Source organism: Erigeron canadensis, chromosome 3, assembly GCF_010389155.1.
Source record: "Erigeron canadensis isolate Cc75 chromosome 3, C_canadensis_v1, whole genome shotgun sequence".
In the NCBI taxonomy this organism is placed as follows: Eukaryota; Viridiplantae; Streptophyta; class Magnoliopsida; order Asterales; family Asteraceae; genus Erigeron; species Erigeron canadensis.
The window spans coordinates 47,485,412-47,557,500 of record NC_057763.1 but is presented as its reverse complement, the minus strand read 5'-3'; the positions used below and the strand labels follow the sequence as shown (position 1 = coordinate 47,557,500).

Below are 72,089 nucleotides of genomic sequence, written 5' to 3'. Positions count from 1 at the left end.
AGCAACTGTTGGCGAGCTTCTTTTGGTAACTTTCCTTTCTTTCTCTTTTTCATGAACTCTTGCTTCAGACTTCCTAAATAACCACTATACTTGCGCAGTAACTGACCCTTGAGTTCCCGGTCCTCAGCTTGGGGATCAACCAGCAGCTGCTGGTTGTTATTTGCATCCACCTCTTCTTCAGACGAACCGTTTTTGTCCATTCCTCCGTCACCACCAGCTGGTTGATTTTTACATCAAACGCACAATGCAATAAGTGAAGGTGTTTTTTTTTTTTTTTTAATGTATAATAGCTAGTGCTTTCAGTTGCATGCATACGCATTTATATATTTATTTTAATTATTAGAGTATAGTTTTTACAACATGGGCCTGTTGTTATATATATATATAAAGAATATACGAGTATTACTTTAAAGATGGCAAAAATATATATCTTAACATCAATAACTAATATCATCTGAACCAAAAACAAATACTAGCTTGTATGATTTTCTCTATTAATGCTACACATTTGGTTGACATACATATACCCGTAACAAAAGAGAAGAAAAAAAAAAAAAAAAGCCTTACAGGGTGAAAAACAATGTAGCAGATCAACCTAATAATATTGCCAAGAAAAGAGACATATAATTGTACTTGTAAGCATCTACAATTCAGGGGGGTGAAAAAGAGCAAATATGTACAGGTTACTTGACTGTGCAAAACAGCTTCAATACCAAGATAGAGTATTGAATTAAGATTCATTAGAATTAGATGATAGGCGGGCCGGGGCATACATACAAACCATATTATTATATATATATATAGTCCCATATATAGCTAGGGTCATAAAAAATATATATAGATCATGAGCCTCCTCCTAATATATATGTCATGTATCATGTTTCCACACAGGAAAATGATAAAAACTTTTGGAAAAAAGAAACTTTCACTAGAATTGTGAAAAAAAAAAACTGTAGGTAAACTATTTGTCTATTCTTGGAAATTGTGTTTAAACAAAATTTGAAAACAACAATTTAAGATCCAGTATAAAATAGTACAATATTCTTTTTGGTGATAGGTAGTAGTACTACTAAAGTATAAGATTATTAATTAGTGGAGTATTACTCACAAGATAATCAGGTAAAAACATTTGTCTTTAATTGTTAGCCTCAATGACATGCAAAAAAGTATTATAATACAACCACCTCCTAAAAATATATGAATCATAGCCCCCGGGGCTAGGGCTATATATGTTTATCATCTTTCAATAAAAAAAAAAAAAAAATATTGGAACCGGACACTAATAATTAAAAAGAAGCATATATAGGTCGATAATTAATTAGGATGAGATAATTAAAAGTAATTAGTAAGATGTTGGGGGTACCGGCAGCAGGATGATGATGATGAGAAGTGGTAGTAGTAGTAGAAGAAGAAGAAGTGGTAGAGATGGAGATTTGTTTGAACTGGGATTCAACTCGGGAGAGAAACAGCATGGCTTCTTTGAAGGGTTTAGAGAGTTCCTGTTCGTATTTTATAAGCATCTCACAGTAAGCCTCCATGAACTGATCCAGCCCTGGATCTTGTCCCAGTCCCACTACTATATTCATCATTCCCCCATCTCTACATGCTTCTTCCAGCTTTTCCACTACTTGTGGTGGTGCTCCGATCTGTAAATACACCATCATTTTATTTAATCAAAAATACTCGCTAGCTAGCTAGCTACTACAATATACTATATCGATCTAATCTTTTGATTTGTCAAATATCACATGCAGCATATATGTTTTTCCAAGTACTTACTAATTAAAGATAGATGTAAATTTATTTTTGCATCTTTAATGAATACATACTAGTACTAGTATATTGTTTTGGCTGCCCCAAATTATATGTATATTCTCTGTTGATGAAGTGATAATACGTAGGCAGGCGGCAGCTTACTGCCAAATGAAGAAAGGACTAAAATAAAAAGGGATGTCAAACAACACACACAAATCAAGAAAAGAAAACCCACCCGTTTCAAGGGTTATAATTTGCATCTACTGCTAGCTGATCATTCAAATTAACTTTAGCCTAGCAGCTAGCTACACTGCTGTAATCCATTAATTAATTGTGTATAGTAATAGTAGTAAAGTAATTGAATTATATATAGTAAGCAGATCGATCCATAAAAATAAAATAAGTATATATATATATGGTATATAAACAAAAATAGATAGATCTAGAAGGATGGATAGATAAACCTGCCTTTTGACAGTTGAGATAAGCGGATAGGAGACGAGGGTAATGAGGATGAGCCATGATTTTTGCTTTATTAACAGAAGAAGAAGAAGAACAAGACATGAAACCTAAACTTGCTGCAGATGATGACGATCCTCCTCCGTCAATATTATTAATGTCTTGATCAAGCATCATCATGGCGGCAGTAGTAGTGCTATGATGATGATCTACTAAAATTAGGTTATTATTATTGTTATATGAACTAGTATTAGAGACGGTAGCAGGAGGAGGGAATGGAAGACACAACGACCCAGCTGCTGCTGCTGCTGCTGCTGCACTGTTGTTATTTCCAAAGGAGAAATTACATGATGATGCAGTACCTCCTCCACTTCCGCTTCCACTTCCACCAACCCCCTCCATCTTAATAATTTTATATTCCTTCTATTTATTTAGTAATACTAATTTATTTATTCGAGTATTTTCTCTACCTATTATACTACGATCGACTCTATTATATCATGAGTAATTCTAAATGCAACTACTGAAAACTAGTAACTACTACTATTATATCATCATTTTCATTAACTATATCAAAAGAACCAGACTACTGCAGGAGGAGGGTATACATGTATCATATATCTCTCTGTCTGTCTGTCTCTCTCTCTCTATATATATATATATATATTTATTTGTATGTGATATGATGATGAGGGAAAAGGGAGAGAGAGAGCAAGAAAAAGTTTCTCCCGAGAATTAAGCTTACAAAAGGGCTGGCTCTGCTTTTTTAATTGTTTTCTGAAAATCTATCCTATATAACCATAATGCCAACTATATTTCGATTTTCCATAAAGTAAGTACCTACACATATATATACTGTATATAATACTACTACATAGTCTCACACTTACTTAATAACTTAAAGCTACACGGAATGAGGCGTGTGATACTCATGACATGCCCAAAAAAAAAATATAGAAAAAAAAAAGGGGCTTTCCCTTTGGGTTCTCGTAACCCCTCACTCTTTAGGTTATCTCTAATGTTAAAGATATCCTTAATCGTGTTTTAGCTGTTACATCATATCCTTACAAAACCTTATACATTTTTAATAGATCCTTTAAATCCAATAACTTTATCTCCAACCATACAAACATCCTTACATATCATTTACCTCCAAATAAAAACAAAAATATATTTGCTAAAGAATAGTAAGGGCATGCCCTTAGCTAATTACATTTTTCAAAAAATCCTTAGTTTTAGACAAGTTTTAACAATAAAGAATATCCAAAGGCACCTAAAGACGTCTAAAGACACCCCATTGAAGATAGCCTTATAACCAAAACTCAATCATATATAGGGTAACATCCCTTTTCCAAAAGGCAAATATATAGGTTTTCATGTTTTAAAAATCATATCATTATTTTATTTTTCACACTTTGTTTTCCAAAATTAAGATACAAATTATTTATATTTGTTTATATATTTAATATAATAGAGTTGATAAATACAAATGCCTAGATACTAATAATCATATTAGACAATATGATTTTGGAAAACAAATCATGATTAGTCGTTGATTATGATGGGTGAGGCCATAAACATTGGGTGACGACTCATGAGATTGGTGGTGTAATATGGATCTATATTATGTATGATGGTTACGACGATATGTAAGACACGATTGGCATAAACGTTCCTAACAGATTATAATAAGTTGGGCCATGACATGTATGTATATATGTGGATACACTCATTGAGCAATCGCTTATTGTTTAGTTCTTCCCATTTTTATAGGCAGCCTAGAAGATCCAGACAAGAAGAAATTTGAAGTTTAGAAATTGCTTTGGAGGTGGAGATATCTTAAAATATATTCGTCGTCAAAGGTTAGTGATCCCTTATATATATATGCTTTTGGTACTCGTCAAATTTTCATTTTTTTTTAAATGAACATTTCATATAAGACGACTTAAAATGGAAAGGGGTAGCTATTTTCCCAATAACTTTCGTATGTCAACAACAACGTATGATTCGTATGTCATTATTTTTTAAGTGTATACAACAAAATATGTTTTAACTTTTAAGGTGTTCCGTCGTAAAATAATGAGGAACATATTTGGTATGTATAGCGAAAAATTCTTTTTTATGGGCCACCATATCGAATGAAATTCCTAACATTTCAATTTAAATGTCGTGATTTGATATTTTATTTTTAATATTTTTTTTTAAATTTTGATCATAAATGTTTTTATTGATTTATATAACACTTCATTCAAAATCTTTGGTTTAAAAATCTCATAAAAAATCATTTTATAAATAAATCGAAATGTAAACGTATAAAGGGAAACAGTACAGAGCCAAGCATTGGCTCTTTAGCTTGGTTTTGGCTATTTTTTAACATATGAGAGCATGCCACATTTTTCGCCAATTTGAAGCCAAAACTTATGGTGTAGTGCCAAAACTTATCAATTCTTACCATGAAAATAATTACCAAATAAACAAGCACAATACAAATAAAATTAAAAACATTACAACTAGGAATAAAAAAAACATTACAACTAGAAAATGAAAAAGAAACTAATACAACCTGTCATGAGGCCACCCATCAGCGATGTCGCGTTTGCGTTGCAAAACTATGCTACACACAGGATCGACCAAATGATCGTGAGGTTGAAAAAAGAATAAGGATGTCTTCATCCATCGTCTTTTGTTGTTCTGATTCTAGTTGGGATTCTGGCAATTCCTTCGCAAGCTTCTCGCGATCTTCAAGCGCGACCATCCTCATTTGCCGAGCGAGCCTCTTTTCTTTTTTTGTTTGTCAAATTCACCTCCCTATACGCCTTAACGGATTCAAGCAAAACATCTTTACTTTTGCCCGAACCCGCTCCTTTACCACGTGTTTTGCGAGGAAACGATGACATCGAGTTCTCATTCAAATCGAGAACTCGAGTGTAGTAACTCGATTCATCGGTTCGAACCCTTTTCTCACTCCCGCTAGTATCATTGGTGCGAGGAGTGTCAGACGTAGGAGTATTAGGCTCGGTCGAAGTACCACCAAAACCACCCGTCGGTGGAACATACGAGAACTTATCATGTTCCCTCACAACTTCTCAAGCTTTAAGATGTCGAAATCTCTTATTTTTGTGTCGTTTCGACCACTCTTCTAAAGCTTGTCTTAAGATATAGGCCTCATCGGCACTTCTACCCCATTGATGTTTCTATAAACACATGAAAACAACACACACACACACACACACATATATATATATATATCAATTTATAAAAGAACAACATGTATATAAAAAAAATGATAATTGGATGGAAACCCCCCGATCCAATATACCATTTGGTACTCACTAATCCCTCAGCCAGACTAGTGTCTAGGTGATTCTAAACCACTTAATAATTCTCTGATTATCTCAAGTTTGCATTTAGCAAAACTCGAACCCAAGACCTTTCATTTAATAATCCCCTTAATACCTATATATATATATATATATATATATACCTTTTAATCTTTAATTCTTCATAGTTGATTTTTTGGTGCTCGGTATTTTTTAGATGTTTTTTTGTTTGTGAGAATCATTTTGAAAAATATAAATGAAAGAAGTTTATGTAGAAGAAATAATAAAGAGATGATATGAATTTTTTAGAAGTGGGAAAAAATTAAAAATTAAAAGGTATATATATAGGTATTAAGGTTGAGGGGTAATTTTTTAAAAAATTTCAAACGGTCACTTAGCAAAAAAAAAAAAGGGTAACAAACACGCTCCCCACGTTCACTTGTATCGGCCAAAATGTGGCAAATTGACCTTACCGATGGAATATGTCAATGTTTGCCAATACACATGTTATAATGTTGTCAAAGAGCCGATACTAGCCAAACAAAAGAGCCGATCCATTTTTTCAACTGCACCCTTACCCTTAAATTTTATTTTTTAAATTATTTAGCGAAGGAAGGTGTGGGTACGTAATGGAGGCTGAATTAAAGTTTTGTTTATGAAACATAATCATTTTAGTTCTTCCAATCAAATTTTTAATTATGTAAGAAAAAGAGATAGGTCTCACAGCAATTAAAAGTTGGTCTATAGTTTGTAGACAGTCCGAATGTCTCTTATTGTACAGTATTTATTAGGAGTAATTGTTTTTAACCATCAGTTTGGAAGTTTTTTTTTTTTCTTATATATATATATGTTTATTGGAGGTATTCTTTTTTTTAAAAAAAAAGTAACTGCTCAGTGCCGCCTTCCGCGAGTTTTGAGCCCCAATACCTCGATGGTGTATGGAGGAGGTTAAGATGTAGGCAGACCTTACCTCAACCGAAGTAGAGAGGCTGCTTCAAGTTTCTACCTAAATGGTAGAAAAGGCCCTCCAACCTTTGCATGAGATGAGGATCGAACCCATAACCTTTGTCTCCAGAAGCAAGTGTATTTACCACTGATCCAACCATGTTGCTTTGGAGGTATTCTTTCTATAGCTATAAAATCTATAAACAATATACATAATTAAAAGTAAAATTTTTTTCATTTCATTAACCAATTTACATAAAACGTTCAGTCGATCGGTTTCATAATTTCATCGGAATAGAATTAGAATAAACAGTTAAGTAATATGCAAATATAGTAAATTAGAATTTACTTCAAAATTAATAATTAAAAAGAATTGGAAGTTGTCAGGGTTGTTGGTAATTGAAGCATGCAGTGCAGAGTCTTTTGGTGAAGATACATAAAAAAAAAAGATAGAGATTTGGGTTTAGAGTCTAGTCTCATCACTTGGTTTCTTTCTTTAGGGTTAGGGCAATTTGTATGTATATCTTTTTTTTGAAATGTAACTTTTATTCACAAACTGCCATCATCAAAAAATTGTGATGAGTCCCCATACAAATGAAATTTACAGCAACTTGAATGTACACTAATCCTCCCAAGTAATTGAGTGGAACTTGGTTATATTCCTATACCATAAAAAGTCTAAGATTTTGATGTCTTGAAAAATCTTATCGACATTTACCTTCCCGTTAGCGAACTTCTTTTCGTTTCGAGCCAACCATAAGCACCAACAAGAGATGAAAATAATACCTTGTACCCATGAAGCCAATCTTTTCTCCAACCTAGCACTCGAATGAACATCAAACAGGTCATTGACCGAGAACAAAAAAATAGGTTGAAGGTTACACCAAGAAGAAACCTTCTGCCAAATCTCCATACTGACTTCACAAGAACAAAAAGATGATTGACATCCTCCTCCTCCTTCTCGCATAAAGCACAGAGTAAAGAGTTGAATCTGCATTATCTGTCCCTAAGAGCAAGCATAGTAGGAATACGATCCAAGCCAACCCGCCACATGAAAATATTACACTTTTTAGGAACCCATTTTGACCAAGAAAAAGTAGAACTATTGTTGCAAACAATTCCACCTCTTAACCACTCTTTCACACCTTTCACACTGAAGCTCGTATTTTTCCCCCATTCCACAACCAATTATCCTTCCTTAGAGTCCCTGATATACCATCTAGCAACTGATCCAAAGCAAATCCGCCAATATCAGGGACATGATCTAGCAGCTCCCTGTTCCTATCCCCCCGAAACGAGTAAACCCATTTAGATTGGAGTCAAATTTCTCGAATACAAAACATTTTTATAAAAGATAATGGAACCAATTATTATAAAACATTTAACATTTAGATTGTATGTATATCTATGGAACCAATTATTATGACAACTAGTTTTTAGAATGGATAGAAATTTACACTTTAAAGGAGACAAAAAAAAACTTTATCATGTATAAAAACTCAATTGATAAAAGTATCTCCAATGAATAATTTTTTTGTCAATTTTTTTCATTATCTTTTTCGTAAAAAGAAAATTAAGGTTTTTTTTTTCAATATCTCATGAGATTGTGCCTTTAGTTGTTAACCAAATTATGAAACTTTCAAAAGCACCTTGATATTAATGAAAACAAATAAATAATATCACTAAATAAAACTTTCATATCAAGTGATATTAATTATGAATATTAAGTAATATTAATCAGTACTTTCTAGTTAGCTCAAGTGGTTGAGCACTTGCCTTACAAGCAAGAGGTCTTGGATTCAAGACTTGAGAAGTACATAGGAAGTCTTCCTATGAAGGCTTGGTTTGGGTATATCTAGGTTCAAGTCTGAGGGGGCAGGGTTTACCCCTATTGATCGTCGTGCCTTCGGGCGGATTAGTAGGGAGTTTTCCCCCCATCGGGTATTTGAAATAGGCATTTCTACTTCGAGGGAGCTCTCTAGCGCGGACCCGGTTAAGACAACGTATGCTAGACCTCCCGCTGTCGAATCGCGACACGAAGTTCTCAAGCGAAATTCACCTTTTAAAAAAAGTAACACTAATCTATTTCTAATATTCATAATTGAGAGTTATTAGAGCAAATTAAAAGTTATTATGATTGGTCGATAAATTATTATAATAACTTGTTAAAGATTTTATAAGTTAGGATGATTGAAATTCCCGAATAATGTAATTGCTCTCTTCCTATTTCTTTTAGTGAGCTGGTTTGAAATCCTAAAGTGGTTAAAAAAAACTTCAAAAAGGGTATATACTATTTTTGTTTATTCAAAAGAACATTTTTTAAATCATTAAGTAGTAGTTTGTGATATATTATACTAGTATGTTTTATTTAAAGAACCCATATTAGTAACATGTTTTTTTTTTCAATTAATGTATCATTTGATATAACTAAAAGTCTAAACAACGTACAAACATAATATGCATACTTGGTACATGAATAAACACTTTGATACAATTAACAATTTTCTTTATTAAAAGGAGATTATAGGGGTGGGTAGAGTAGCAATGTAAAACTCCGTAATATGTGATGAGAGGGAGAAGAAAGAAACAAATAGAGGAGGAGAATTGGGCAGAGGCAAAAGCTCTTTTGTAAATTGCTTTACGTCATGTCTATAAGCTGTAACAGCAGTGAAGTTTTATTTTATTTTTATATTATCAAGGAGAGAGAGAGAAAAATAAAAAGGCTAAGCATCAAAGTACCAGTAGCATCTTAAACCTGCATTTTTGGTTATTGTTTAGGGGAGGGAGTCGAGGGCTTATCTCCCTAACCCTCAAATTTATCCAATCAAATTACTCCACCTCATTTCAATCCTTCAACCTTTTTTTAATCTTTTTTTAGTGACATCCAAAACTCTCAACCTTTTTTTCATATTTTAATAATTTATCCTTAACATTATAAACTTTACATAACTAACTCTTTCTTAATTTATATCTTTTATTAATAATAAAATACATTACATAATTAAAAAAAAGTTTATATTATGCCAAAAAAAAAATATTGAAAAAAAAAACTTATGCTAAAATTGGTTTAGATATTAATTACTTTATATATAAGAAAATAAATTGGTTTATATTGTTAAATTAATTTATATATATAATAGATAAAAGCAAAAAAACAAAATATTTATTAAAAAAAAAACTTTCACAGACTTGTCATTTAAGCCCCCTGGAACCTGTAAAGTTACACTGGCAGTCCCTAACAGTCATATGACCGTTTGAATATGTTTCAGTTTGCCCCCCTCCCGCCTAAACCTCGTCTTCAACCTTCCGCGAGCGACAAGCTCGCTCCGCCATCTCGCACCTCAACTCGCGCAGGTGGCATCTGCTACTTCCTGAACTCGCTCCAACCCTCTCCATCTCGCCGGCCAACTCGTGATCGGCTCCCTTCCCCCTTATATTCATTCAGTAATCAATTCACATGACTCACTTCACATGACTCACTGCATTTAAATCTATATATTCTATTATTACGGTAGAGTTATACATACATATATAATATACGAGCATGATACATGCGTAATACAACGGTGGTAGTGTGGACGGCAATCTAGTGATGTCGATGACGGTATTATTGATGGTGGTGGCGGTATCAAGTAGTGTAAGTTGATCTAAAGGTGATAGTGGAATATTGAAAAAGATAAGAGCTTAAAATGTTAATTATTAAAATAAAAGTGTAAGGTGTAAATTAATTCATTAAGGACAAATTTGGTCATTTATAAAAACTCTTTCTATTGTGGATGTTTATTAAGGGCAATTTAATATTTTTGTATTTAATATTTTCGTAACACTTTTTATTTCTAGGGTGAATAATTTTTATAACGGAGTATAAATAATTGACTACATACAGCAACTTAAACTGAAAGAAAATAAAACTGTGGATTTTGGATTGGAACTTTTTCGTAAAATGTCTTTATCGACTTTTGCCATGAGGAGGAATAAAAGTGTAAAATGTTCCCTAATATCAATTCACAGAAATGTTTTTAAATGCAACATTGCATTCATCTTATTACCCCAAAAAGAGAAGCTATGCCAGAACTAAGTCTTTTCAAAAATAGAAAATTACTACTGAATAATAACCTTATAAAAGCTACCATCTTGTCATCACTAATACATAGAGTTAGTTAAAGATGTTTATCCAGGTAAAGCTATGACCAACTTGGTTCAATCCATGCATGAGCAGAAAGATGGGTAACATTCGACATATCACTTACATCCTGTTGCAAGTTTTTGCCATTAAATGTGTGAAACGAGGATGTTTCTAGCGAATAGAACACTATCTTGCCGTTTGCAGAACACACCTGTGGAAGGAAGATCTTGTTTTCCATGGCTGGCACTTTGGCTTCAATGCATAGACAATTTGTCTCACACATATAGATCATGTGCTTTCTTATGCTATTTATTTTCTCCCAATCTGATTCATCATTTAGCTTGAATATCTCAATGGGATCTCCAATTCCCCCCATAATGACTAGTAGTACTTGTTGATCACCACTCACCAAGAAATATTGTGCATCATCAGGCATTATTGGGTCTCGGCCACCCAAAAAAATCCAAAGAGAAATATTCGTCCAAAATTTTGAAAACAATTATATCTTTATCGTTCTTCTCAAAGGCATAAAGATCTTGGCCAACAAATGTTGGAAAAGAAATACAAGGTGGACTATATTCGAACAAAATAAGCCTCTGCCAATTTGGTTCGCCAGATACGAAATGGATGAAAATTGGCCACCCACATTCACCCTCAAATCCAGCAACCATACAATCAGGGGAAGTAGGTGGAGCTGAGAAACATAAGCTTTCGAAATGCCCAGTAATGATACACACTTCCCTTATGATGTGTGTAACTGCAAGGCATGCTTAGATGAGGCAGATCAAGTAAAATACGATGAAGACATTCCCAAGAGAAACAAAAAAGGATCACAAACATCTCTAAAAAAGAGGTATGAAGCTGGAGACCCTACCGTTGGTCTTCTTGGTGAACCATCTGGAAAGTTTGACTTTTTTGTATTATATGAAAACTCGCCACCTAAACCTTTATCACCCACAAAACCCGAGATCCAACCAGATTATAATTGGAAAGAATGCTTCGTCATTACCCCATCCCCAATGTCCTCAGAATACCAAACAGAATTCCCCCCGTTGTCCTCCTTTGAAAATCCCCAACAGAAAACCAAACACAGCTGGAAAGTCCAAACACCAAATATTGTTGGTCCTAATGGTGTCACAAATAACATCTCTCCTGCTGAAGCCACATTAAACTGGCAAAGTGAAAATGTTGTTGCTCAGAACAAGGCCCTTCAAACAATAATTACCCAACAACAAACGGCCTCAAAAGAACAGCAAGCAATACTGACAAGAGTACAAGGCTTAGAAGGGATCATTTATGATCTTAAGTCCAAGATTCTTAAAGTCCATGGTGAACTCTTTGAGATGGTAAAAGATATTCCATTCTCTCATAGACCTAAGCATCTTGTCAAAAAAAAAGGAAGAGATGAAGTTCCTTAAAGCACAACTAACTGATCTGGAAGACAACACAAACAACAAAGAATAAAGACTCTTGCTGATGATCTATGGAGGATGTCTACTACCCCATTTGTTAGACCAGCTTTTGATCCGCAACTGTTGTCAACATCACTGTTTGCAACGCCGTCTCCATCAATGAAATTATGGTCAAAAGATCAAACCTAGATCAAACAGAGAGCCAGAAAGGCCTCCCCAACACAGAACCCTCCCAGCTATGTCAACCAGCCATCATCATCAAGCAACATAAAAGAGCAAGTGATTGATGACAGCATGATGATAGCCTGATCCAAGGCTCCAGTTTCCCTGCCTAAAGGAAAAGAGAACCCCATCTCATCTTTCCTTTATAACTTATGCCGGGAAGATCAAAAACCACTGAAAACGATAGCTCCTGTTATTACTCCAGAAATTGATGATGAAACAGACTCCTGCTCTAATAATGGCTCTTATGAAGACCTACCACCAACAACTGCTTTCGAACATCTGTTCATGGCAGAACCAGAAGAAGCCACAGAAAAGAACGCTTTTTACTTTGAGGTTGATGACGCTATGTCTGGAACAGCTCAAAATGAAAACACTGAAAACATGCACAGGCATCCGAGCAACGATTCAAAAATACAGTTCACTTTTGATGACATTCCACCATCAAAATGGAAAGAAAGAAGTATTGAAATGTTGACTTGGTGTACAGCTGAACTCTAGTATTACAACATAGACATAGTCATCAAAAGGTTCTTAACCAGATGCCAAGGCAGGCTCAGAGACTGGTATATGAGTCTTGGTGATTACAGAGCTCATCAGCTGCTTTCTGCACAATCTGCAGAAGTTTTTATGAACTTTATTATATTAGAGTTCATTGGAGACCCGACACAACACACTGTCCGAGCCAGAGAAGAATTTCTAAAAATGAAGTGTTGTTCGTTCCAACTAAAAGACTTGGAGAAACACTACAATAGAATGTCAGAAAGGTCGTACTGCTTAAATGGCATAGATGATGTGAACCTGAAACAAGTTTTACTAAACTCCTTCCCAGAATCTCTTGCAAATGAAGCGTATAGAGCATTGGAAAACAAAAACAAGATAGTCGCCAATATCACCCTGGGTGAACTCTTCCAACTCATAAAGAATGTTTTATCTAAGCTATGTAACCAAAAGAAATTTTTGGTTGAATTTGAGAGAACTGGAAAGAGTCTTGGATCTGCTTGTGATGAAAGGCATTTGAAAATCAAATGCAAAGATGAATCATCATGTAGCTGCTCCCGTCTTTCAAAAAGGTCCCCTATCATAAAGAAGTTTAGTAACTACTACTCAACCGAGAAGAAGAAAGACAAAAAGGATTGGAAATTCCTTAGCAAAAAAGAATACAGAGGAAGAAACACTGATCGATGTTATGTCTGCAATAAAAAGGGGCATTTTGCTAGAGATTGCAAAGAAAAAAAGAAGACCCAAGCATTGATTGAAGCAATCAACAAGATTGAGCCAGTTGATGTTTCAGATCTAGAGTCCTTGTATTCCTTAGATGATAACCCCGGAGAAAAGACAATCTGCTCAATCCGATACAACAAAGACGAGTCAGACACGGACGAGTCAAATACAGATGAGTCAACCAACTCAGAAATAGGTCCTAGACCTATCTACATGGCACAATTGGTGCTCATTGAACAAGAAGATCGCCCGCCCCTATCTTTTCCCCAAGGGGCATCACTGTTCCTTGACAATAAAATCGCTAACAGCCAAAAAAGGGACCCCCCCCAAACAAGTGGAGAGAATCTGTCAGACGACAACTCACAAATGAGGTCCTACGAGTTACTGACAATGGACCCCAAGGCATGATTGCACCTGCAAAGATTCCCAAAGGTGAATGCAGGATAATGCTCAGACAAAATGCCCATACTCTCAACAGTCCCCTGATTAGACAAAAGATGCCGCCCTTCTCGAAGAACCAATGGACATTTACTGTTCAGCACAGGTACATGAATAATCCTGAAAATGATAGTTATAAAAGGAAGTACAAAGGCATGAAGCGCCATCCACAAACTACAATGAGTACATCCAAACCAACCAAGCCACTTCATCAACAACTAAAAGAAGAGGGTGTCCCAGAAGAAATTACAGAAGTGGTCAAGAAAACAACATAAATGACCCATCCCTCTTATCCTGGAAAACATTTCTCACCATCACCATAAAAACATGTGGCAGACCTCTATATGGCCTTCATTTCCACCCAGACCACCCATACTTAAGTACTCTACGTATCAAAAAATTGGATGCCCTGCCAGATGAAGCTTTAAGTTTCCTTTGGTACCTCACTGAAGAGTTCTGCACAGCTTTCGCCTTTAACTCCCAGAAACTTGTAACCTACCTGGTGAGTTGCGAATTGGGTGAATTGAACAAAAATGAACTCAACACCTACCGTCTTCTACAGTGGTTTCTCCCGATGGATGAATGGATTTATGCATTACGAAGAGCCCCTAGGAAACACTGTATCCTTACTCTTTACAAGCCTAAATACCATAAAACCACCCAACGATGCAGCCCAGATGAGTTCATTCAAGGATGGATGGATATGACTCCAGCAGATTCATTTTACAGACAAAATCACTATGAATCATGGATAAGAACCCGCATGGTGTTGGCAGAAGCAAACAAGTCTGATGTTGCAGAGAAGGACCCAGAGATTCTGAATGGGACAAAAGATATTCATAAACATCCGCAAGTGCGTGAATGGGATCAAGCTTATACAGATTATCTCAATAAGCTTCCAATATTCACCAAAGTGCACTATTTCCAAGTCCCAGCTACAACAAGTGATGAAGTTTAAGGGTTAACAATGGCAGTCCGACGTCAAGATACTTAATCCGCAGAAAGAATTTTAGTAATGTGTGTCGTTTATTTAATATTGTCTAAGTAAGGTCTTAAGTGTGTCTTAAGTGTGTTTAATGTGTCTTAAGTGTGTTTAATAATTAAATAAGGTCTTAATCACTCTTAAAGTGATTAAAGAATATCCTAGGAATATTCCATCTAGATAAGTATATCTAGATTTTTATATTATTGTTATGTTGTCATGGAGTCTTTTCCTTTGCCTATAAAATGAAGTCTCCCGCATCATTTGTAAATCATCCAAGAAAAGAAATAAAAACTTCTTTCTATACTTCTCTCTCTAGTTCTATAATTCTCTCTTGGTTCCTAAGAGCTCCTTTGAGCCTTAGCTTTGCATAGCTCCTTCCGAGCTACTAAGTGCTCCACTCGAGCCTTAGTGTAGAAGTTCCGTCAGCTTTAAGATCCTTCAAGATCTTCTAGCTCAAGAGAACCTCTAGTCCTCTTACTGGTCTTATATAGATCAGCCATACCAAGAGTCTTACTGGTATCTTGGTTGGTCTTCATATTTGGGAGCTCGCGGAGATCATTTGTGAATGGGTTAAAAAACACTAGGCGTGAGTCTCTCATTTTAAACACCAACCAACCAAACCTCGAACATTATATTTTCTCATTAAAAACTGTTACCTATGAATTTTTCATAAAGTAGTTGTCACCCAATAATGGATCTTTAAAAGCGATAACCCCTCGATGTTCTTGCAGAGCCATCAGCTAGGGTGAAGGGAGTGAATCATTCTGCAATCTCTCAAATGCTGTTTTGCATCTCCAGTGCATCGGCGGTGCTGCAAGATGACAAAGTTTGCATGTAGCCCGAACATTCATGTAATCCACACCAACAAAAAACTCCATAAGTATCGCCAAAACACCAATCGGAAGGCTAAGAAGGCTTGATTCATGAGATCCAACTTGGTCATTTGTAACTGGTGTTACCACTATCTCATCCTCTTCTTTTTTAGCATAAACTCTGGAGTTGGCTTCTCCGTGATCATCTTGTAACCTACACTTATTATGGTATACAAATTTAAAAAAAAAAAGACTTTCCACATATATGATATATAGATACAAATAGTACAAAAACAATACCTGCATTCCCATATAGACATGTGGCTTGCTGGCAACAACAGAGAAGGTATGGGATATGGGACGATGGTTTGATAGTTGACATGGTATGAATGTATTACATTGTCCATTTTGTCACGAATGTGTATGAAACCCCCAAACTCTGACGCGATTGCAGGGTTGTAAAATATTGAGTTATCATGGAGATCCAGAAAAAAGATGGCGTCTTTAAGGTCTTGCACTTTCTCCCACAACAGCATTGAATTGTTCAAGTCTCGGTTTTCGTCTTTTGGCCATGCACAATTATACTTCTTCCCGGTCATATCCCAATTTCTTATGCCTTCCAAATCTTCCCACTTTATACTAGTCACGTCTGATTTAAACAAATCTTCCCACTTTATACTAGTTTCGTTATGGTAACCTACTACAATGCAGAACAAGTCTGAACATGATCCCTTCAGAAGATGAATTAAGTCAGAACAACAATGGGAAGGATGCTCTGGGCATCGTCCAAATAACTGTAGTTTTATCACAACTTCTCTAGCCTTAACTACAATATCAACCTGTATGATCAAATTTGCTATGTAACTGTTGGTACTTAAGGCGTATATTTTACCATTGCAACTAGTTAGGCTATGTAGTAATTCACCGTTATAGGTTAATTTCTTAAGTTGGTTAGAGTATGACATCTTAGTCCATCTTGGCTTCTTCCTTTTAGGAGATGACGGACAGGAAATAAAGGTACGGGTATTGGTTATCGTTAACAAGACAACTGAATTGGGATCATCAGGAGGGGCCGACAAACAACATTCTACGATATACTGATAATCTCCCTCTTGCAAGTTAAGTAGAGGCAGGGATATGACTTTAGAAGTGGATGGGTTATAAAGAGACCACTTATTGTTGTGACGATGGTTGGAGAGAATCAACCAGCCATGGTAACATCCTCTGATACGTCCCCCGAGCAGGTCAGGGATGCGACATTGATATTTAAACTACGGGTTTTGTAGGGTGGAGAAAATCTGGTTGTCCGTGTCTTCTTCCATGTTCTGAACAATGAACCATGGATACTTTGCAGATAAACGAGGGAATCGGTCACAATATACACTAGAAACCTCCTGCTGATTCTTCTGCTCCATCTAAGATCTTCATTCATTCATCCATTCATAATAATACATATATCAGTGTTTCAGCAGAAATCATAGGGAAAAAAAAAACAGAACCTTAATTTCTATCTAATACTAATATGTCAACTCAAAAAACTGTTAGCACAAATACTTAAAATTGTATCATGGAATATACATACTCGTTCACAAACACTTTATATTCCTCGCATACTCTTATTATTCATTCTATTAACAAAAGAGCTGATTTTTATCATATTAGTATGACTATGATATACGTACTGATACTAATAATATTATATGTACAATATGCTGTTCTTAAAAAAAATATTATATGTACAAAAATTATCTAAAAAGGAAGAAATTAAAATTCAACAGATCGAATAGCAGAGACAAAGATATATAAAGAAGAAGAAGAAGAAAATTCTTACAATTATTAAATATCAATTCAATATGCAATTCACACCTCAATATTTATTGCCGCTCGAAAAACCAAATTGTTCTTCCAATAAGTTATGAGAACCCAAACACGTAATGATCGAATACTGTTTTGTGTAGTTCGATCACGAAACACAACAACAAGATAGTTACGAATAACTTGTTTATTTGAACAGCAAGAGCCTCGACAAAAACATGTTCGACCGACTGAAAACAAGATAGTTACGAATAACTTGTCTACTATTGGTATATGGGATTTTCTAGTGTGTGCCTATAGGCATATTGTAAGAATTAAATAATCCACTTTAATTTCCATATATACTATTTAATTAATAGCTTTAATCTTTTCCTTTTTTCACCTATCCTTATTCTACCCTTTCCTAAAATAATGATGACATTGAATTTCTCTAAAATCAATCATATATTTACGGGAATTTATTTTTGATGTTTCACAAACAGAGTGTAACATATATCACTTCAATATCTCATATAGACTTGCAAAATAGATCAAAGTTAACAATTAAATTTCCAAGGAAAACATTAAACATCTAACAAATTAAAACTTCAAACAGAAAACGGGATTTAAATCTTGATTCTCTAACATGATTTTCTTTTTCTTAATAGCGCGTACCGAATTAGCATCTTCGTTCCCAAGTTTTTCTTTTTCCGGACAAGTGGTAGCATTATGACCAACACTTTTACAAAGAGTACAAGACCTTACTTGTTTCATTAATTCTCTTCCACCCTTCAAGCGTTTTTCTTTGGGACGTCCTTTTGTTTTTGAAGTAGGAGGACATCGAACCACACCTATTGCATTAATCACACTCTCATCGTTGTTTATAGACGTTGAATTCAGATTTGCTATATCACTTGATGGCACAACTTCTAGTCGACTCCATCGTGAAAGCCAATAAGAAAGGGGAATATTGAAACAGTCTTTATGAAGAAAAACACTTAAAATATGACGACATAATATACCAACGAACTCAAAATTCTTGCAACTGCACTTTGCCACACTACCGTTCCACTCCACCTCATGCATATTACCCCATGTCTCTTTATAATGCTTAACAGTAAACTTGTTACATGCCATTTCATGAACCTTATATTGAGTTGCTAGTCCAAACTCGCCTTGAAACTTTTCAAATGCATATGGAGTCAAAAAGTGATGACCTTGTTCTTCCAATGGTGATAGTGACTTTAACCTTGAGCCTTTGTATTTTTGCTTCATACTATCATGTGCTTGTGTTTGTTCCACGTCTTCTATTGCAAGTTCAACCTAGTTCAAATACATATATATATATATATACATGAATTGAGAAATATATTATATAGCATATAATATAATTAAAACTTAATGAATTACTAATTATTTTCAAAATGAATAAATTAAAAATAACAACTTACTTGTCTAACAAATTGATTTAAACATGTGTTTGAAGATATAAATCTCTTTATAAATGCATTTATACTTTCAGACCTCCCGGTTGTTGTCATGCCACCAAAAAAATATTCGCGAAGATAAGCCAACACCCAAAATCTTCTAATCTTGTACAACCCAATGACATGCTTATTTTCATCCAGATTGAAATATTTTATTACTGTTGACCATTGATGCTCAAATTCTTCGATTGTATCCAACTTGTATAAGCTATAAAACTGTGAGCACCAACTTGAGTAATTGGTCCTTAATATAGAAGTGAACCAACCACTAAATTTAGTAGTGATATGTCATATGCAAAACGCATGTTTTGTAGAAGGCATTTCTTTTGCAATGGCCTCTGTGAGTCATGGATCTTGATCCGTTAATAATGTTTTTGGTGGACTTGTCATAAGAAGAGAAAAATTCTGCAATTTTATAATAAATTAGTCAGCTAAAAACCAAACAAATTAGCATTAATCAAAAGAAAGAGTTCTAAATGAAATTAAATGAGAAACACAATACTGGAAGTAACACGGATATGATAACAAACTCAATATGTGTGCAAATTGCTATTATATTGTATTTATCGAAATGATTATCATGCCTCTTTATAAATTTATTTTAATACAGTATTATGATTCCCTTTTTTCGATATAAGTAAATAAATTAATTTAAGGGAATTGATTTACCTTCAATAGCCATCTAAATGTGTTAGTTGTCTCATTCCGTAGAAGCGCACACCCAAATAAAATGGTTCTTCCATGATTATCAACTCCAACAAAAATACCGAAAGGCATGTCATAAGAATTTATCTTATATGTAGTATCAAATACCACCACATCTTTATATTTTTGGTACCAATCAAAACAACGACGGGGAGACCAAAATATATGTTCTAACTTGTTTTCATTATCAAGTGTAAATGCATATTGAAAATTTGGGTTTTTGCTCTTACTTTTCATGCAATACTCCAATAGCTCTTTTGCATCATTTTGAGAGTGCATGACACGGATCTTTGCAAAATAATTATGAACATCCTTAGTGAGAAAATGAAGTTGTCCATGTGACAAATTTTTTTCGGCCTCCATGACACGCATAATTTGTCTAACCGATAAACCACATTGTTTGAGCATCAATATTCGTTTCTCATCTTCCGTTGTGATGCTACGATATGATGGAAGAAAACGTACCTCGTTGATGGATAACAACTCATGATTGTGATCTGAAATAAAAGTAGTAACTTGCCACTCCTTTGGAAATATTTCATTTGCTTTTCTCAATGTTATACGCATATGAGCCTTGCATTCACATCTCGTAGAAATCCGATTTCTTTGTTCTTTTGTTGGATCTACCGCTTTAGCCTCTTGGTGTCCTTCACGGTGACAAAAGAAATCTCGTCGTGCCTTTTCACCATTTTTATTAACAAACCTTCCTTTTCTAATTGAAAATCAATTGTATTTTGCAAAATTTTGATAAAACACAAATGCTTCTTCTTCACTAAGAAAACATTGACCCACAAATGGTTTTTCAAAAACTTGTTTTGTGCCTTCATAATTCACATCATGACTTGCAAAACATTCTTCTGCTGGAATTTCATTTAGATCAAATAAATGAATTTTATTCATTTTTGCAAATAAAATGTACAAAATAAAAGCATACTAATTTTGATCACTTTTTGTTGTAGGAAAAAGAAACATAAACAAGTTATATAGACTTTGTGTCAAAAAAAAAAGAGGGGAATTTACGAGGGAAATTTTTAAGAGGGAAATTTTAATATGTATCAAAAGATCGTAAGTTTCTTAGACAATTAAAGTTTATTTTAGCAAAATATTGGTGGGGTTAATGTTACGATTGTACAACTCAAATGGAAAATCAACTGTAATATAGGCTTCAATTAGGAAAGGGTAAAATTAAGGATAGGTGAAAAAAAAAAAGATTAAAGCAATTAATAGAGTGGACTATTTAATTCTTACAATATGCCTATAGGGCACACACTAGAAAATCCCTTGGTATATTAGCCAAGTATATATATATATATATTGCTTTTTACATGGATGCAAGTATAACTGTTTCCTAAACCTCAATTACATCTACTAAAATCTTTATATAAACTTACCATAAATTTAAATATGAAAGAAACCAAGCTATATAAAAGATTAATTACAGCTGTATATATAAAAAAAAAAATCGTAGTTGTATTTAGCATTTTTTAAAAATATATCTATTAATATAACTAAGAGAGGGTAATGAATTATCTTATGTGGTATCTTTATAATTTTTTATTTTTTTTAATGTTCGAATGACCAAATCTTATTCTCGAATGCAAATCCAAAAAATTTGTCTAAACGGGGGCAAAAAAGATTACTTGACTCATAGGCATCATGATAACCATTTAACAATAGGAAAAAAAACAAAATAGGCTAAAAATAACTTTGAAGGCCATGAATTTATACACATTAACAACAACAATAAGCTTAAAAACGACTAATAAGTTATAAACCATGGATACTTTGCAGCTAAACGGGGAATCGGTCACAATATACGCTAGAAATCTCTTGCTTCTTCTTCTGCTCCATCTAAGATGTTCATTCTGTAACATTCGCGAATTTTGACCTATTTGACAATGTTTGACTTTTGTTGACTATGTGATTAATTGTAACACTCGTGGTGATGGACCCATTGACTTTCGTTAATTATGCATGTAACATTTTCATTTTCTTTTTGGATTCATCCTTCATGTGTATAACTCGTGTTTCTAATAATCTAAATGTGGCGAAAATGAGAAAAAGACAGAATAAGACTAATTCCCATAGTAAAAGTCTAAAAGTGCTAGAATCGAACAATAGACTAATTCCTAGAGTAATAGTTCTAAAAGTGTTGGAATCAAAAAATAGACTAATTCCCAAGGTAATAGTCTAAAAGTGCTGGAATTTAAAATTGGCACCCACACCCCCCTTATCTTAGACTTAACTTCCTCACACCCATCCATTTCTTATTTTTCTTTCTCTCTCTGCTTTATGCAAGAACACACACACTCTTGCATCTCCATCTCTCTCTCTAGAAAATCATCATCAGTTAATGTTATTGAAACTAGATTAGTGAAAGAATCAACATTGTTATCATCATTACTATATCATATCAAAATTTTGGAAGTCAAAGTACAAGAAATCCTTCCATCTAGCTCAAATTCGGGTTTGACTCTTTGAAGGTAATTTTGGTAAGTAAAACTCATCTAAAATCCACCATTTTATGTTTATAATCATGTTTCAAGTCTAACCTAAACAACCCTTAGTCAATTTTTGGTTCAAGAGCTTAATGGATCAATTTTGGGGTTGACAACTTGGATAATTTAGGTCAAAATTGGATTTGAGGCTTAATTGAGGTTATGGAACGATTTTAAAGTATGGGTTAGTTTCATACACATTATTTATGTCAAAATATGCTCAAAACATGTCTTAACACTCTTCAAATCAAGGTCTATGTCGAATTAGGGTTTTGTGAGGCCAAAATGGGTCAATATAGAATAGATAGGAGGGACATTTTGGGGAAGTACTTAAAATCAATATTGAAAATTTCAAGTTCAATTTTGAAAATTTAAGAAAAATATGCTTTATAATATAGTATAGATATATATATATATATATATATATAATCACGGTATGTTACAATGACTGTAACGATTTTTGGTTACAAAGTTGGATACGAAACAAAACGAATCTACTTCTATTTATACTAGATACTTTTGGCGGTTATCCCTGAAGTGTTGTGTTGATTCACAAGCGCCATGTCCTTTTGTATAGTCGCATTTGTCTGTTTGTGTGAGGCCCAAAACAGTTGGCCCTTTTCCTTGAACAAACATCTCTTTTCCTCTTTGCCCTAATGACACTTTAAACCCGTTAAGTCTTAAACTAATTATATTTCCAACGCCACCCAATTGATGGATAGATAGCCGCATATACCTACTCAAGTTCTGAAAGCCTAACCAGTAACCACCCATAAACTAATCCTACTTCCTTGCATTTCAAATGACTCGCATCAAGTCATTAATCCCAATATGTATCATTCAGCCTTAAGATGTACCTACGGCAACCGCCCATATAAAATCAATAACCTTGAGATGTACCTTTCACCTTAAACGGACTGCACAAGGTGCAAATTTGGAGTGACAACAATTAATCCTGTAACCAAGTATTAGCCCTTCCCACATATAAGAAAGAGAACTTCTTGTCCACTATTCAAACGCAAGAAATCAAGTGATAATAGATCATACAAACTTATTTACTAATCTGAATAAATAAACTGCTCACTAGTCACTAACTTGAAGTGTCAATGACAATTCTGGCACATGTTAAAGTCATGAAAGTGCCCAAAAGAAATGCAATAATAGTCTCTTGAAACTCTACAAATATCCTTTTGGGTATATAATTTAAGATCTCCATAAGTTTTTACCAAATTTTTTTCAAAGAAGTAAAAGTGGATCCATTCAATATCACACAGAGATCCGGAAAAAGAAGCCGGCCAAGTGACAAAACTAAATTACAATTTCATTACGTGCAAGATATAAGATTCAACCAGCTAAGTCCCTTTCTAAAGCTCTTATGCACGTCGCTACCCCCTCAAGAAGATCAATCTCTCACAAAAGGTGCTCCTTCACTTTCTCTAAAATGACGTCCCTTGACCTTCTTTTTAGCTGTATATCAATCAGTCACATCTATATCGCCTCCATCACACACAATGAATGAAGTTCCTTCGTGACCCTAAACCCATCCACTTGAAACTAAAAAGGGACTTGGTCGGTTCTTTACAACTACTTTACAAACTTCATTACTACATACACTAGATTGGTGCTCGTGCAATGCAGCGGTGGTAACGATGACAGTGATAGTGTGGTTATTAACGTAAAATAATTTCATTGCAGTCAAAGATGTGATTAATTGTTGCGTAGGATATGAAAGGGGGAGGATGGGGAAAAATTTTGAGTTAGGGTTTTTAATATGTGCTTCTGCAAGAAGGAGCGATAGAGGTTGAATTATTATTATTATTATTATTATTATTATTATATTATTATATTATTATTATATTATTATTATTATTATTATTATTATTATATTATTATTTATTATGGTTGTGTTGTTGTTGTTGTTAATTACACAAAGTATTATTTAAGAATAAATAATTTTAAAAAGTACATTGATATTTTTTGTAAATATTTACTTTTATTTTATAAAAAAATACTTTATTTTTATAAAAAATATTGTAAATATTTAGTTTTTTTATTAAAAACTATTAATCAATCAAATTATAGATCCATGATGATTTTGTTTATTTCTTATTTATTTATTTTTTATTTAAAAAAAATAAGTAAATCGGAAGCAGTACATTAATTTCATGTAAAGCATTGATAAATGAACGTGAAGTCTTGAATAGATACCACCACATGGAGTTGATTAAATCTGTTTTGAGCTGATTCAAACCTTACATGGTAGTTGTACAGGTACTAATACAATACAAGAAATTATGATATTCTTTCCGGTTCACCCCTTTAAAAAAGAAGATTGAAAAATATTTTTTATAAAAATAAAAACTTTGTACTAAAAATGATCTTTTATAAAAGAAAATATTATTTTATTAAAAAATAAATTTTATAAATAATAGTTTTTGAAATATTAGTTGTTTTTAATAAAAAATAAAATATTTACAATAATTTTTTATAAAAATAAAGTATTCTTTTATAAAATAAATATAAATATTAAAAAAAAAATATCAATGTACTTTGTGTAATTAAAACAACAATAACAACAACAACCATAATAATAATAATAATAATAATTACATAAATGATATCTGGACTATCCACCATATTACTAGTTTCATACCTAAAACTTTAAAATTTACGGTAGTCATACCCCAACTTAACGGCCAAACTGACGCCCGTCAGGTCAGGTATCGTCCGAGTGGAGAATTGATAAATTGGGGTATGATGAAAGTAATTTTAAAGTTATAGGAATGAAACTAGTAATATGGTGAATAATCCAGGTACCATTTCAGTAAATAGGTCCAATTTATATACATAGGTCCAATTTCATCTTCGGAACACAGTTACAATTTACTCGCAAACTGTTAGATAACAAGTTTTATTATAAGTAATTGGGGATCGATAATTCTATCTGAAATTTGTTTACTTATTACAAATATTTATGCGATTCCATTAAAATAGATATATACGAGTTCAGTATATGGCATAGAGGTAGGTTTCAAGTATAGGGGTTTACATTTAAAACCGTCACTAGATCCAAACCCGCAAAAATGTTGTTAAACCATTTCACATCCGGCCCGATACTCGTAAAGAAAGATTTTGAGTTTTCATCGATACATAAAAAAATTTTAGCATCTTGATGAGGTTTCACTTGCTAGAGATGAGTACAAATAATGATTATTATTTATACACTATATTAGCTATGTGAACTTATATATGCATCAAAATAAATGTTTTTAATGTTCTTACGGTGTTTTCATATTTAAAATCAAAAATAATTTGTCGTTACAATGAAAACAACACTTTATCATCTTAAAATTCAAACATAACGTTTAAATAGATTGTTGAAAATAAAAGCATTCCTAATGTCCAATACGACCTCTGTATTGAGCTTGTATTCATTCGAACACCATTAAACATGTCTTGTATTGAGGTATTGGATAAATATGACAAGCAATATGGATATATTGGCATAGTCTCTTTTATATTTTGCTAGTTTTAACTTTACAACTAAATTAAAGTTAGAAAGCATTTTAATTTTTGGATTAAAATTAAAGCTCAAAATTTAAAAAACAAAATTTAAAATATATTTTTAAATTTTGAGCTTTGATTTTAATTTAATTGTCAAGATTATCTATCAAACTTTATTAGTGAAGTTGGTATTAACTTAGAGGATCTCAATCCTTAATAGACATTGTGCAAACTTTATATACACCTCACTATGTAGTCGGACTTATATTATATAGATACTTTATATACATTTTACCATTTAGGTAGAAAATGGAAGCAGTCTTTTTACTTATATAGAGGAAAGGTTCGCTTACATTTTAGTCTTTCTCATACAATGTCGAGGTATTGAGGCTCAAAACCCACAAAAAACGACACTGGGCAGTTTTTTTCTTTAATAAGTCGACTATGTTCCTGATTTTACTATACGCGCATTGTTTACCTTTAGTCTTTAGATATAATGGACATCCAATGCAAATAAACCAGATAGATCGATAAATGGATGACAAAATAAGCATCACTTATCTCTCTGGACGGACTAATGTTTTCAAGATAAGATGGTATAAACTTAATTTATGCAAAGGTAAATTCTTTTGAAATGCAATTTATTCCAAAATATGTTTCCTTTGGCCGACAACAAATTTTTATATGGAAGTTGTCTAAATCAGAGCACACTATGGATGGATTTAGTTTAATACAGGTTTGCTATATGTGAGATGGATGCTTATCTTTTTGTGGCAATTGTCTCACTCCAAGTATGCAAGGCCAAAGGTACGAACCCCATGGCAGACATAATATATCTTTACACGTCTAGTTAAAATTTTCATGTTATGGGATATCCGTGGTGGCCATAACAACCACACAATTTTTATAAAACTCTATTTTGTATGTGCTATTTTTATATATTTTTCTAGTTTAAAGGTAACTGGCAACCCCAGACTGGTATAATTTAAAATTTGTAGTATAATTCTACACTTATATCATGAAAACTGTTTGGCGACCCCAGACTGCAAACCTGGTTCTGCCACTGGGATATCATATATCTATCTATCTACCTATCTATCTATCTATATCTTAGACTAAATAAATGTCCATGATAGCAGCGACAATGTGGTGATGGCGATGACACGTGATAATAATGGTGATTGATGGTGGTAGCAACACGTAATGTATGTTATTGATGTACAATGACGTTAATGTTGTAAGTTAGTTAATTAAAGGTACTTTTTATATAGACCAATTTGAGTTGTTATAGATGATGAACAAGTTAGGTGGTTTAACTTTTTAAAAAATTTTTAAATGAGGGCGGGGTGAATGTTTTAATATGAATTATAATTTAAATCTGTAAGCTAAAAGTTTGGTTAATAAAGAGAAGGTCGGTCAAAGACTACCGGTTTAGGTATATAATTTATAGATATAGATTGAGGGACACCTACGCAATAGGCCAATACGATGCGATAGTGGCAACGACGGTGTGATGATACTGGTGGCCGGGACAGTGACGGGTGGTGGCATGACAACTGGTGGTGATGGTGGCAATGACGTTGGTAATTTTTGATACACAATCCAGGATGGAAAAAATACAATAGAGGTGATATAAAAAGGGAAAGGTGGTTGTGCCCTTTGATAAAGAGTATATATACATGATTATAGATAGATATACTCGTAAAAAGCTAATCTTAAACCTATCATATCTATCTTTAGAATCCAAATCCCCAAACCTATGTTGGCGTCGAAAACTATGTCAATAACGAGATGTCGTCTAAGTCTTATAATGGACGGCAGAAATCAAGCTTGCATTATTCACTCTGGAATACACAAGGTTTTTTAGAAAAGAAATAAGAAACGTCCTTTGTTAGACGGGGGTTTGGAAGCTGACACTAATCGATCTGTCAGACACAAATCTTTAAAGCTTTCATCACCTTCAGGGTTTACATATGTATCTTCCTTAGAATGTGATAAATGATCATTATGGTTCAAACCTGAGCACGTTCAATAATCACTCCAACAGTAATTTAAAGAAGACACGGTGACCATCAAATTACTAGGGTGTATGAGAAAAAAAGTACTCGGTGATCATTTTGAAAATGTTTGCAGAGCAGGTAGGTAGGTAATCCACGTACAGAGTTTAATTTATAAATCTAAAATTTATACAACCCTTATGCTTATCTTAAACAAGAGTTCTAATGATATAACTGAAATGCCTGGTTTGCAAATCAAAACGCACATTACTCAAGTTTTAGTAATCATTTTTCAGATTTTCTGGATGACAACAGAGTTGGCAAGGCCCGCCTGCTCAATGGTTTGGTTTGGATCGGTGAGTGGCTTGGGTGGGAACCCAACTGTCTGTAGCTGATAAGACCTTGGGCCATCAGGCCTAGATGCATTAATAAAGGTTCGAATATCAGCCACAGTGTGATGGTAGTTGAAGTGAGCAATCATCCTGGTGCCATCAGCTAATCGTAGCTGAATCGAGGTTGTAGGTAAGGTGGTGTCCAAAACAAGACCTTCAGAAGAGGTGGCAACAGCATTTGAAGTATTTGCATCAAGTGTTGCTTCCTCGGAATTCCTGCCTAAGGTTCTTCCGACACCTTGAAATGCAACTTGGGCTGCCACCTGTGGCTCCTACAAGCAAACAAAGATTTGAAAGTTCTCATTGCTGATTTCAGGCAAGCAGACTAAAAAGTCATGTGAAACAAAGTATTATGCGAAATTAAATGAAGGAATACCCTAAACACAAAAACTTCAACATAGACAAAGATTTTGCTAACAATAACCCTTAGGGGTTAGGGCTATCCTTAACAACATATTATGGCTATTTTAATTACAAAGATATTTAAAAACTTATATTAACCCAATTCACTCTTCAACCATACTTTACGCTCATATTCCTACTTTATCTCACTCATATTTAGTAAATTCTAAATACAATGTCTTTTTAGTAGTAACGTCAGAGTTAACAACCATAGAAAAAAAACACTGGAGGAAGAAGGATACTCACAGGACGGTTCTCGTCCCTCCTTATCAGATTGACATGAACCGAGGACCTTCTATCCGCAGGCTCAAGCTCTCTCGGACACTCAGATTTCCTGATGCTCTGCACAAGGATTGCCCAAATGTTATAATAGGCAAGAACCAAAAAATTGTCAGAGATATAATAAGCAGGCTATAAGTGGAACATTCATGTGATATATAACAGATCAAAAAAGGAACTTTTTGGTCTAGGCTGATCCATTAACCCTTCTGTTCACTTTGTAAACCAAACAATTATATCAATAGGGTTAATAATGGTTTAATTCTTTGAGAGTTTGAGTTTCAACACCATAAACTTAAAGAATTAACCATTATTAACCTTTCTATTCAATTAATATAAGTTCTTTGAATATAGCGTTGGCATTGTAAAAATGCTGATTCACCTGTGATGCCAGACCACCCAACCCCCCCCCCCCCCCCCCCTTACCCCAACCCCCAATTTTTTTTTCTTTTCTAGATGGTGGCCCAACCATCAGATTCAAGCTTCACATAAGAATTTTTCTATAAAATCAGATTCCTTGTCTGTTCTGCTAGGGATTGAAATCTTTCTCCATTTTTAGAGCCAAGCTAGACTAGCAGGTTATAATTTTGAATGTAGTTGAAGCGACTTTCAATCAGCTGAACCAATTCATCTTAGGTTTTATTTTGTTAATTTTGAGGAAAATGGAGATAAAATCATAAAAATATAGCCCGATTTGACCCATTTTAAGGAAAATAGAACCACCTCTAATGCAAGCAGGGCCCCTTATAACATAAGCAATAAAACACTCAGCAGAAAAACTCAAATTTTTTGTTTACCTCGAGAAAAGGTGCATTTTCAGGATCATCCAACCTCCTCAAAGGTCCATCGTTTACAGTGAAACCGTTTCTCCAAAAAACAATGTTGTGGACAACATTCTGAGGTTGTTCCGGAGCAGCCGGAGATGGCACTGGCTCCCCACTAAGTAACCTTCCGGTGCCAGTAAAACTTCTTGAGCTTGAAGGACGAAGATTTTCCATGGGTCCTTCGACACCACCTAGTTGCCTGGCCTGGTTGAATATTTCATCCACATCGTTACGTTTATTAGGATCTTGAACAAGCATACCACTGCAAATAGCATTGCTATTAGTGTTAGCGATATTCATACCTCATTCACATATATCTTGACCTGCATAAAGCAGCCAAAGCAAAATTTCATATGATGCTCTGTCTTAAGCCTAATTACTTTAGATGCTCTGTCTAATTCAACATCAGGTTAGATAAGCCATCTTACGAAATTATCATACTGGTAGTTTTATTAGGGCAAGCATTCCAATTTCTTTTGGTGATTGGAGGAGTTTAAGACGAAGGGAGCCGATCATCATTTTGTGAATCGCGTGGGGACAAACACTCACATCTAATGGGTTAATTGTTTATAATATATATATGGGAAAAGTGAATAAAAGGTTGTCAGACACCTAAGTTTAGGTGTGGAACCCCCCACATACTATTTTTTTAATATTTGTTGAATTTTAATTAAATCACATGGGGGATGCATTTTATGGATTAAAAAAACAATATGTGAGTGTTCCACACCTAAGCTTAGGTACCTAACAGCCTTATATTTTTTTATTAATGACTAAATGCTTGGGCCCCCATGAATTTTATGGATTAAAAAAACAATGTGTGAGTGTTCCACACCTAAGCTTGAGTAAAGGATTCATACGACCGAGTTCATCACCATGGGGTGCACCGATCCTTTTTGTTAAAAAGAAAGATGGAACGATGAGAATGTGCATCGATTACCGTGAGTTGAATAAACTCACAGTAAAGAACCGATAAACTTTACCTCGTATCGACGATTTGTTTGATCAACTACAAGGAGCTACGTATTTTCCAAGATCGATCTTCGATCTGGATACCACCAGATGAGGGTAAATGATGATGACATCCCGAAAACAGCCTTTAGAACTCGTTATGGACATTACGAGTTTCTCGTTATGCCGTTTGGTCTTACCAACGCACCGGCTGTATTCATGGACTTAATGAATAGGGTTTGTCGTCCTTATCTTGATAAGTTTGTGATTGTCTTTATTAATGATATTCTCATATATTCAAAAAGAAAAGGCATTCATGAAAACCATTTGAGAACTATTCTTGAAATGCCGAAGAATGAAAAATTATATGCTAAGTTCTCAAAATGTGAATTTTGGCTCCGTGAAGTTCAATTCTTAGGGCATGTTGTGAATGAGAAGGGTATACACGTTGATCCAGCGAAAGTTGAAGCAGTCAAGAAATGGGAAGCACCAAAAACGCCCTCAGAGGTGCGAAGCTTCCTAGGACTGGCTGGATATTATCGACGATTCATTGAAAATTTCTCCAAGATTGCATTGCCTCTAACTCAACTAACTTAAAAGTCTAGAGAGTTCATTTGGGGCGAGAAGCAGGAGCAAGCGTTTCAAACTTTGAAGCATAGATTATATAATGCTCCAATTTTGACGTTACTAGATGGAAACGGGAATTTCGTCGTGTATTGTGATGCGTCTCACCAAGGACTTGGTTGTGTGTTGATGCAGAATGGAAAGGTCATTGCATATGCTTCAAGGCAATTAAAAATTCACGAAAAGAATTATACGACACATGATCTTGAACTTGGAGCTGTTGTTTTTGCTCTTAAAATTTTGCTCTTGGACTTGGTTGTGTGTTGATGCAGAATGGAAAGGTCATTGCATATGCTTCAAGGCAATTAAAAATTCACGAAAAGAATTATACGACACATGATCTTGAACTTGGAACTGTTGTTTTTGCTCTTGGACTTGGTTGTGTGTTGATGCAGAATGGAAAGGTCATTGCATATGCTTCAAGGCAATTAAAAATTCACGAAAAGAATTATACGACACATGATCTTGAACTTGGAGCTGTTGTTTTTGCTCTTAAAATTTGGAGACACTACCTTTATGGCACAAAGTGTACCGTCTACACTGATCATAAAAGTCTCCAATATATTCTCAATCAAAAGATGCTCAATATGAGACAAAGACGATGGGTGGAATTGCTAAGTGATTATGACTGTGAAATTAAATACCACCCTGGCAAGGCTAATGTTGTTGCAGATGCTTTAAGTCGGAAAGAAAGGGTTAAGTTGACTGTACTTCAGACTACTAGCGGATGGCTCGGTTCAACTTTAAGAGATCGTGTCCTAGATGATCAAAATGACGCTATGAAACCAGAGAACATAAAGAAAGAAGCCCTTTTTAATGCCGATATGCACTTTGAGGTTGACAAGGATGGAATTCGACAACTCAATGGCCGAGTATGGATTCCAAGAGTCAACAACTTGAGAGAGTTGTTATTGAAGGAAGTTCACCGATCAAGATATTCAATTCATCCTGGATCGGATAGGATGTATAGGAACTTAAGTAACAAATTTTGGTGGCCAGGGATGAAGCGTGATGTGGCTGAGTATGTTAGTAAATGCTTAACTTGTTCTAAGGTCAAAGCCGAGCACCAAAAGCCACCAGGATTACTTAAGCAACTTGAAATACCAGAATGGAAGTGGGACCATATTACTATAGATTTCGTCACAAAGTTGCCCCGTACCTTTGAAAGACATGATTCAATATGGGTCATTGTATTGACGAAATCTGCCCATTTCATTCCGGTCAGAGAAAATTTCAATATGGAGACGTATGAGGTTGTACGTGAAAGAGATTGTGTCAAAACATGGTGTTCCTCTGTCAATTGTATTAGACAGAGCTACCAAATTTACTTCCCGATTCTGGGAGTATTTGCATGAGGCTTTAGGCACCCAATTAAGTCTCAGTACAGCTTATCACCCGCAATCTAACGGACAGAGTGAAAGAACAATACAAACTTTGGAAGATATGTTGCGGGCATGTGTTATTGATTTTGGAGGAAACTGGGATGTACATTTACCATTGGTAGAGTTTTCGTACAATAACAGCTACCATTCGAAGCTTTATATGGACGTGAATGTCGAACACCCTTATGTTGGTCAGAATCTGGGGAAGGGAAATTAATGAAGCTTGACTTTGTGCAAGAGACAACAGATAAAATCGCTGTCATAAAGGAGCAACTAAAGGGGGCGAGTGATCGTCAGAAAAGTTATGCCGATAATCGTCGTAGACCTTTAGAGTTTAATGTTGGTGATAAAGTACTTTTGAAGGTGTCACCATGGAAAGGCACCGTTAGATTTGGCAAGAGAGGAAAACTAGCTCCTCGATACATCGGGCCTTATGAAATCGTACAACGCATTGGTCCGGTCGCGTACCGACTTAGGTTGCCAACCGAACTAGGAAATATACACGATGTTTTCCATGTTTCAAATCTTAAGAAGTGTTGGTCCGATGACACGACGGTCATTCCTCCGGATGAAATTCATATAGACAAGACGTTACAGACTATTGAAGAACCTATCAAAATCCTAGATGAGGGAACTAAACAGCTTCGTAGAAGTAAAATTCGTCTTGTCAAAGTACGTTGGAATTCAAAACATGGACCTGCGATCACTTGGGAGCGCAAGGATTTCATGAAGACTAAATATCCATACCTTTTCTCCAATAAATGAATTAGAATTCGGGACGAATTCTTTTCAACTGGGGAAGAATGTGACACCCGTCAAAATTTTAGTCTCAAGGTCCGTTCTAGAATCCATCATTTTGTATCTAAACTTGAACGACTTATCATATGTATGAAGAAATGCCTATCTAAAGTTCATATAATATAATAGTTCAAAAAAAAGACGTTGAATGGCATAATTGTATTCAAGCCTTGACAAAGATCATTTTAATAATTAACTACAAGTTTAATCAAACAAATATAACTAAGATACAACTAAGTATGATTGTAAAAATTATATAAACTATTATCACTTATAAATTAAATTTACTAGTGTCAAGACTATATACAAACTAAATATATACAACACTCACTAAAATATTTGCCCAATAAAACAAAGTATAAAATAAAATAGAAAATTAAACAAAACAATTGCAAGCCAAACCGTCCATTTTATTTTCTTTTTATAAAATAGTACTACTTCTCATTAGTACTACACTATTCTTGTACTTCTAGTAGATATATATATAATTCACCAACTACTCCCTATTTCTATGCTTCATCAGGAAGGAACCATATTCTTCTTTATATATATGTGTATCATTCGGCTAGTAGCACAAAAAGGGAAGAAAAAAAAAAACACCCTCAAACTTTCAATAATAAATTAGTAACAATCATATAACAACTAAATAATATCGCAATCTTGCAAGAAAATCGATCCTCATCAGATATACACGCCTACTACTCAATTTTGGGGCTGGGAACAGCTCAATCAACTCACAACAGCCACAAATCAGCTTCATTTGGAGTATCTAAGGTTGTTAAACATACCCTCTTTCTTTTATTTTACAGATGATCGTTTTTCTAAACACATGCATCTTTATTTTTGGATGACCCATCAACTTTAAATATCAAGAGTGATAGTAAATCTTGATTTTTGTTTAGGTGTAACCATCTTGTTCAACTTCGTTTCTACCGTTCAAACAGCTCTCCTTCAGCCTTCATTCTATTTGTTGCTGATCTTCAAAGGTTGTTGGTTAAACCTCTTTATAAACTAATGTTATATATACAAATATATATATATATATATATGTATATCACTAGTTTACAGGAAGGATAAAGAATGGGTTGAAAATAAGTCTCTTTTATGGGTACATATGTATCTATGTAATATTAAGAACAAGGATTATTCAATGAATAAATCGGCTTTATGCCAAAAATTGAAATCTTGAATGAGTATACTAGCAAATATGAATCCTTAAGATATAATGTTTTGATGGAGCCAACTTATTAATCTCCTGATACTATCATATACAATTTGCCTACATGTACTTGCACTTGTATATGTATGTCAACATGTGAAAGAAAAATAAAAGAGTACTTTGATAATAAGTGGGTATAACCAAGGACCACATAAACATGGATGAAAAGATATATTTTAACAAAGTTTTGAGACTATAACAAACCCACATGTTGGCTGGGATTTTTGGACAGCAAATTAAGGACATATGTTCATTAAATTGCCAAGTAAACACTCAACAGTATGATGTTAGGAAGTTTGATAACAAGAAACCAAAATTCTAAGTTTTTATTGTGAGATTGTTAAAATCACGTAAGGTCAAAATAAATTTCGTAATAGAGCTAGTTATTGGTGGTCAAATCTGGTCAAACCAGTCAACTGTGGTCAACCCAGTCAAATCTGGTCAAACTGATGGAAAATTTAGAAAAACAAATATGTACATTTTAATCAAGCTTATATAACCTACTAAATTAACACTGGACATTATAAGTAAAGTACATGCTAATAATTCATAAATAAAATACTTAAAGACATCATGGCATTCCTTAAGACATTAACAGTTAAGTATAGGGTTTCACTCTAGAACGTGTTCCTAATCGATATGATTGTATCGTTAGGTTTAGCCGTTCGTAGGAGTTAACTACCATCCTGTGCATACTTCATTTGATCTCAGGTCATCTTCAAAAGGTGAGTTCATAGCCCCCTTTATTCAAACCTTTTATAAAATACGGGGTGATTAGCATGACTTGTACTTTTATATCGTTCTTTCGTTCTTATTGACGTATATTGTTATAGCTTTTCGATGGCCATATTGATCCACCTATATATGTACATTTATCTATATTATACCTAGTACTTATTATTTATTAGATCTATGGCCTGCTTTAGTCGTGCTTTAGACTATCACACTATTATTAACTCCATCGTGAGCCTAGGATATTATGGACAGCGCTGTTTAGGAGTGACCGGTCCTCACTCATAATATACGTATTTATGAGCGCATATTATCTTAGTTCATTCCCGTCTTGATAGGACGGGCTATACATTGGTTAAGTTCATCGTTCATGGTTAGGGCTTAATAGTGACTCATAAGCACGCAACTTTATTTACATCTCCTAAATATTTATACTTACTATATAGTGTACGTTTTGTTAATATATTGGGTTCATAATTGATCCTCTTCTTTTAATCATTTTGATTTTTAAACAGTACATAAATAAACACCTGTGAGCTCACTCAACTATTTTTTTGTAGTTGACCCGTTTACCTCATGCTTTTCAGGTGCAAGGAACTAAGTTCTCGTTCGTTTACTATGTCAGTATATGTTGAAGTCTCTTCTAGTAAACGTACTTCTATCTAGCTATAACTCAGTGTAACCTTGATGTGCTCAATTTTTGGTACTTATGTATTTAGCGAGTACATCTCTTTGTACATTGAAATCTTGTACTTTATTAATGTAAGTTATGGTGTGTTGTGATCTATTTTCCGTGCGATCTACTATTATATTGTGCATCCTGCAGTTCCGCTTTAGCAGGGTGTGACAATATAATGCCTATCGAATGGGTTGGCTAAAGCAGCTACGAAATTATAAGGGGATGGGAATGAACAAATCACATCAGAATGAAATGAAACTTTCTTAACTTCAAACCCGATTCTGGATTTATGGAAGCTGATGATTTAACATTTAGGCCACAACTTCGAGGTAAACTTGAGGTTGGAAAATGAGCAATTTATGAGACTTGTACGGGAGCTATTGGCTTGCCTTAAGGACTCAATAATCCAAAGGAGGGGGGACAGATTAAACTCTCTAAGTCTCTTACCATGTTTTAAAGGGGAGTAATGCTATACTCATGTTATGTATGGTTAGTTAGCTAATATTGGTACGAGTATTAATGAAAGAGCTTTGTATACAAAGTAAATAAATTAGTCTGATTCCAAAACACTATAATACAAATCTTACCCAAATGGTAACCATATTAGGGATATGCAGCATGTACATTAATAGCATTAGCATGGGGAGGGTATTATCTCAAGCGAGTACATAACACGCAGCATGCTTGATTTGATTTCATCGACACTGATATGTAGTAACCTTCATATTTTCATAATTGAACAGCTCTAAATATTATACTAGTACATCATAACGTTCACGCTCGATTGTCACCGCCTCTTGCTCTAGAAACCAGTCTAACTTCTAACTTTATTTGTTAGGTTGTAGAGAATATATATATATATATATATATAGGATAGAGATCAAATGAGAAGGTGCCTTAAATAGAAAAGGGAGAAAAGATTCGTTATTGAATTTTATTTTATTTTTTAGCTTTATTTTTTCTCTTTTTTTTTTTTCACTTTTTTCATCCTATCTTTAATTAACTAATTCCATAAAAAAATTATAAAAAATATATTTTGTTTCAAAGGGCGTAGCCCGTAAGCTATAGGTGAAGCCTCACAGTCTATGGCGGAGCTATGATGGCTAAGGGCGAAGCCCGTTAGGTTGATCACCCCATCACCGATCACCCCTATGACCTATCACTTCCACCGGCTACCCCTTATTAATATCCTTAAGGGAAAAGCTCGTACCAGACCCTTATATGTATAGCTCACTAATTCCAGTTAGAATTTTTTATTTTTTTTTAAATAATTTTTAAATGGATTGAGTCAATTAAGAAAAGAATAAAAAACTGAAAGAAAGAAAAAAAAATGAAAAACTGAACCTTCTCTCCCTTCCTCCATAAGAACCTTCTCTTTGGATCTCTACTAAATATATAGGGGAAAAATAATTTGAGACCAACTAAAAAAAGGACCATTGATTTTCGTAACTTACACACCACCATCATCATCTACTACGATATACAAGACTTTTTTGTAAAAACACTAAGACTTTCCAGCGACGGGCCCACAAAAAAATCATGTATAAGTTAATTTACACATGTGTAAGTAACTTACACATTTGTAAGTTAACTTACACATGATTTTCTGGTGGGCCCGTCGCCGGAAAGTCTTAGTGTTTTTACAAAAAAGTCTTGTATATCGTAGTAGATGATGGTGTACAAAAATCAATGGTCCTAGTTGGTCCTAAAATAAGAGGTGGTCTCAAAATATCTCACCCCTATATATATATATATATATATATAAATAGGGGACAGATATTGTGAGAACTAATAAAAGGTCGAGAACTACGAGAACTGTTATAGACCATTAGATTATTTAAATCAATGGATAATAACACTTAATGGCATTTGTGTGTAACCGATTTAATGAAAAAACACACGGAAGGGTAGAGTCGGAATTATAAAAAACATTGAAATCAACTAAAAAAAGAAAAAGATCGCATTTGTGTTTCACCCTCAGAGAAAAAATGCCAGAAAACTCTCATCTTCTAAATCCTTTATATGAAGATTCGATACAATCGCAAAATTAACAGAAATCGGCGAATGAAGCTCAAAATCAGTGGTGCATGTGTGTTCAATGAAGCTCAAAATCAGCAAATTGATAGTATAAATATTAGGTTTTACATATCACATGACGAAAAATAACAAAGGTAATTTTTAACCCTAATTTTTTTGGTGTTCTTTACTTTTTATTGTGGAATAATTATATTCGCGGTGTATCTGTGCTCGATTAATACTATGCTCTTATTGTGTGCTTGTTTCTTTTATTGGTAGGAACATTCAGAAGGAGTGACAAGGTAAGGACGGAGAAATCGTTTAGCAAATACACTAATAAGAAAAAGACGGCTCTTGATTTATCCGGTGATTCCGATGAAGGTACATCCAGTAATACTATCTACGGATTTGTTAAAAGATTTTGTTTTTCTTTTTTTGTTAATTAGGTTACATGTTTCTGAAAATGGTAACATATGATCCTGCGTACTTTTTTGGTAAGCCTTTTTTGTGTTTTTTTTTTTGCCTAATAAATTGGTCACATGTTCCTCTAAAGTATTACACATATGTTCCGTAGTACTTGTTCCTGTAAAGAGATAACATATGTTCCTGAGTATTTGCTGTTCGGAGTGACACAAACCCATTTTTGTTTCCCGAGTATTTGTTTGTAAGTAAAGTTGGTCACATGTGTTTGGTACGGCTATGGCGTCAAAAAGGTTAACGTGGTTTAAAGATTAACCTGGTTAATCATGTGTGAGTAAATTTTGCTTGCAACGTCAGTTTCTTTGTGTTGTGTGTGGAAGACTAAATATGTGGTACAGCTAGGGCGTCAAATGGTTAACCCGGTTAAAATGTGGTACAAATGTGTTATGCCTAGCGCACGAAGTAAGGCCCTTATCAAGTGACCTCTAGTGCTGAGCAACGTATGTTTTAGGGTTGGTCACGTATAAGTTCTAAATTTATCATGTGTGTTTCTCGAAAGTGTAAACATATGTGCTATAATAATGTAAATAGATTATAGATGTATGAAATAGTGGATCATATTTGTGTACATTTGGTTTTATGTTTTAGGGTTGGACACATGTGTTTTGTGTGGTTGAGTAAACATATGTGTAGTCTCATATGGTTAATGTAGACTCATAGGGATGGGAACCCCAAAGAATGAAAATTTAAACGGCTGACCTTTTTTGGCTTGCTAGTAATCAATTCATTCATTTGTTAAAATGTCTTTGGTTTGTGAAAATACCTTTAGAATTGAGAAATTTATTGTAATGATATAAAACTGTGTTATATTGGGTTAGAGTAGCTTGCTTAAGCTGTGATTAAGAGCAATTGAGGTTCTTATTTATATGTATTATACTGGTTATATTGGGTTAGACACATATGATAGCTTATTACTTATCTGCGACTTGACACATGATTAAAAAATTCGTGTTATGTTTTATCTTGTATGTGTATTGTGTAGTGTAATAAGCATATATGTTGTGAATAATGCGTTTATAATGTTCGTGTACACATGTGTGGGTCTGTGTACACATTTGTATGTGAATCGGGTCACATGTGTTAATGTTGTTCACATGTGTTGTGGCTGTGTACATATGTGTGTTTTTTTTAGACTTAACAGAGTGTGTGTTTTTTTTAAACTAAACAGATGTGTTCATGTGGTAAAAATGTCTATTGATGACCTCTCTACTTCCTTTCAAGTAAAAGATTTTGCAGAAACCTGCTACCTGCGGTAGAACTTGTCAAGAATCCGACCTTTCTGTTTTAACTATAGAGGCAACCACAACATACTATTGATTTTTCCATATAATGCTAGGATTTGATCACCTGTGTTTTTGAATCCGACCTTTCTGTTTTTACTATAGAGGCAACCACAACATACTATTGATTTTTCCATATAATGCTAGGATTTGATCACCTGTGTTTTTGAAGCTGTACGTTGACACTACAAAAAGCAGTATATTGATGTCGATAGACGGAGACAAGCAACTCTAGCGTGGAACACCGAGACGTTGAAGCACAGACAAAGGGCTGAAGTTAAATCTGGTGGCTTTGGTTTAATTAGAATGTGGATACATTACGAGGCCGAACCTGATGGTGATGATGGAGTTCATTCACAAGTTATGAGTCACAGGTCCAACATATGAGTTTGACGGGAATGGGTCAACTTGGTTTAAACTATTTATTAATATATATGGTTTATACACATGTTGAATAAAAGGAGTGGCAGATGCTTGACCGACTCAACTGGAAGTGTATGTTAAATTGGAACAAGTCATGCTAATTTGTGATCTATTGGGTTTTAGTCTCCCACATTCCAGATTCTAAGGCTATAAATAGTCATTTATTTATTATATTATGTACCTCTTTCATTTAATTTTAATAAAGTAAGCTTTCAATCCAACTCTTTAGTTTCGTTTATACTCTATAAATTAGTTTATATTTGTGTGCTGAGTGTATATTTATGGCCTGTAAAACCAACAACATAAAGTAATAATGTAGAAGATGACCGTTCTAAAAAAATAATGTAGAAGATGGAAATCAATCAGTTAGAGTATATTCCTATAAACTAGATGGAAGCCAAAAATCCACGTTTCCTGTTGATGTATCGTGTAGTTCATGGAAATGGTGAAATAAAAGGAGTATTATTATTGAAATGGTACAATAAACAGAGTATATAATTATTATAACCGTTATTCCATTTAAGAGGGAGTGATTCATGGGGGATAATTAGTTTTAATTGATAAGTATATTGTATTTAGTAAATTACAATACTAACCCTCCTAATTTTAATTAAATTCTAGTTCTCGCGGTTCTCGGCAAATTATTGGTTCTCATTTTATCTTTTAGCTATGTATATATATGTGTGTGTGTGTGTGTGAAAAAGTTCATGTGAGAACCATTTAAAACGGAAGAACCATGAGAACCGTTAAATTATAACTTGATATTCATATGATTAAGTTGTTCTTATATCACCCATTTTCATATTTGAATAGTTCTCACATGAAACTTACCCTATATATATATGTATGTATATATGGCAAGTGAGATGATAATAAGTGGGGAAGATGAATAGCAAGAAAATAAAATGAGAATTGCTGGTAAACAGGAATATTAAAATACTTGAATATCCATAGGCTAATAATAACTCGAAAGAAGTGTATGTATAATGGATGAAATACTAATCATCATCATCATCTATTTAAGCATATTTGATTGATAGATTTTACCCTAAATAAAATTTCAAATCTGTCCTGGATAATTAAAAAAGCTATATAGAGAATTTAGAAAAAGGAAAGAGAGATAGGAAGCAAGAAAAACCTCTTTTCGCCGCCGGTATAGTACTCCTGAGGAGGGCCATCGGAATCGCTGTCGTAATCATTAGCGGAGGGGCGATTCAAATCGGAGAGGGTCCGAATACCACCAGCGGGTCGACTTGTCGATGCTTTTGCCGGTTTCTTATCTCGAGAACTCATCGGAGAGAAGAGGAGCCTACTTTCACTTCCCTTTTACTGCCCTAAGCTATATATGGGATCTGATCTCTATCCTACTAAATTTTTCACAAACCTTTTTCTTGCGAGCCCACTTTCACTTCCCTTTTACTGCCCTAAGCTATATATGGTTTCATTTCTTATTGTATACTTTTATTTTGGTTTTTTCTCACTACTTGTTCGAGTTAAGTTACTTATTAGTTGCTGTTGTTTAATATGCCCGCCTTTGTATTTATATTTGTATTGTCAAACATGTTTTTAAGATATCAATAGGGCGCATGATTGATACTCGTTCGTCCCGAATAGTAGCCAGATCTAGCAGACAGATATTTCTTCTTTTCAGATTCTCGGCAAACAGGTATCTTTTTCTAAACATTTCGCTTTTTCCGTCGTACACTCCTTTGTGGCCGGAGGTCCCTATGGAAGCAGTCTTTCTACCTTTGTGTACATGTAAGACTGTCTACAACTTACCTCTCATACCTCGCGTAGAGATTGGGTCATGTTGTTATTGTTGTTTTCTTGCGAGGGTTAATATATTTAAACAAAGTTTTGTACGTTGAATAAAGATTATCACCTTCTAAAATACACATAATAATAGGACCCGCTCTATATGATAGTAAAAAATAAATATTTAACTGTTTATTTTGTTTAGTAAATTAGATTATTTTCCCGCGTAATACGTGGGATAAACATATTAAGCGTTTACAATAACAAAATTAGTAGTTATAGAAAAATATGTTGAAATTTATTGATATTATTACTCGAAAAAATGTTTTGTATCGATCTTTTTACGACACTTAGTATGATATGTATGTTAAGTATAGATAATCATGTTGAAAATATAAAGTTAAGTATATCTTTGTATGATGATGATGATAATGTAAAGTTAAGTATAGATAATCATGTTGAAAATATATTATTTTTTGAAAATTGTTTGTTGTTATAGATTTTTAATAAGATAATTTTGCTATATTTATGACAATGTAAAATTACAAATAGTTTTTTTTTTAATAGAAAGTTACTTATATTCATAACAGCCTTTGACTACCACCAAATCAGTGGAGAGGCTAACTATACAACAACAAAATTACGATATATTGAAATTATACCAATTTTTACACTACAATAAGCCTATTGCCTTAATTTTTTGAAAAATCTTCTCGATATTAAGCTTTTCATTAGCAAGCCTGGTGCCCTGTTTGATTGAAAAATCTTCTCCATATTAATCTTTTCATTAGCGAACCTCTTCTCGTTTATTATTTTAATAATGGTGAAAAATATGTAGTTGAGTATTTTAAGATTTTAAATTTTTTACAAGTAGAGAAACTTTTATAATTTGACAAAACTTTGATGTAATTTTCAGTCAACATTGATAAAAATGATACATAATAAAAATTTTGATGGCCTTTAAGAAAGTTTTATTAAACAGATAACCCAAAAGAACAAAAAATTAGATAAATAGGTGACCTCCTATAACAGTATTCATTGTACTTACATACAATTTAACAGATCTCAAAAATAAAGTAATTATTCAATTAATCTTAAATAAAGACGTCGACATACGATTTTTATTACCTGATCCCTAAATGGCTTTTTCACAAAGTTAAATGACAACTCAAATTTATTGTTTTAATTATTTATCATATTTTTTACAAGGTATGTAATTAATGAAAATGATAAATGCCATTTAGTAAAAATCTAAAAAAGGAAAATGATGTCAACAAAACAATCAAAGGTTCTAATTCAATCTTTTTTTCATCCACCTGTTGTGATTTTTTTATAAAAGAATTTTGGTTGCTCTTTTATATTTATTGGGAGATAAAAAAAATATGTCTGGAGAATACATTACGTTCATAATTATTAAACATATTAAATAAATAAATAAAACATGGCCTAAGACCCATACCTACTTTCTCACATCTTTTAATTCTTATATTTTAATTACGTTTCGTATGCCAAAAACCGATCAAAAACCAAACCGAACCAAACCAAATATATTTTAATTTATTTTATATTTATATCATATTACATTTATATTTATCACTTATAGTTCGTAAATATGTTAATATATTTAAACTTTTTTCTTTTTAGCGTACAAATCTATATAAATCGTATGTTTTATATGAAAATGTATAATAAAATCAATTCGTTTCATAAAACTTAGATCAATTTTAACACCTAAAAAATATAACTAGCTAACAAAAAGCATCTCTATATTTTAGTTTCTATATCATTTTTATTTTCTTAACAATTGAAAGTTAAATTTAGAATATAATACATCAAAAAAGTAAATAAAAAAAGTTATTAAAAAAACGAAACCGATCCAAAACCGAACCGTAAAACTGACAAACCGAACCAAACAAAAATTGAATCCAATGGTTTTGGTTTTCTAAAAACCGAATGGATCGGTTCGGGTATCGGTTTTAGGCAAAAACCGACCCAAACCGACTCATACTCACCCTAAAGTGCTCTGACAACATTACTTCTTAGTTCTTACTGGCATATTATGGTTTTTTTTTTGTTTTTCTAAAAACATCCCATGATTATAATCTCACCTTTTACTCACTTCTTTCTTTATTAGTTTATTTCTTATTATAAACACCAAATTTCGATAAACATTTTTTTTGTAATAAAATACATTGCATTAATATTACATAAAAATCAAAAACACAAAACAATAATTAAAAAACACACTACGATATATAGAAATAAAAGACATTATGTAGAATTTTTAAAAAAGACAGTACGACTTTAACGTTGACGGTATATATGAAGAATATTAAAACCAGTCATACCAATGCAGTCCAGTCTGGTTTATTTCGTTAGAAAAATTGCAAATATTTATGTATTTGTTCAATTGAGTAGTTATTTATACCTTGACATGGAGAAACATATATTCGCGCATTCGAAATCTTCTTAGAAGTAATCGGCCGACAAAGTTGGTGCACTAGAAAAGTAATCATTCCACATACATGTCGTAGCACTAACATAATCTCGTATTAAAACCCTTTTAGTGCGCGGCAGGCTTGGACTTGAAGCCCCTTGGTTGTTTTCTTCATCATTAATAACATCGACAAGGGATCTTATGACTTCCGAGTTGAAGAGCGTATTAAATATATTGATTTGGTTCTTTTATTAATGAATAAAAATAAGTAGTTGTGGAACAGATTAGCCTACAAATATAACTACTTGGTTGAATAGCAAGTTACAACTCTATATATCAACTCTACTAACCTCAGCTGAGTACAACACGGATCCAAACTGATAGCTTTAATCATTATGAGAGTTAATGTAATGGATGCACACATTCTTTAGTTTCTAAGGCTGGCCTATATAAGCATCAACCACGCCTTAGATGTCGTCCATTGTCTTGCACGCCTCTTGGTCTAGTGGCTTCTGGTGATAGTGACATTGTACCTTTTGTTCCCCATATGCTCTACAAGGATGATCGTGCAGTCACATAATAATGGACACCTCACATAATGTTTACAATCACCAACTTGCACTCTAGAATGTCCTTTTTAATACTTATCCAAATGGGTAATGAACGAACACAAACAAAAGAACACTAATGAATATTTATAAATTAAGTATTTTTATTTAAACTTTTTCTTAAATATTTAGGTATTAATAATATATATATATACTATAAAGCAAATATTTATATTCGTAAAAATGAACATATCAAACAAATGTTCACGAACATAAATAAACTAATGTTCACGAACGACGGTTCATGAACATGAACGAACGTTCACAAACAGATTATCGAATGTTCACGAACGTAAATGAACGAACAAGAGCTTTGTTCATGTTCGTTCATTTAGCTAAACAAACGAACAAAAACGAACTTCCCGCCGAATGGTTCATGAACTGCTCTTTACAACCCTACCTAAGACTACACTTTAATTTGAATTATGAAAAAAAACCCACCCCTCCAGGACCAGAGTGTTGCATTTCGTTTCGTGTATGCAATATTTTTTATCTTCTTCCATTTTATTATTATTATTTTTATATATGTTATGTTGCAAGTGTTCTACACGTTTCTTTCCGAATGTTATGCCAGAATAATTTGCTGCTAGTCCAGAAACACACTTACACACCCACTCACCAACTCACTGCCTCTTAGTAAACTCAAGTACAAAAAAATATAATTTATAAATAAAAATAATAATAAATAACTCCTTACGCATACTAATAATAGCTTCATATCAAGGCATAGATAATCCAACTTCATAATGTTCCATATTTACATATAACGTTATTATTCATAAAATGACCTTTAGAGAAAGTCATACTGAGGCTTCTTCGGGCGAGAGTTGTCATCAAGTTTCTGGGTTGCAGAGGCAACTAGAGCTTTATGTCGTTCTGAAGCACTCTCGATGTACTCTTCAAGTGGTGGAAGAGAAGGGCCATCCTCATTTTTACGTGCTTGGCCTCTTATAACCTATCATTCACACACATTGGCAAGAGAATTGTAAGCCAGACAAATAACACCAAACAAGTTGCAACAATCACACGTTGCACATGCGTTCCACAGCATTCAGAACATAAAGTTCACCATGCTTTTAAACAAATGGTAGGCCAAAGAGCTAACCAAAGGCATTGTATATATAGAAACCAACAATTTATAACAAGAAGCAAATAGAATCTACAGAAACAATATCGGAGATAGTTGAATTATCGGTTACCTTTGATGCCCAACGTCTTTCTGCTTGTTGACACACGTCTCTAATATCCCGTCCAGACATTCTGAATTTAAAATCATATTAGTTAGAAGCAACAAACATGAGAACAAAAGTCTAGCATATACAAAAGAATACACAAAATTTTTGAATCTAGCCAACATTAATTTTCAAATGACCAGATAATTTGGACAGTGTGTGTCACAACTTTTACCTCATCGGTCTTAACGTAATTTTTTCCCCCCAAGACTCGGTCTTGATATATATTGCATTAGGGAATAGTTACATATAGCCTTACAACCTTTGATGCATTATTATCATACCCAATCCTACAAATCAACTATGCATTCATCACGCACGGTGGTTCAAATTCAAGGAGACGAATACAGGTTCTCAGCTTTACAATTCCAGCATAACCACGAGTAAGAATGTATATTTATTTCTTCAAGCTTGCACTCTTTTTCCCTCTTTTTCTTCACAAATAGCATATTCTCATCCCTTCGTTCATATGACAAATCTTGTACTTCCAAAGTTATTATCTAAACTATTCAAAAGTAGCAACAACAGCTGTTACCCAATTCCACTAGGGGCGTGATATGGAAGAGGTGAGATGTAGACAGTCATACCTCTACCCAAGGTAGAGAGACATATTTTAGATATGTGGTGAACTTTATAGTATTAATATAGACAAAATATTATATCAAAAAAGAGACATTTTACAATTTGAAGTTGAGAAGTAGTTCATTGGCTTGAAAACGTAATCGGCAGACTCATTATGGCCCCGAGGAGCATCTTTCATAAAAAAGAAAAAAGCAGAAGAAGAAATAAGATAGAAGGAAAAGTGATTTACTCTTCAGTTGCTACAGCCAGTTCAGTTAACTCCGCCTTGGCTAAATGTTTTGCATATTGACCCGCTATCTCCTGGCGAGTTTGTTGATCAGGTAGACCGAAAGTAATCATTGAGTCAAATCGGCTAAAAAATAAATGAGAACAAGTTAGAGAACTCCAAAATTAAGGCTGAAAAAACTGCTTCTCTATAAAATCAAAAACTATGCAAAAAAACAAGTAACTAGGAACCTTAACAAAGCTGGATCAAGGTCCTGTTTCCTATTGGTTGCAGCTATGACTACTACTTTTTTGTCCTGCTCAAACCCATCAATCTAAAAAAAAAAAGAGTAATGTCAATACTGCCTATGCTCTTACACTTGGAGGTTAAAACTCGACTTATAAAAGAAAGCAATTTTACCTGTCGTAATATGACAGACAAGATTCTACGAGTAGCTTCATGAGTTTCACTATCACGAGAAGTAGCGAATGAATCAACCTATATATGATCAAATAATGTTAAACAAGAAGGGAACAAATTTCTGATACAGTACTCGCAAGAGAACAATATGAATGATCTTAAAAACCAAGGTTAGTTTGCAAAAGTACCTCATCGAGGAATATGATTGCACCATTGGGAATTTCATTGGCAAGTGTAAACACTTTCCCCAACAACCTTTCACTTTCGCCAAAATATTTTGACATGATCACCTCCAATGGTACATATAACAACGGGGCACCCTGCATAAACAGCAAGATCCTTTAACAAAACACTTTACTAAGTTTTGTTGACTTTCATCCAAAACTGGACTTGAGCAAATGAGAATATCAAAGACAAGATGTACTACGCCAGAAAACAACTAGATGCATGCTCGAAAGAATAAGCATCGGCAAACATTGCAAGAGTTGCAATGGCACACGCTCACTTCAAAGAAATATGACACAAGATCCAATTGAGGTTAAAAACTTGAAATGTACAAGTTTAAGAGAAAAAGAAGCCAGCAAATCTAAGAAACTTGTCATCAATGACTAAAAAAAACAGAAAGCAATAATTGATAGGAACGAGAGTACGAGACAAACAAATTACCGCTTGATTAGCTATAACACGAGCACACGATGTCTTCCCAGTACCTGATATTAACGGAAGACAAGGAGTGAAGCACATTAGTTTAAGGTACTCAACTAAGGCAACGTAAGTAAATATACAGATGTGAGAGCAAGCTGGGGTGTAATTTATTACTTAAAATCCAAACTAATCTACATTTCAGGAATACTGGGGACATAACTGAACCTTACACAGAAAAGGCACAATCTTTTCTAGATAATAGAAATGTAAGCATATATAAAGATATATTTTTAAGAGTTTCAGCTTGTATGTATATCGTAGAATGGTGCACTAACTTGAAAACTAAACTAAAGCCATACAATATCTTATCTCAGAGCATTCATATGCGAAAGCTACCCCAAACCATTATTAGTAGCTACTAATAAAATGAAGCGAGTTGGGAGCTATTCAAGAAAGTAAAACCGCTGTAAATCTTCAAATATGATTCCAGCAAATAAATTAAATATAGAGAAAAATTGAGTTAAAATCGAGTAACCTGTTACTACATTTCAATATATTTGGCAGCTGGTAAAGAACTTGATGATAATAAAAACTTCTCATCTTCCTAGTAAAATTTCCTCATTTAGCAATTAGCATAGTTACAAACACCCAGATCATATTCATGAGAGTGCAAAAGTCACAAGATATACCTGGTGGGCCTTCAAATAGTACAGCACGGGGTCTATTTGTCTCAAATTTGCACCGTGTTCCACGAGCAATCTCGTCATAAACCTCGGGACTCTGCAGCGCCAGCAGTATTGTATCTTCTATATCTCTACGTGTAAACAGCAAAATGAAATCTCGGGTCAACAAATTTATTCCTAACAGACCCATTACCTGCTGTCTTTGGACTCATAAAATAACAGATGTATCATGTAAAACAGAACGATGAAGTTGCAATACTGTTCAAGCTTAACAAAACCACTTAAGGGTATAATACTAAATTGGAGGATTGGAAATGGGTATATATTCAAGGCTGATAATATGTTGTTTGCTCTTTCTTTATCTGCATCTTGCAACAATAAAATATAAAGACTAAAAAGAAATTCACTGTTCCCAGCCAATAGAAATATACGATTCAAAATAAGTGTCAGTGAGAGAATGGAAGGCTTCCCATTAGCTCAAGAATGACACTTGGATGAGCTTTCAATCATAACAGCTGCCCTTACTATGACAAGTCGCGGGGCTCGAAAAATGATCCAGGAGTAAATTTTCTTTTTCCTATGTTATCAGAATTACTTGGACTTGGCCCAAAAATGTAGTCCTTGTGGATGCTACTGAGGTTTTCTAAAACTTAATTTTGGTTTAAGATATCCCTTACCAGTGTTAGAAGTTGATGAAAAAAAAAAAATAGGAAACGAATTCGCATGTTATACCATATTCTAACTTTAAACTTCACGTTAATCTGCAAATTGATGTAGTTCCAGTTAGTATTTCCATTATTGATAAGAAGGTTAACATGAAGAACATGAAAGCAATATTGATCTTATGCGTAGCTGTAAAGGTCAACAGATTATTCAAGGAGTTATTCACCAATAAATCACATTGGAGTTATATCCTTAATTAACTATTTTGGCTATGACATTAACCAATACCTGATGTTATTTTGCATCAGGATGGAATCATAAGATGATTAAGCCAGAATCCTTGTCTATTGGATTTCTAACCGCAGCTGAAGAAAGTTTAAATTAAACGTTTTTCTATGTCTTTTTTTTTTTTTTTTTTTTTTGAACGGCATTCTAATCTACTTCTACTCCTAAATTACATGTATGCCTGGAAATCAGGACTCTCGAAAAACAACTATCAATCCACCCTCACAAATATGAGAAGTGGGATTCGAACCCAGGTGAATCCTCCCAAGGTCAAAGACCTTACCAATGGGCCACCAACCCCGTTGGCAGACGGCATTCTAATCTACTTCTACTCCTAAATTACATGTATGCCTGAAAATCAGGACTCTTGAAAAATAACTATCAATCCACCCTCACAAACGTTTTTCTATGTCTGCAGCTGACATATAAAAGTTATGTTCAGAATAGTCTACTAAACGCTAGGCTAACAGATATTATGTTTGTCGGAAAACTCAAGAGTGTTAGTTAATACTGATCTCATGAGTAGTGCCTAAACAGTCCATTTATGCTGGTCGAAACATATCCAATTTATGCGACAGAAAAAACGTAAGAGTAAAAGAAAGAATTAACAAAGGCAAGTTTCTTGTTTTTACACTACAATCTTCTAGTAAGTTCCATACCTTTTCTGCTGATTATATCCAGCAATGTTTTCCCATGATATCTCAGACTTTGAGTACTCAATTTTGGGCTCATTGAGACCATAGATCTTTACGCCCATACCTTCTAGACTGGTCACTGACTTATCCATCGATGGTGTACGTGCAGTATCTTCTCTCTTACCAGAGATCCTACTCTGTCCCACTCCTGCCATTTTTAACACGGATACTAAAGCATCCAGCTCCTCATCGGTAAAGCTCCCTTGCTTCATGAACTCCATTTCCTGCATGAGTTTTATCACAGACTTTAGTCTTGTTCAGAGACTTACGAGACAAGAATATATCTAATTCCTGCGGGGATCAATAGCAGTATTTTATACAGGAGTTGCAAAGTCAATAAATGTTAACAGAATTTATGTAATGTTCCCAGCAAAATATTGAATTTATTTGGTGTAATGGAAGATTAAAAAAAAAAACAGAAGCATCAAATTACCTGTAACTTTCTAAGAGGCACATATGATTATAGCTACTGGGAGGCCAAGCAGTTATAACACAAGTAAAATTTAAAAAAAATTATTATTTCCAATATTGAAAGAAAATAATCATATGCTCTTCAGTCCAACTTTAGGATTAAGTGGCTATTTTTTTTTTTTTTTATCCCACTACAAACTGTTTCAAAAATTTGTGATGAAGCAACACGGGATAACAAAATTTCAAGCACACTTAAATTGTGTACATCAAATATATATATAGTAAAGACTAACCAGTAACCACAAAATAGCATACATAGTAAAAAGAGAAAAGGTGTAAAGTTAAAGAGATTGGAGGTAACTGGTTTATCGGAACTAATGAGTGAACGGAAGAGCAGGATGCAAAGATCTCCATCATTTGGATTTGCATCAGACTTGGCCTTATCCTGGAGGGCTAAGGGTGGACGGTTGAGTGTTAACTGCCATGCAACACCACTGGGATGGAAGAAGACAAACAATCATGAGTAGCAAGCACCACTTGCAACAGATTCACAAAATGATAATTATAGTTTAGATGACATGTTCCTAGGAAGGAGTAACATGAAGCTCCGAAATAAATAAATAAAAAAAAAAGGCAGACACACCTATCCCAAGCACGCAGGGTCATATCTGAACCTGTTGCCCGGTCGTCAAGTTTGACCCCAAGATTTGCAACAATGTTTGAGATCAAAAGTGCAATTTCACAGGTAGGGGGAATCTGGAACTTGATTGTAACCTAAATGAATGAAACACAAGATGTTCATCATAATATAGAGGGAGTAAAGTAAGAGTTGCCAATATCAGAATTAGAATCATAATAATAATAATAATAGTAGTAGTAGTGGAAAGAACCTTTTGGCCCTTGACAGCAACAGTAAAGGGAGGATAAGAACCATAATGCAATCCTTGGGTTTTAAGGAGGTGTTCCAGTCGAAGTCTTTCCTTTTTGGCAATTGCCTCCATATCAACTACTACAACCGGTGGGGGGTAGTGGTGGTTTAGGCTCAGCCTCAGCCCCACCCCCACCCCCACCCTGCTGAATCAATCAAAATGAATGGAATTTTTTTTTTTTTATAATAAAAATCCTAATTAAATTAATAAAAACAGAATAACCTCAATTAGGTACCTCAGCAGGAGGAGGATCTTCTGCATAGGCTACTAGGCCAAACCCGAAAAACCCCCCGGCTACCATTACCATACCAGGTACAAAATTCATGTTTTCGGAACTCAACAATTTCTTCTGTCCTCCTCCTGCTGCTGCTGCTGTTTCCATCCATCAACATATAATAATTTTTAATAATTGGAATTACTATATCATCATATAATTTAATAATAAAAACAAAGCGAAAGATACTTGTTGTTGTTGATGTAAGGTAAGAGAAAGAAGAAGAAGAGGGTAGAATTGGAGAGTGGGTTTTAGGAAATGCTGCTGCAATTGTACGGCATCTCTTTATTATTGCAGCTGCTGCTGAAGAAGAAGAAGAAGCCGCCATTTACTTTCTCGATCTCCCTCCTTCCTTCCTTGTTTCTAGCAGAAACCATCCCATGATCAGTGGTTTAATTTGGGCTTTCTTGGATTGGACTTATTACTCATGATGGGCTCATCATTGTTCCCCTCCCACTCCTACCTATGACCCGAAACCAAAATCTTTTAATACATCAAACTTTTTTTTACCCATATTCAAATTTTATATGTATTTAGCCCTGTCCCTGATACAGATATACTCCTTTAAGTGGTTATATTTTTGGATTCCAAGTTTTTGAAATTGTTTGCATTCATAGCTTTAATCCCCCCTATATATTATTTTGGACATAAATGTGATCTTATCACCTAGGTACGTTGTAAGATTTATCTATCATAGCCCAAGGGATTCAAATATTATTTTACATCATCATAAACTAACCATATAAAAGTTATGTTTAACAAGTTGGAATACATTCATTCCCTTCTTTTATATATACGAGTCATATGTTTGCACGATCCAGTGGTGATGGTGGTAGTGGCGGCAGGTGGTGGGGCAACAATGGTGGTTATTATAAAAGTAATTGATGTTAATGAAGGTATAGCGTTGTTTTTTTAAGAATTTATATTGTAAATTATTTTAACAATGGTATTATAGATATATTAGGGTATTATAGATTTATTAAGTAAAAATCTTTAAATAATGAATAAAGAATATGAGTATTTTAAGTAGTTCAATTGCTTAGATGAGATTTTTTGGGATGAATTCCGTTTTTATTAGGAATTATAAATTTATAGATAATGATATATGTACTATGAAGATGATGGATTTACACATATGAGCTTTCAAATTTTCTTCTAACGTTAGATTATTTTTCTATCATCATCAAGAATTAAAGCCCATTCGAACAACTAATCTTTAAGAGAATGCTAAAATTAAAACAAATTACCTAACTAGTTAATACTAATCTTTTTAAGGGAATGCTAAAATTACAATAAGTTTAACCATCCATACAATTAAACAGTTTTATACTAGATTTTAGACCCGTGTCCAACACTGGACACGAGTTTTACGATATTATCAATATAAGATTTTCATACTTTTAAGTCATAAAAACTTATAATTTTGAAGAAATACGGTTCTAAGTGTTATATTTGCAGTACAATAATCATATGTTTGTCACTGTAATGATTAGCCTAGACATATTGATGGAATTGTTTGTCGTAGTCATTCCACAAGCCACATGCTATATATAATAATTTCTTCATTATAAAATATTTTGAAACCAGTTATATTCATAATGTGATATTATTATGAAAGATAATTAAGAATTAAAATATAAACATATTTGTGATCCAGTACTTGACATTCAATTATATGTATTTAATCATGATGCGCGTCCATAATACGCATAGGTTTATTTTCAATCACTTGTTCTATGATAATATAATAACAATTAAGATTGTTTTTATATTATTTGATAACAATTAAAACTCTTGATTTGAGTGACAACTGTAACATTAAACATTAATATGTAAAACTAATATATAAAAAGGAGAAAATTATGTACTTTTTTTTATTGAGAGATAAAATGAATCTTGAATGTAGTTTATATTGATTTGGATTTAGGATTCAAATAACCATTTGTTGTCGATCGTGTTTGGGATATGTATCTAGAGTTCACATTGTATTTATATCAAATATTAAACTAAATATTAATATTTATAATTATAAAAATCTAATATAGTATTTGTTAATAAGTCGTTAGGTTTTGAAATAATTTTTTGTAGAAAATATTTCATATGTTAAAGTTTTATAATTTAATTAAATGATTATAAATTTTAAAAAATTCTCTTAAGTTGATGGCTAAAAATAAATATAAATTAAGTATTCATGGCTAAAAAGTGTAAATTATTAATGAAAAATAAAAAAGTGTAAATTAATGAGACTTTTTCTACAAATTAATATAAATACTAATATAATAATATATTTGAATAATGATTATTAGGATTTTTAATTTGTAGTTTATCTAAATGATGACATTATCAAAAGTCAATTTGATGAAATTGAGCGATGTGATTGGTTAATAAGTCATTAGTTCAACTGTCTTATAGTATATACTAGATTTTAGACCCGTGTCCAACACTTGATACGAGACTTACGACATTATTAATATTAGGTATTAATACATTATACATATAACTCATAAAAACTTATAAGTTCAAAGTTGAAGACATAAGTGGATATGAAGTGTTCAATTCAAATGCCAAGATTCCAAGAATGTTAAGTTAATAGAAAGAAAAACTAATGTAATAAAAGAACATTGGAAGGATATACCCTCCTTTATCATTTGAAAGATTTCTTTATGGAAGAAATTTGTTGTAGTGTTTTTTGTCTTTTCATCTTTATCACATATTAACACCTTAAAATCCTTATCGACTTAACTCGAGATACTGCAATGTAGAATTGTTCGTGTGTAAAAACCGGACTTTGTAGATAGAAACCGATTTTTAATAACATTGTAAAATTAATTATTTTAGTTTTTTGGTTTTTTAACATGAAATAAAATTATGTAAAAAACTAAATGATAACATCAATGAGAGTCAATTAGATGAAATCGAGCGATATGATTGGTTAATAAGTCATTAGTTCAACTATTTTTTAGTATATATTAAAATTAAAATAGTATAATTACTATTAAAATCTTAATATATTTACATTAAATTTAATTTGTTTTTAATTAATTATATATATATATATATAGGACTATTTGATTGGAAAGTCACTCAACTTGTTACAAATACCTTTTTTAAGGTTCAAACAAAAAAGTTTTCTCTTATGGGGAACAAAACCGGCTAAAATATCTTTGTGGGGTCTAGAAACAAGTTACCAGTCACTTTGCTTCTTTTTTTTCAATTTGCATTCAAAAAAACAAAAAAGTTTATTCCATGTCATCTCATCATCAACATCACAACATCAACAAAGAGCTAAAGAGAGAATACAAAGAAAAAAATCGAAAAATGAAAATACATATCATAAGGTCAATAATTTGATGGCCAGAAAAAGGGTCACCGAAGATGGGTTATAGCCGACATTTCTGACAAACAATCTTCCACCAATAACATCTTCATCACTTTCGCCTTCACCTTCACCTTCACCACTACTAATTCCACCATACTCATCACCACAATCTTCCACCCGGCCATAACCACCTCCACCATTTTCGGTGATATTTAACTAACCTCAATATGATAGTAATATAAGCATAATGATTCCTGCTTTAAGTAACCAAATTAGACTTTGGAATGATTCCTACCAGTGATTTCGTCTTCGATATCATTACCAAACTTCTTTGAAATTCCAAAATTTAATAGCTTTTCCCCATACCTTATCCGTTTATGCTCCTAAGATTTCAATGGTGCTATTATTTCGAGAAAAGGTTATTTATATAGTGTTTTGATGTGTACTCCGTTTTCCGACGAGGTGGGCGGCGGATCGGCGGTGGGGTGGTCGGAATCAAAAAAGAAAGTGAAAAAGGAGAAGAGTCTTTATTACTTAATCATTTTTCAATTAAAGACTAATTGATATTTGTTTGTTGGAAATTTGAATTAGGAATTCATATCACAATCAAGTTTTTTTGGTATTTCGACCACACCTACTATTTGCAGCGATAGTCGCTGCAAATAGTGCGGCCCCCTGTCTGTAATGGCAAATTTGGCAAAAAATAGCGGGCCTCTGTCGGTAATCGCTATAAATAGTTGGATATGGACAAAAACACCACTATTTGCAGCGATAATCGCTGCAAATAGTCTGGTTTAATTACCAAAAAAGTGGTCGGGATACCAGTCGCCTTTGAATTTGGTGTAAATGTGTTCAGATGTATCAACTCGAGATTTCGATCCAGATATTTTCTTTGTTTTCTTATACCACCGTGAATATATATTCATATTTATATTAAATGGGTCTTAAATTTATACACATGGCTGCCATGTAAGCAATTACCCAATACACATCAGCATCTAGCCGGTACAGACCCAATAAAGACATTTTAGCCGGTTTTGTTCCTCACAATAGAGAACTTTTTTGTTTGAACCCCGAAAAAGGTATTTGTGACAAGTTGAGTGACTTTCCAATCAAATAACCCATATATATATGATAGAACATATTATTGGATATATATTAGTTATTCTTATATTTGATTATTATATTAAAATTATAGGGTAAAAAATGTAAATTGGATATATATTAGTTATTATTTTATTGGATAAATATTAACTATTATTCTATCGGATATATATTAGCTACTATTATATTTATTTATTATATTAAAATTATCGAGTAAAAAGTGCAAATTTGTGATGGAAAACAAAATAGTGTAAATTAAAGTCAAAATTGAAAACAAAAGTCAACATTAAGAAATCGAGAGTTATGATTGGTCGATAAGTTATTAGAGCAACCATACTTTAGTATAATCTCTTATATAAATAAAATAAGATTCTTATGACATCATTATTTTTTAAATAATGCTTACTTGTTACTATTACACTTATTTAAATCAAGTTTATCTTTTTTATCTTTTTGATTTATGACATCATTATATTTAAAGTTTAAATTATTTTCTAACTGATTTATAATTTATGTCTTTTTCTAACGTAAGCCCAATGTAAATTAAAATGTAATTATTTAATTTATTTTTTTCAGATTTTTTTTTTTTAATTTACTTATGATACTAAACTTTCCTTCTTTAAGTTTATTTTATTTTTATTTTTTTTATTTATGATGTCATTTTTTATAGAAAAAAAAAATTAAGTTCTTATGTTCTTTAGAAAACTCTAACAATTTATACATGGTCCTTTAAATTTTCATCATTTAAATAATTTAATGATGATAGATTTTTAAATTATCTATATATTATGCAAGTTAATAAGCTAATTATATCTATACTCATTTATAAATATTATCACACCCTTCATTTTTAGAGATAGTTACATACGGAATTACTAAAATACCCTTAATAAACACCCATGATGGAAAAGGTTTTTATGAAAAACCAAATTTGTCCTTAATGAATTAATTTATGCTCTAAAACTTTATTTTAATAATCAACACTTTAAGTCTTTATCTTCTAAAAAATTTCCACTATCATAATTACATAAACCTTCACCACTTGACACCGCCACCACCACCAATAGTACCATCACCGACACCACTAGACCGTCTTCCCCACCACCGCCATCGCATTGCTCAGGTACCATGCTCTTATATTCGAAATTTAAGGTATACTATTTCGAGATTATGAGTATGGTTGAACTATCTCATAGTTCTTAGAAATCGACGTAATTTAATATTACAAAATTTTTATTAATAAGCCCGGGTTGAACCCGGGTTATTAGCTAGTAAAAGATTAAGATAAGATTATACACTTATACAATACATCTGTTATTATAAATGTCCAAAATTTATTGTATACTTATCAATTTCTAAATCTTTATAATAATATGATGATATCCGAGCAAATAATTTATGAGTTTGTATGTCAAGATATTATACTCCACATATTTAATTAATTTACTTACAAAGTCGTTGTATGATCCAAAAAGACAGAAAATAAAGTAGAAAGAGACAGATTTATACAGCTTGAAAAAAGCTACTCGTCCTTTCAATTACTAATAATGTAAAAGTAAGAACTAAGAAGATGATAAGTCTTCCAAACTAAATATCATAATAATTTTTTAAAGATGATATGTGTTATGTATATATTTTCTTTTTTAATATTGTCTCTTAATATTTCTATATGTCATCATTTTATAGTTAAAAAAATTATTATATTTATTAAAAAGATTAATCATTTCCTATAAATGTAATTGAAAATATATACCCCTAGTTTACATACATATATATTAATGTACATTAAAAGTACTGCAATGTAAATCTTATAAGAGAACATTTCCACACAAAGAAAATAATAATAATAAAAAGAAAATTTAAAATTAAAGAGAAAAAAAGAAAAAGTCAAAATACTTTTTTGGTAAACAAACTCCTAAAATTAAACAACCCAGTAGCTCCACCTTCACCGGCGGTTACATTCAGCGGCGTTACATCATCGTTCCCTCCAGAGACACGTCCAGCAATGATATTAACATCACGCCGACAACTCATACGTTGCCGGTAATCAATACACGTAGGCACATCTATATTCAACACTTTACCATTTGCCCGGGCGCCGGCGGTGGCTGGACGTGAACATTTCTCGGCGGTGTTCCGTACAAGGGTATCATGTAAACTCCGGCTCTGACCCAACCGTTTAGCTTGCCAAACCGGACTGCTCCGACCCAAATGAAGCCCACCGGGGCGACCCGGACTATTAGGCCATTTCCGGTACTTATCGCCGGTTGAGTTGCTTCTTGAACACGGGGCGCTACTAACCTTCCGGTTTCCGACCACCATCCTTGGCTTACTTGTCGTGCCCGCCGATCTGCTTCTTGAGAAAGGCCATAGATTTATATTGAGCTCGGCCGTACCGACAGCGGCGGCGGATTTTCTATCTTTGTTTTTCTTTTTGTTTTCAGCATCATGATGATGTTTTTTCTTGAAAATGTCTTTCCATCTTTTAGATGTGGTTGGCTTGAGGTCGGATCCGGGTGCTTCTTCTTCTTCTTCTTCTTCTGTAATCGTATGCTCAAGTGGTGGGTGGTCTTCGGTGGTGAGACGGTGAAGGGGGAGAAGGATGCCGCCGGAGAATAATTCGTCGGCGGAATGAAGGGTGGTTTGTTGGGAAAAACAAGTAGAGAACTCAAATTCAGGTGAAGCAGCACTGCTACTGCTGTTGCTTCTTATTATCATGTCATTATTATTATTATTATTATTATTATTATTATTATTATTATTATTGTTATTATTATTTTCCATTTCTATCTGCATTTGTGTTGAAGAGAGACAGAGAGAGAATATGAAAATAGAGTATGGATAGAGATGTGAAATAAAAAGGAGTGGTTGATTTCGGTGCTCCACATCAATGGGGTTGTTCTCATTATTAAAATTAAAATATTACTCGTATCAAACTATCACTATTATATTAAGGGTACTCACTATTAAAGTTATGCCCGATTGCCCGCATAATGCAGCTGCGGTAGTAATGATAGCGGAGGTGGTGGTGACAGTAATGAAAGCGACGATAGTGGTAAATGTAAAACTAATTGATGTTAATTGTGGTATTGTAATTATTTTAAGTGTTGTGAGATCTATACTTTAAATTATTTCATTAAAAGTATTATATGTATATTAGATGGAGATATTTAAAACAGTGAATAAAGAAGAAACATATTTTTTGTTTTTCAAAGGCCAAAATTTTAAGGGGAATAAATGGCTGGTTGTTTTATTAGAACGTATAGATAGTGTAAAAATATCCCGGCACTATCTTTTTAAGCAATTTCCATCTTTATCTTTAACTTTTTGTCAAAATTATCCGTGTGGTTTGTATTTCGCTATTTTGTCCCTCACGTGAAAATCGCATGAGGGACACTTTTGTTATTTCGCCTCTAATTTTTTTCCTTCACTTTTTCAATCTCTATGTTTATATATATATATATATAAAACAGTAGGAATCCTAACTTTCTAAAACCATCTACATTAATTCAAAATATCTTTAGACTTTGCCACGTAAGATTTTTTTTACGTGTCACCTTCATATTTTTTTCAACAATATATATTTATTAGATATATAATAAATAAAAATATAATAAAATAATACAGATATATCAAAAAAAAAAAAATTAGGCAAAGATATTATCGTATCTTACAAATCTAGACAATATATATTCAAATATATTTATTGATATAACCTAAACCTAAATTTATAAATTCTTAGGCCTTTTTCTATTCGAAACCAAGGCAAAGAAACTAAATAAATTGGTTTGTTATTCCAACCGCAAAAGCAAAGTCAAGAGGATTGTCGTGATGATAAGTTTCTTTCATTTATGAATTCAAAATAATATTTTTTTAATGATATGAATTTTTTTTATATTTTATATAATTAATCTTAAATGTTATGATTTTTTTTATATAAATCATAATTATAATATGTGTTTTTAGAGGTACTCTTGGGTTTTTTTAAAAGATTCTTATAACATGATTTGCTTTCTATAGAGTAGATAGTTTTGTTCTATTATTCATTTTTACGTGTATTTTGAACTATCTATTATTATAATTCCTCACACATTACAACATATGATTTTATCCTATGTTTAATTTCTATATTTATTTTGACAATATGTTTGAAAAAATTCTAAAATTTGATAAGATATTCAAACCTATTTACTAATTATAATTGCATATCTTTGAGTTTTATATAATTTATAAAAATTTAGTAAATTAATTAAAGAATGAATGGACTTTTCATAATAATTATATTACATAAACATCAAAGAACTCATGAAATGAAGAATAAATATATCATTTTTCTTTTTAACATATTTAGTTGAGCATTAGTTTTTCCATATCATAAATATAAACAACTAATAAATTTTATTTCTAATTTTGTCTTCATAAATATAAAAAAACACTTTAACTGAATTTTATTGATTGTTAATATTAATATTGAAAAGTTTGACAAATCAATTAAACAGCCGTGCATCGTGCGAGTAAAAAACCTTTTATATATATAAATTATTATCAAAATTTAACTATATGCAAGCTAAAAAGCTTATCAACAAAAAAAAAAAATAGCCAAAAAATAATCCTGAAAGATGTTAATAAGGTAATTAAAAAAAAAATAGATGTTTCATCCAAAAAGTCGAGTTTACATGGATGTTTAGCTAACAGAAACTCTCTACTTGTCCTACACATGTGTAGGATGAACGTGATGGGGAAAAAAAATTAAATTTAAAAAGTCTTCAAAAGTATATCGAATTGCATCTCTAATGTAAGAGGACGAAATTTTAAGACTCCCCATGTTTTTTTTTTTCGTCTAACAATGTACGATTTATGAGATAAAAGTTTTTTAGTGAATTATATATTTTTTTATTTAAAAAGAGGAGAGAGAAAGAGAGAGAGTTGGACAAGTTTTTCATAACGACAATCGTACCTTTCCTGATCTTGATAAATGAAGTGCTAAGATTGGTTATCGCATTCTTTATTTTTTTTAGTGGTTCTCAAAATAACTCACCCCTAATATTAAATATATAAAAATAAAAAATTAAGAAAAGTCAAAATTGAAAACTTAATAAATCAGGAGACGTGATTGATTAATAAGCTATTAGATCAATTGTACTTTAGTATAATAAATGAAACTTTTTTTATATCATTGTGTTTCTAGCAGTAACGTACTGCTCCTCAAGCATAGTATTCATGTACACTTCTAAATCTATTTATATTTTTCACGTATGTTATAATATCATTCCCTAAAATCACAATAACTTTACCTATAAAGTTGAGAGCATTTCAACCATTAGATTGAAATCAAGGGTTAAGATTCAAAAATCAAGTTTGAATCTTGGCCCTTGATTTCAATCCAATGGTTGAAATGCTCTTAACTTTATAGGTAAAGTTATTATAACTTGAGGGAATCTTAATCCATGTTATAATATCATTCTTATGAGACTTTTATTGTAGGTTGATCGAGTGGGTTTGTGGTCATTTTGGTCAACTAATTTCAATTCAAGCAAAGTGCGAAATTGTACGTTTATATATTGACGTTTTCCTATTAATATAATTGTTTAGGTGTGATCTTTGGTTAGGATGTCTAATCAATCTCAAAAATATATATTTGAAAATCTTAAAAGAGTTCAATATCAAAAACTGACGCAACGAAAAAAATGGATAAATAATTGGACCTGTTGATTTTTTCTCAGTTTGAGGATGAGGACGATGATATTTTTGTGTTGATAGGAAAAGAAGTGGTTGAGGATGGCAATGTTCCTGATGCCATGGTTCCTTTACTTGAGAAATTTTCTGATGTTTTTCCAGACGAATTGCCACCTTTGCGTGACATCCAACATCATAGTGATTTAAAGTCTGGTTCACAATTGCCTAACAGGCCACATTACAGGATGAGTCCAAGTGAGCATGAGGAATTGCAAGGCCACATGATAGGATGAGTCCAAGTGAGCATGAGGAATTGCGTAGACAGGTTGAAGAGTTGGTTTCTAAGGGCCATGTTCATGAAAGTATGACTCCTTGTGTTGTTCCTGCTTTATTGACTCCAAAGAAAGATGACACTTGGCGTATGTGTGTTGATAGTCGAGCCATCAACAAGATCAATTAATTATCCTTACTTTTTCTCGCTGCGTCAATTAGTATTAGAGCCAGGTTCCTGGTCGATATGCCTCTCAGGAGAACAAGGAATGTTAATGATGTCCATGAGCAGAACTTGGAAGAGCGAATTACAGAAAGATTGGAGGGTCAATTAGAGGAGAGGTCAGATCGATTTGCTGATGATTTGATTAATCAGATGAATGCCTTGTTGAATCAAAGAGGGCGTCATAATCGTAATTATCATGAAGATGAGGATGAAAATCCGTTTGCAGGTGGTGGTGACGGTTTATCTTCTAATGACGATCCAGATCCAAATCAACGGCGTAATAACAATCGTTGGGAGTCTGGAATAAGAACCAATATTCCTGAGTTTGATGGTAACACTTTGAACCCAGAAAATTTAATTGATTGGCTTGTTGTTGTTGAAGAAGTTTTCGAATTCAAGGGGGTTCCAGAAGACAAGAAAGTCTCACTAATTGCTACTAGGCTTCGTGGTAGGGCATCTGCTTGGTGGCAACAATTGAAACTTATACGGGTGAGAGTCGGAAAGTCAAAAGTCAGAACCTCGGAGAAGATGAAGAAGTGTATGAGGGCCAACTTTATTCCTCATAATTATCCACGTTTAATGTACCAGCGGTTGCAGAATCTGAAACAAGGATCCAAATCCGTTGAAGATTTCTATCAATTAATTGCTAGAAATGATATTCAAGAGTCAGAAGAGCAACTTGTGTCTCGTTACATTAGCGGATTGGGGGTCCAGATTATGGACTTTTTGAACATGTTTGATCCTATAAAACTCTCTTAAGCACATCAACTTGCCCTAACATATGAGAAACAGAACCGACGGGCTGGTGGTTCATCTTTTGCCATGGCGGGGGGAAGTTCAGGTTCGGGCCCCACGACATCTCGTTTTATCCCTAACTGTCACACCCCACCCAGGGTAGGTCCAGGGAGAGGGTGACTTCTTGGAAGCACAATGCAAATTATAACAAACGACTTATAAATGAGACGTTTTTATTATAAAGACTTCTTTATTCATTACATAAATATTACAACGAGTTCATAATTTAATCACATAGATTTTCTAAACAAAGCAACTATAATACTATAAAACCTCCTTTTCTTCGTGAAATATGCAAATGTGACTTGTAGAGTATGCTCCATTTTAAACCTTAGTTTCCTGAGAAATACACGCTAAAATACGTCAACATAATGTTGGTGAGTTCGTAGGTTTTACCATAAACGTTCACATGGATCACAAGATTTCAATAGTAGTATAAATATCATAACAGATAAAAAAAAAACCAATAGTTTTGTATGCTATGCCTTGAGTTTGTGTTTTACTCCAACACTGTAGTTTCAAATATTATATGCCTGTTTAACCCAGCTAGCATGACTAGCCCGGACAGGGGTGTCAACCCCGATAGTACTATCCATAATATTCGCGCGTTTGTTTCACGGCTCAAGTTAACAAGGGGCTTTCATGAGTAATTGTATATATAGCTATACATAAACTATTAACAGTACTTGTGTCCATAAAATTGAGCAGTGTATTCTCACCCCAAATTATAAAATATTTAAAAAGAGGGGCTACGAGACTCACCTTAGCAGCAGGGAATATAATAACGACCAAAATTTAGCCTTGTAAAGTGTTTATAGCACACCCTAGATTAATTAAAAATAACTTGTGATTTAACTAATATACGATAGATTTTTGCCATGTTGATTCTATAATAATAGTGTCAGAATATAGGCATGTGATGACTTTTATTTCCAACATTCCAGTAGAAGAAAAATTTGCTTTTTAGTTTGAGTAGTAATTACAATCTATTTATAAAATCCATCTTTTCTATTTGCACAAAAAGTCAAGGTTCTATGAACCATAGTTTAGTTCAAAAGTGAGTAGAAATAATAGTTTTTACCAACATAACATGTATATTCATTTTATGTGCTGTATCAATTCTTATGTATCATATTAGTATATTAATAACTACAAGGGAATCATTATATGTGCAGTCTATACGCCATATTTTCAGAACATCCTTACTATTCTTGTGAGTACATCGAATAGTTCATATAGATATACTAAGCATGTTTAATTATATATCGCGTTTTAAACATGGCAACGAAACAAGTCATAAGATTATAAACGAAATGGGTCGTTAAATATACCTCTAACAGATGATTATAGGCTTTGGTTATGAACTCGAAACTAGACTCGAAGAAGATTTTGAAGCAGCTTGATGAACTCGAACAAACCCGATACAAAGATGAAACAAACTCAAACAAACTAACAACCCTTATGTTGCCATTTTTTCCTTAAAAACCTGTTATATTGCTGAAAATTTTGGTGATGGTGTGGGTTGGAATGAAGGAAACGAGGGCTATTATAGGCAACAAGAATAGGGATGAAGTTGAGTTAGCCGTGGGGTGCAAGGAGAAGAAAGATGAGCTGTCAAGTTCTTGTTGAACCTTGCATATGAAGCAAGTGTGGTGTTTAAGCGTGGAGGATGAAGAATGGCACTCTAGAAGATGATAAAGACAAGCTATAAGATTGACTAATGAAGGCTATAAGCTAGCATTGTGAAGAAGCTGCTTATTTTCTTCTATTTTTTTTGTTTTGTACGACATGAGTAAGGAAACAAAGAAAGGATTTTTATGTCTTTTTACTTGCATCAACTTGTCAACTTTTGTCATGCTTAAATGTTATAACAATTTATCAATTTTGTTAATATTGTAGTCATGTTAAACATAGAGATTAATTTTGTCCATGCTGATCATCAAGTTTATTTTTGATAAATATTAAGTAGGACAACTCAAAATGTCATATTATTAGCTAAAAGTTATATATATAATATGACATTTTGAAGCATGTACTATTACAATATGACGCATATATTACATATACCTTAGCTAACTAGACTAGGTTAAGGGTAGTAACATTGTATCTTATTTGAGGGTTGTTATACTAACCAAGCAAAACAGGTTGGTGGAACCTCTGGTACAGTTTCAAAAGGGGCAAGTTCTAGTGGCTTGAAATGTTTTAATTGTGGTGAATCTGGTCACCGTCAATCAGAATGCAAAAAGCCTGGCAAGAGACACATGTATGTTGATCCGGATGACAGGGAAGATGATGAGGAAGCTGATGGAGATTATGAAGAGGCCCCAGTATTTGATGAAGAGCCCGAATATGACGAAAAAGAGGTGGCTGGAGATGTGGGAGTGAATTTGGTGGTTAGGAGATCGTGCTTTACACCAAAGGCTAATGAAGATGACTGACTTAGACATAACATCTTCCATTCAACATGTACCGTGTTGGGGAAGGTTTGCTCTTTTGTTGTCGATCCAAGAAGTTGTGATAACTTGGTTTCCGACGAGGCTGTTAAGAAGTTGGCCTTGAAAACAGAAAATCACCCTAAACCCTACAAGCTTCAGTGGCTTAAGAAAGGAGGCGAGGTAACAAGATCTAAATGTTCTCTTATTCCTTATTCTGTTGGTAAAACATATAAGGATGATGTCTGTTGTGATGTAGTTCCCATGGATGCATGTCATTTGTTGTTAGGTAGACCTTGGGAATATAATCGTAATGTAGAACATAATGGGCGGAAAAATACTTATAGTTTCTTGTTTGATAACGTGAAGATTACTTTGTTGCCTAGTAAGCCTAAGGTTGTAGCTACCAAACCGACTAGTACCCTGTTGACTCTTTCTCAGTTTGAGGATGAGTTGGAGGAGGACGATGATATTTTTGTGTTGATAGGAAAAGAAGTGGTTGAGGATGGCAATGTTCCAGATGCCATGGTTCCATTACTTGAGAAATTTTCTGATGTTTTTCCAGACGAATTGCCAGATGGATTGCCACCTTTGCGTGACATCCAACATCATATTGATTTAGAGTCTGGTTCACAATTGCCTAACAGGCCACATTACAGGATGAGTCCAAGTGAGCATGAGGAATTGCGTACATAGGTTGAAGAGTTGGTTTCTAAGGGCCATGTTCGTGAAAGTATGAGTCCTTTTGATGTTACTGCTTTATTGACTCCAAAGAAAGATGGCACTTGGCGTATGTGTGTTGATAGTCGAGCCATCAACAAGATCAATTATTTATCCTTATTTTTTCTCGCTGCGTTAAAAACTATATCTTACTGATACAATAAAGATAATGTTATTGTGGATAACTACGCTTGATGATAAAATAAAAAGAAAGAACCCCAAATTAAACATACTGGATCGTTCATATAGCAAAAAGAAGTAGAGCTATGTTTATTAACATATATTCACATGTATTTTACTGGTTTTTCTAATGACGTATTTTAATACAGTACAACAAACAAACAAACACACGTATATCAATCTCTATCTTTATATATCACTTTTATTAATAGCTTTGTTTGTGGATATCAACCAATTACGTGGATTTCTATTACCATTTTAAACCCTTTATATTATTTTACAGTACAATAAACAAATAAACACACGTTCTCTTTTCTTTCTTCCTCCCCCCACCCCCTTTTTTTTTTCTTTTAACCTTTTATATTATTTTACATTTTAAACCCTAAATTTTTTTTAACTTTACAAATAACAAAATAATGTATTAAAACCTAAAGTTTTCATACTTTTACAAATAACTAAATAGTTTATAACTTCACAAAATAGTTGTTATGTAATGTTTATCAATAATTTAATACATTTTTTTTTCACTAATCTATATTTGTTTTTTTTTTCCCTAAAAAGAAACAAATATGTTATATATATTTTAATATTTTACAAACATTATATTTAGAAGGAAAAGTAAATAAAAATAACTATCCTCATCCATTTAATTAGGCACCTCAATTTCAACCTGAGAGTTAAGATCTCAAATTCCGTTAGTAACTTCAAAACTACTTACAATTAACTGATCAATTAACTAGACGTTATATAATCAATCTTTATTTTTATGATGTGGCAAGCTTACATTTTTTTTAAAAAAATCTTTATTATAATTATGATGTCATAAATAATTTACAGTATTTTTAATTAAAAATAGCTCACTAAATATGCTTATTTAAAGTTTACAATTTTTTATTACAAACAAAGAAAATTTTTTTATATAATATAATATCCTTTTTATGTTTTGTTAATGCAATAGGTATTTTAATTTATAAATTATTGTATTATTCAATTTACTATTTCCATATCGATTTATAATATATTTATAACAAAAATTAAATACAGACTTTTTAGTTTTATAATTTTTATTAAAAGGCCCGGGTTGAACCCGGGTAAATCCGCTAGTTATACATATAACCAAATTGATATTAGCTGCAGGAAACTGTTGAAAAAGTATGCTATAACTGTATACATTTGAAGGAGTGTTTTTTTACGATAACGATCGATCAACCTAATTAATATGCCTAAAAGTTAACCTAAAATCTTAAAAATTTGACACGTGGATTTAACTAAGTCTCTTTTTAATCTTATGCCTTAATTTTTTCATATGTTATCATCTTATGATTAGATTGAGTTTTAGGCATATAAGGTAAGTTGAATTATTATTATTATTATTATTATTATTATTATTATTATTATTATTATTATTATAGAATGAGATATATATTTATTTAACTATTTATATGTTCATGATATTTAACTATTTATATGTTCATGATTATTATTATCATTATCATTATTATTATTATTATTATTATTAAGTTAAGATAATAGAATAAAAACTTAATACTAATAAGGATGAATTGGCCATAAGTATGGGCCAAGAAAGCAACATTATAAGAATGAGTAAACCGGAAACAAAGAAGTTGAGTATTTCTCCATTAAACAAGTAATCAAGCATTTGTCAAAGAAATGAAGCAATATATAGTTATATACAATATTCTGTAGGTGTTTATATTGGATTGAAATTCTCTAAAATTAAGAGTAAGTTTACTATTCATAATAAACTTAAAATGATCTTGATTTTTAGATTAAAATTCAGGGTCTTGATTCAAAAATGAATTTTACAAACACTACTTTTAATTTTAAATTAAAAAATCAAGATTCTCAACTTTAGCCATCACCATTTAAGTGGGGTGGTAGAGACTTTGGCCTCTTGGGAGAAGACCAAGATTCAAACCTTGACAATGATGTTTATTTGGTGTATTTAAATAGTTGGTAGCAGCTTAGAATTTGCTGTTAGAAAAAATAATTCTCAAAGTAAAACTGTTTCTAACTTTATATATAAGATCCTCCTAAAGTTTATTTTATCTTTAATAGGAATTATAAGGTGTGTTCCAAAGAAAGCAAACACCTAATCAAAGGAAAAAGGCAAGACAATTAATTGAAAAGAAAGGAATATCTACATAGCAAGATAACTGTGATTCTATTGGATCAAACCTCAAAATGCCATGAAATGCCTAGCTGGCTGTATATATACATGCATCTTGTGATCATTGTATCTCAATTCGATCGATATATTTAATTTTTCAAACACACGTACGTACACCAATTTGGCATTCGTAATATATATTTGAAGTGAAGTTATACTCATAAGATGGAATCAACAAGGGGACCAGCAGCTCGAGTTTATCAAGATTTTGAACCTTCAATGGAATGGGTGCCTGAAGACGATTCTGACACCCTTCTCGTTTATCTTCCTAGTGAGTTCATTAATTAATTTCTTGAATAGTATAATTATTATTATTAATTCATTCATTGAGTTCGATCAATATGTTTAATGAAAGAAAATTAATGGCCGAAAGCATAGGAGACATAACCTCGATCAGATGAGAGAAAATATACGATCAAGTCGGTGGAATTTGGAAACAAAAAAGAATTAATATGGCCGGAATTAATTAATTGGATATATATAGCTTAATTAGCTCGATCAATTAATTAATCTGAATGAATCAATTATATATATAGTGAGATATATGACGATGATGATGAAATGCAGGCTTTGCAAAGGAACAATTGAGGGTTCAGATGAGAGCAAGAAACTTGATCATTAGTGGTGAACGAAAGCTCCAACAGCAAAACAACAACACGTGGAGTCGATTTCGTGTAGAGTTTCCGGTTTCCGTCAACTGTGATCTCAACAAAATAAGTGCAAAGTTTGAAGGAAATATATTGTTTGTTAGGCAGCCCAAGTTGAAGATGAACATGATCATCCCTACTGCTACTACTAGTACTACATCAGCTGCTGCTGCTGCTGCTGATCAAAAGCCCCCGCCGCCGCCATTGTTGGTGGATGATCATGAATCACTACATCATCATCATCATAAAACAACAGCAGACATAGAAGATGATCAATTAGCAGCAAAGATGGGACTGGAAAAAACCAGCCACCAAATAGCTCAACCCAAAGATACATCATCATCCAATAAGACTACTAGTACTGATGATCATGATCATCATCCCCTACTAGAAGAAGAAAAACAAGAAGCTGTTAATAATAATAATAATAATAATGCACCTGATGATGCTGATCATAAAACAGTTTTAGATGATGAGGTGGTTGGCGGCGGCCAGGTGTTTGCCACCAAAGCATCCTTCTCCTGCAGGAATGCTGTGAACACGATTGTGATTCTTCTGCTCGGGCTGCTCATTGGCATCTATGTCTCCAATTCCTGGCCGACGACCAAATTAACTTCTTCACCAACCGTAGACGTACTAGTACCGTAATTAATTAAATTGCATATATATTTGTAACTCCAACTCAAATCAATCCTTCTGTTAATTTACAATATTAGCTTAATGAACTTGGGATTTTCTCCAAAGCAATTTATTGTAAATAAAAAACTTTCAAGCTTATATGACTAGATTCATATAAATGTGCACTTTGTAACCACCGTACTTATATGATGGGTTATTATGAATAAATGGGTTCGGTGTTCAATGTGATGCATGGTTATGTGGTTATTGGTGGTATCACTTTTTGCATCTGTATGATGTAAATCGTATTATTGTAACTTGTACTGATATCATGAGTCCTAATTTATTTGTTTTGACTAGATGGGGAACTGCGTATTGCAGCAGGATGGTGGTAGAGGGCAGAGGCGGTTGATAAACGCCAAATTTGCATGACTTTAATGAGTGAAATGGACACGCTTTGTGCTTGTTATTAGAAGAATAGGGGGCGTTTATGTTTGTTGAGTGATTTTAGTTTATAGGTGACAAATTGGAGTTAAATGGATCACAAATGAGTCAAAAGAAGTAAATCTGGAAAACTTCAAGTCTAAGCCACCACGCAAGACGCAAAGACCCAACGTCTGGGACGCTGGGCCAGTCTGGGTCACCGTTTAACACGTTCAAAAGCAGCGTAAAGATTACTTGCGTATGTGGCCCACCGTCCCAGACGGTCAGCAAAATCTGGGCACTGTTTGATACGTTTGCTTGGCGTAAAGAAAACTGCTACATCTTCTACTACTGTTTGGGAGACGGTGGCCGCCTGTGAAAAATCCAAATTTCTGGGTTTTAATTAATTTTCAGTTTATATGACTTCTATTGACGACTTGGGAAGTTATCATTCATATTTTTCAAACACCATAGCAGTTCTAGAAGTCCTCAATACCCCAAGTTCATCACCATATCATATTTCCATGTAGATCATAGCCAACATTGAAGAATCATTGATGAAGATGATAGGCTTGGTTTCTTTTGATCAATCTCATGTGAACAATTATGTAAGACATTTATGTTCAACCTGTCTCATATTCATGTTGAATTAGATGTTGAATTCCTCATTAGTCTTATACATCTAATGTTGCTTGAATTGTTTGAATATTTACTTGTTTATGAGTTTGAATGAAATTCATCTATCATTTGATTTTGACTTATTAAATGAACATTGATTATTGAATAAATCTCTCATGAACTTGTAATTTTACTTTAATGAATTGAGAATCTAGTTGTATCAATTCTCCGGTTTTCATTATCGTGAATCATCACAACCGATTAACTTAGTTCTTAAGTTCATTCAATCCAAACATTATAACGAATCATGTCTATGTGATTTCCAACAAATATAAGTTAGGTTACATATTTGAAAGCATAATTTGGATGCATGAGAATGGTCTACTTTAATTTTATTGAATTATTTTGTTAAGTTCACAATTAATTTTAGTTAATCAACTAAATCAATCAATTGATTTAAGTTTATGTCTAGATTAATTAACTTTTCAAATTGTTTAACATTTTCCATTGATTCCTTGAGGATACGATACTCTATTTACCCGTACTAATTATTGGTATTTTATTTTTGATTGGTCCAACGACATCGATCAGCTGTGTGATGGAGATGACGACGGATAGTAATGGTAGCGAATAGTGGTGGTAACAATGGTGAGTAGTGTAAATATAATTAATGTAAAGAAGATAGTATAAGTAGTAGAGATAGGAGAATTTTCTGTACGGATGTTGAGATTATCATTATTGGTATTTCTAATCTTAAATGTGTATTCTCGAGTTTTTATTAAAAGAAAAGAAAGGAGAAGATTGGATAGGGGAAGAAAGGATAGATAATTACATGAAAAAGAGGCATTTTCGAGTTGAAAGAAAAGAAAAGATAGTTGATAG

At 33.1% G+C, this 72,089-nt stretch overlaps 5 protein-coding genes, 2 long non-coding RNA genes and 1 pseudogene across 8 annotated transcripts in view; 3 read left to right on the top strand and 5 right to left on the bottom strand.

Annotated features, from left to right (window-relative positions):
* The window catches only part of LOC122592276 (homeobox protein knotted-1-like LET6), a 3,083-nt gene extending 467 nt beyond the window's left edge, over positions 1–2,616 (bottom strand). The window contains exons 1-3 of the mRNA XM_043764463.1: positions 2,224–2,616; positions 1,364–1,646; positions 1–217 (exon numbers count right to left, since the gene is read on the bottom strand). The exon at positions 1–217 is cut by the window's left edge and continues 40 nt beyond it. Of these exons, the coding sequence (XP_043620398.1) occupies positions 1–217; positions 1,364–1,646; positions 2,224–2,616 (893 nt within the window). The remainder of the gene's footprint in view (positions 218–1,363; positions 1,647–2,223) is intronic.
* A 13,010-nt stretch (positions 2,617–15,626) lies between these two features.
* LOC122592274 lies at positions 15,627–20,584 on the bottom strand (annotated as a pseudogene).
* Positions 20,585–26,229: 5,645 nt separating this feature from the next.
* Positions 26,230–26,947, top strand: LOC122593347. The gene is made up of 3 exons (XR_006322825.1): positions 26,230–26,305; positions 26,413–26,493; positions 26,826–26,947. It is a non-coding gene; the product is annotated as an uncharacterized LOC122593347 (long non-coding RNA).
* Positions 26,948–27,776: 829 nt separating this feature from the next.
* On the bottom strand, positions 27,777–41,584 carry LOC122593345 (plant UBX domain-containing protein 4-like). Its single transcript, XM_043765740.1, has 4 exons — positions 41,303–41,584; positions 29,554–29,842; positions 28,724–28,819; positions 27,777–28,347 (listed from the first exon to the last, which is right to left on the bottom strand). Exons 1-4 carry the CDS (start codon positions 41,455–41,457, stop codon positions 27,976–27,978), a joined length of 912 nt encoding a protein of 303 aa, XP_043621675.1. The 5' UTR covers positions 41,458–41,584; the 3' UTR covers positions 27,777–27,975.
* Positions 33,869–36,073, top strand: LOC122593346. Its single transcript, XR_006322824.1, has 4 exons — positions 33,869–34,109; positions 34,238–34,321; positions 35,210–35,279; positions 35,874–36,073. It is a non-coding gene; the product is annotated as an uncharacterized LOC122593346 (long non-coding RNA).
* A 4,027-nt stretch (positions 41,585–45,611) lies between the features above and the next one.
* LOC122592992 (outer mitochondrial transmembrane helix translocase) lies at positions 45,612–52,355 on the bottom strand. 2 transcript variants are annotated; one of them, XM_043765322.1, is made up of 14 exons: positions 52,178–52,355; positions 51,950–52,086; positions 51,676–51,859; positions 51,429–51,559; positions 51,147–51,279; positions 50,339–50,598; positions 48,738–48,862; positions 48,070–48,113; positions 47,592–47,723; positions 47,404–47,481; positions 47,235–47,317; positions 47,008–47,130; positions 46,164–46,224; positions 45,612–45,919 (listed from the first exon to the last, which is right to left on the bottom strand). In XM_043765322.1, the coding sequence occupies exons 2-14, from the start codon at positions 51,973–51,975 to the stop codon at positions 45,755–45,757; spliced, it is 1,545 nt and encodes a 514-aa protein (XP_043621257.1). In that variant the 5' UTR covers positions 51,976–52,086; positions 52,178–52,355; the 3' UTR covers positions 45,612–45,754. The 2 variants fall into 2 exon arrangements, with proteins under 2 accessions (XP_043621257.1, XP_043621258.1); XM_043765323.1 differs by having other exon boundaries at positions 51,676–51,856.
* A 5,848-nt stretch (positions 52,356–58,203) lies between these two features.
* LOC122593224 (phosphatidylinositol 3-kinase 3) lies at positions 58,204–59,300 on the bottom strand. The gene has a single exon (XM_043765606.1). It carries the CDS (start codon positions 59,205–59,207, stop codon positions 58,299–58,301), a length of 909 nt encoding a protein of 302 aa, XP_043621541.1. The 5' UTR covers positions 59,208–59,300; the 3' UTR covers positions 58,204–58,298.
* Positions 59,301–68,994: 9,694 nt separating this feature from the next.
* On the top strand, positions 68,995–70,291 carry LOC122594268 (inactive protein RESTRICTED TEV MOVEMENT 2-like). The gene is made up of 2 exons (XM_043766742.1): positions 68,995–69,172; positions 69,469–70,291. The coding sequence occupies exons 1-2, from the start codon at positions 69,067–69,069 to the stop codon at positions 70,194–70,196; spliced, it is 834 nt and encodes a 277-aa protein (XP_043622677.1). The 5' UTR covers positions 68,995–69,066; the 3' UTR covers positions 70,197–70,291.
* The last annotated feature ends 1,798 nt before the right edge of the window (positions 70,292–72,089 follow it).

Excerpts from the sequence above, each read along its gene's own strand:
- LOC122593345 (XM_043765740.1), bottom strand. The coding sequence starts at position 41,457 with ATGAGTTCTCGAGATAAGAAACCGGCAAAAGCATCGACAAGTCGACCC. Across the intron at positions 29,843-41,302 it reads TATACCGGCGGCGAAAAGAG|TGGTATGCTTGTTCAAGATC; the intron begins GTTTTTCTTGCT and ends TGCTATTTGCAG. Across the intron at positions 28,348-28,723 it reads GGAGGGACGAGAACCGTCCT|GAGCCACAGGTGGCAGCCCA; the intron begins GTGAGTATCCTT and ends GTTTGCTTGTAG.
- LOC122592992 (XM_043765322.1), bottom strand. The coding sequence starts at position 51,975 with ATGCAGAAGATCCTCCTCCTGCTGAG. Across the intron at positions 48,863-50,338 it reads GGATATAATCAGCAGAAAAG|AGATATAGAAGATACAATAC; the intron begins GTATGGAACTTA and ends GTTTACACGTAG. Across the intron at positions 46,225-47,007 it reads CTGGCTGTAGCAACTGAAGA|AATGTCTGGACGGGATATTA; the intron begins GTAAATCACTTT and ends TTTTAAATTCAG.
- LOC122593224 (XM_043765606.1), bottom strand. The coding sequence starts at position 59,207 with ATGCAGATAGAAATGGAAAATAATAATAACAATAATAATAATAATAAT.
- LOC122594268 (XM_043766742.1), top strand. The coding sequence starts at position 69,067 with ATGGAATCAACAAGGGGACCAGCAGCTCGAGTTTATCAAGATTTTGAA. Across the intron at positions 69,173-69,468 it reads CCTTCTCGTTTATCTTCCTA|GCTTTGCAAAGGAACAATTG; the intron begins GTGAGTTCATTA and ends GATGAAATGCAG.